General features: G+C 38.1%; 10 protein-coding genes across 10 annotated transcripts; 5 read left to right on the top strand and 5 right to left on the bottom strand.

The window, feature by feature from the left end:
- Positions 1–17,380: 17,380 nt before the first annotated feature.
- Positions 17,381–18,397, bottom strand: LOC135738909 (trace amine-associated receptor 13c-like). The gene has a single exon (XM_073815932.1). It carries the CDS (start codon positions 18,395–18,397, stop codon positions 17,381–17,383), a length of 1,017 nt encoding a protein of 338 aa, XP_073672033.1.
- A 6,209-nt stretch (positions 18,398–24,606) lies between these two features.
- On the bottom strand, positions 24,607–25,608 carry LOC135746448 (trace amine-associated receptor 13c-like). The gene has a single exon (XM_065265104.1). The coding sequence runs from the start codon at positions 25,606–25,608 to the stop codon at positions 24,607–24,609; it is 1,002 nt and encodes a 333-aa protein (XP_065121176.1).
- Positions 25,609–32,045: 6,437 nt separating this feature from the next.
- LOC135746459 (trace amine-associated receptor 8a-like) lies at positions 32,046–33,035 on the top strand. Its single transcript, XM_065265116.1, has one exon. It carries the CDS (start codon positions 32,046–32,048, stop codon positions 33,033–33,035), a length of 990 nt encoding a protein of 329 aa, XP_065121188.1.
- A 5,218-nt stretch (positions 33,036–38,253) lies between these two features.
- Positions 38,254–39,249, top strand: LOC135746467 (trace amine-associated receptor 13c-like). The gene has a single exon (XM_065265126.1). It carries the CDS (start codon positions 38,254–38,256, stop codon positions 39,247–39,249), a length of 996 nt encoding a protein of 331 aa, XP_065121198.1.
- A 3,438-nt stretch (positions 39,250–42,687) lies between these two features.
- LOC135746476 (trace amine-associated receptor 6-like) lies at positions 42,688–43,653 on the bottom strand. Its single transcript, XM_065265137.2, has one exon. It carries the CDS (start codon positions 43,651–43,653, stop codon positions 42,688–42,690), a length of 966 nt encoding a protein of 321 aa, XP_065121209.2.
- Positions 43,654–45,454: 1,801 nt separating this feature from the next.
- Positions 45,455–46,420, top strand: LOC135738917 (trace amine-associated receptor 13c-like). Its single transcript, XM_065257095.1, has one exon. It carries the CDS (start codon positions 45,455–45,457, stop codon positions 46,418–46,420), a length of 966 nt encoding a protein of 321 aa, XP_065113167.1.
- Positions 46,421–51,436: 5,016 nt separating this feature from the next.
- On the bottom strand, positions 51,437–52,402 carry LOC135746484 (trace amine-associated receptor 6-like). The gene has a single exon (XM_065265148.2). The coding sequence runs from the start codon at positions 52,400–52,402 to the stop codon at positions 51,437–51,439; it is 966 nt and encodes a 321-aa protein (XP_065121220.2).
- Positions 52,403–55,188: 2,786 nt separating this feature from the next.
- Positions 55,189–56,184, bottom strand: LOC135746494 (trace amine-associated receptor 13c-like). The gene has a single exon (XM_065265149.1). The coding sequence runs from the start codon at positions 56,182–56,184 to the stop codon at positions 55,189–55,191; it is 996 nt and encodes a 331-aa protein (XP_065121221.1).
- A 4,750-nt stretch (positions 56,185–60,934) lies between these two features.
- LOC135738923 (trace amine-associated receptor 13c-like) lies at positions 60,935–62,532 on the top strand. Its single transcript, XM_065257110.1, has 2 exons — positions 60,935–61,882; positions 62,521–62,532. Exons 1-2 carry the CDS (start codon positions 60,935–60,937, stop codon positions 62,530–62,532), a joined length of 960 nt encoding a protein of 319 aa, XP_065113182.1.
- Positions 62,533–65,961: 3,429 nt separating this feature from the next.
- On the top strand, positions 65,962–66,930 carry LOC135738928 (trace amine-associated receptor 13c-like). Its single transcript, XM_073815931.1, has one exon. It carries the CDS (start codon positions 65,962–65,964, stop codon positions 66,928–66,930), a length of 969 nt encoding a protein of 322 aa, XP_073672032.1.
- Positions 66,931–72,089: the final 5,159 nt, after the last annotated feature.

Here is a 72,089-nt window from a genome sequence, read left to right as displayed (position 1 = left end):
GTGGTTGGTGTTAAAGTTAAGATAAATAAGGGAATCCAGCAAAACACATAAACCGTCACAATGATTCCTAATGTCAGAGCGGCTTTGCTCTCAGATTTCCTCCTCACTGAACCTTCTGTTAGATGTTTTCCACTCCTCATCAGAGAGTTTATAACTTTCACTTGATGATGTGCGACATAGAAGATTCTCAAATATAAAGTTATAATGATGGTACAAGGAAACAGGAAAGACGGGAACAGGTCAATGATTTTCCCGACAAAAGTGACCATTAATGTACATTCTCCATAACATGTGTATTTTCTTGGTGATGTAGTAATAACAATTAAAATGTTATACGTTGAAGAGGAGAACCAGGAAACACAGATAATAATTATTGTTCTAGTCATTGTTATTTTCTGTGGGTACAGCAGAGGTTGACACACAGCCACATAACGGTCAACAGCTATTAAAACTAAATTACTCAGAGAAGTAGAGAGAAGCAATCCCATGGTAATCGAAAATAAGTAACAGATAGTGTCTTTGAAGTACCAACATGTTTCAATCAACCGAATCGCCTCCAAGGGCATGACAATAAGTCCTATGAGCAGGTCAGAAACAGCCAGAGAGAGAATGAGCATGTTGGTTGGAGTGTGAAGCTTCTTGAAGTGAGAGATGGAGATGATCACCAGCAGATTCATAAACACAGTCCATACTGACAGCAATGAAAAAAACACATACATGATATTGTATTCATGTGTGGAGCGTTTTGTCTTGATGCATGATGAGTTAATGGCAGGAAAGCAGTATTGTGTCTCATGAGCTTCTCTCTTATAGGCCATGAGTAAAGTCTCATCCTGATAGGAGTTTGATCTGATCTCCTTACTGTTCTCTCATTTATACTGTATCTGAATCAGACTGACTCAACCCATTTACCACCCACTCTGGATGCTGCATAATGATTTTTTTTTTAATAGCTCTATACTTACCAAAACATGTATGTTAATAACAAAGCCTCAGGCCTTGATCGATTTCTGTTATTTACTGTATTTACCCGTTTGTGTGTTGTTTTGTCAAGTAGCTTTTAAAATGTCGCTTCTAATAAAAAACAATTAGATATTTAAGTCCCCACATAGGTATAATGAATACTAGGGCTGGGCAAAAAAATTGATTTTTCGATTAATCGTTTTTTTTTACACGGTCGATTCAAAATCGATTCTCAAGGCCACAAATCGATTTTTTCCATATTTATTTCCGCAAACATTCAGGTAAGATTAACGTTAATGTAATTACTAGTCTTCTCCACTAGATGTCACCCTCTTTTTTGCCTTGCGCGATGTCACCAAGGAGCGAGAGGTGCGAGCCTGTCATTCATTCAGTGCTTAAAATGGCGGTTTCAGGTGCCTCGTCAATGTTGATGCCACCTTCACAGAAAAAGTCAGAGGTATGGAAGCATTTTAAATTTCGCAAGCAAGATGACGACGATAGTGTTGTGAACAAGAGCAAAGCTATATGCGTGATTTGTAATGCAGAGGTAAAATACTGCAGCAATACTACAAATCTGCGGAATCATTTGACAAACATCACCCAGACGTTACCACGCCCCCTCAGCCGAGCACACAACCGAAAATTTCAAATGCATTCACAAGCAAACTTCCTCACAATTCACCTCGTGCACAAAAGATCACTGAATCAATTGCATATTTTATTTGCAAAGACATAAGGCCATACAGCATAGTCAAAAATGACGGATTCCGTTACATGTTGAATGTGCTGGAGCCTCGTTATTGTATTCCTAGTCGCAAACAGATGAGCGAAGAGATTATCCCAAGACTGTACAATGAAGTGAAGCAAAACATTACTCGGTCGCTACAGTCAGCGGACAGAGTGGCCCTCACATGTGACGGTTGGACGTCAAGACATCAAGACACATATGTCACAATTACCTGCCACTATTTAGATGACTGGGTTCTCATTTCAAATGTGTTGCAGACCAGAGCTATGCAGGATAGCCACACAGGGGCAAATATATGCGCATTGCTTTCAGATGCATTGGAAGAGTGGGGGCTTAATGATAAAGACCCTATCATTGTGACCGACATCGCAACCAATATGATCCGTGCCGTGGAGATGATGGAGCTGCTCCATATTGGCTGCTTTGCTCATACAATAAATCTAGCATCGCAAGCAGCACTGAAACTTCCGGCCATCTCTCGGTTGCTAGGTCGAGTTAGGCGCATAGTGACATTCTTTCACAGGAGCGCTAACGCTAACAAAGTTTTCAAAGAAAAACAGACGCTACTAAACTTACCCTGTCGCAAACTTAAAATTGACGTCGTGACCAGGTGGAACAGCGCGTTGGACATGCTCGACAGATTTTTGGAGCAGCAGCCGGCAATCTCAGCCGCACTTCTTTCTCCTGAAGTCCGTCGGAGTGAAAAGGATCTTTGCACTCTAACAGAGGTGGATATAACTGTGGACATCGTGAAAGCTCTTCGGCCGATGAAGAGTGCAACTCTGGTAATGTCTGGGGAGAACTCCGCTACTCTATCTATTATTGCACCATTGCACGCACAGCTCCTTGATGAGATGCGCTCGACTGCCAGTGATTCGACTGTCATAAAGGAACTCAAATCTGCCGTGCATGACAACTTGAGGTTTAGGTATGTTTACAAAACAGCTAGTACTACATATAAAATGTAAACATTTGTGTGAATTTTACAACAGATTGCATTATTGTTAATTTTAAGTTTGTGTATGTTGATGCCATAAGGTAATTTAAATGTGATTGTCTAATCTTTAAAGATATGCAAATCTAAAAGAGAAGCTGTATGTTGCATCTGCCCTGGACCCCTTATAAAATGGACAACATTAAATTTAAATGCAATTTTAATTGACATTTTCCTTGTTTCTAACTATCAGCAGCAAGGATCTGATAGTGCTGGCAATGGAGGCAGGGCACCTGTAGAGGAGCAAAAATGCCTTGATGAAGGTGACCCTCCCCAGCCCCACCAAAGAGGTCAAAAGAATCCTGTGCGCTGTTGGATCTGCTTGGGGCGTACACACGTTTCCAGCCCCGTTTTATGTGTACGCCAGTTCCCATGCAAAGGTTGTGAGGATGATTTATGTATGTGATTTATAAAGAGAAAATTGCTTTGTTTTATAAGTCTTAATATTTTTTTGGTGTATGGCATTTTTGGCTTTTATGTGTAGACTTTTAGTAAGGATCCTACGCACAGTTTAATAAATGAGACCCCAGGTCCTTAGCAGGTCTTAAAATAAGGTACAGGAAATAAAACCTCAAGGGCACAACAACACGTGACATTACACAGTGTCATCGTTTATTTACCAAAAAACAGAAGTCATGTGTGGCGATCAATAAATTGCAGAGCCACCTTTAGTAACAGTAACTTGAAGTAAACAATTTCTCAATGAATTATTAACTATCTCACATACTGTGGAAGATTTTCGGCCCAGTCTTCTTTTTGCTTAAGTTCATTGAGGTTTGAGGTCATTCTTTAATGCATAACTCTCTTCCTGCCACAGCATTTAAGGGGTTTCGAGGTCTGAACTGGGCCACTACAATATCTTTATTCTGTTGTAACTTGGGAACATTTGGTCTTATTAACTAATAATTGAGTATGTTTTTCATATTTACATGCACATTTAAACTCACAAAATACCAAAGAAAAACACCTAATTCACAACACATGCGTCACACATGAATTGTTCTTAAGGGGATCGCACACCGGCCGCGCCGCTCAGCGCCGCGCCGTTCTAAAAAAAATCGAACACATTGTTTTCTACGAGTATACGCACACCGGCGCCGCCAGGTGGCACCTGTCCGCGCCGCCCAGCTGTGACTCAGGAAGTTGCTCAAATCCCTGTCGCGCCACACAGCGCCACTCAAATAGTTTAACATTAAATAACATCATATTTGTCCCAAATCATTAACATTGGCTGCTAACGTTTATTTTGCATTTTGAAGTAGACGCTATCTGACGAAGCTCATGCTATTTAATGTGCACTTCCGGTTTACAATACCTCCGAGTTGTCCTAGACGCGACTCAACGCGGAGTGGCGCGACGCTGAGCTGCGCGGCTGGTGTGCGATCCCCTTTATACTTATTCTTAAGTGTAATTTATAGTCGGTTCTACGCCATAGGTTATGCGTAGGCTGTGCGTAGCCTGAAGCTAAATTTGAACAATGCGTCCATTCTACTCGACCACAAGCACTATTATTGGTCCACTAGAACCTCTACCATCAGGTAAAAAAAATCAGTGGCACATTTCTTCATACAGTAGGCATTTACATTTGCAGTGGGTCAGGTAAACACCTATATGCTGCATCTACTTCAACAAAGATGGGCCATGCTCTGTTTTGCTTAGCATTTTCGATTTGGGAGGTTTTCCTGTCGGTGGAGGAAGCCAGCTGTGCTGTGAGTCCACCGAAGTAAAATTAGTAAAAAAGCAATGGAATGTGATGATAAAGACATTTCATATGGCTTAACCAGAGACATGCATTTGTATCTAAAATAGAGATCAAGTGATTGAAGTGTGGACATCTCATTACATTTACATAACATTTAGATTAGACGTTAAGCAGACAAAAGTGAGGAAGCAAAGCATGAAGCTTTATCATTATGCACATTTTCTTTTCTTTAGGCTATATAATAATTTATATCACGGGGCTGTTGAATGCTTTATTCTGACTGGTTGAGAAATGTCCCATGGGTGTTGATTATTTTTCTGTTAAGCGCACACCTAACTTGTCAAATGTCTTAAAAATAGGCACCAGACCAATGTTTCCGGTAACTGACAGCTTTGCCCAACAGTTCTCCGTAGCCCCAGAAGCAGACTGAGGAGATCGCTAAGATCATGCTGCGGAGGAAGAGGACTGCCCCTGGTCCATCAACGTCGGCTCCTCAGTCTGCCCCTTGCCGTGGGCATCCTGCGGCGAACGCCTCCGTTCTCCCTCCTCGGACCACATCTCGGCCGCACAGGGGAACTGGTGTTTAGCAGCCCACCCCGCCCACTCAGCCTGCCGCTCGTGGAGGTAAATGGAAGTCCAAGCGGCCCTGAGACGGACGACTTGGAGATGGGGGGGATCACTCTTCGGGAGGTGGTGACAGCACCACTCCCTTCCCTGGAGGAGGGCCGGGTGGAGAATCTTTTATTTCCTTTAGTTTCTGTTCTGCCTGATTTTCAGCCGGCAGCCACAAACACACATAAAGAGTGCACTCCCATTTTTACTTCAGGTCTCCAGAGGAACGTGAGAGCTGGAGCGTGCTGCCGAAAGTGTGGGCACTTCGTTTCAGAAGCCAGGCGACCATGCCATTAGGGCTGGGACAACGCGTCGACGTAATCGACGACGTCGACGCAAAAAATACGTCGACGCAAAATATGCGCGTCGATTCGTCAGACCCAAAAAGGCGGCGCAGTAGTAGCAACGCGAGTTGCTTCAGTCCACGCCGGTTTCACACAGGGTGAGCAGTGGCTGCGGCCGCGCGGCGCGTGGTTTTCTCAGTGCCCATGTTAACAAGCATGCACCCCGCCGCATAAGCAGCGCGAGCTCGCGGCTCGAAACGGATATAAACGGAGGTCGGAGCCAGCCGCAAATACTTGGGCGGCTCTGTAGCAACAGTGCTGCAATCGTTTCTGCGTGGTTCTGCTGCGCTGCTCACGCTCAATTAAAGTGAAAGTGCTTTGTTTATGGTTTAAATGCTCGTGGATTTACGCGAAAAAGTGTCATTTTACCATAAAATCATGAATGTGATGCCAAGTGTGTTTTAAACAGTCATTTGAGCAATTTAACAGAAAGCAATGAAATATGTCACTGTTGCCAGAAGACTGTGCTTTCATTCACTCTCTGTCCAGCAGTAAATGAGTCCTAATCTATTTTAACAAACTTAAGAGAAAGAGATTTAATAATATATGTGCTTCTTAAGTCTATAATAAGTCTATCTTAAGTTTATATCTGTCATTAAATGGACTAGAACAGCACGAAAACAATGTGGATTAAACAAATCTAGTTATAAAAATTACACAGACCATCAAAAGGCACACTGAAGAGGTTTTGCTCATAAATGCATGTAAAATAAAGTAATTTGAACTTGAGATTTTTATACAGTTACTTAACTGCACAGTATGCACTGCAAATGCTTTATTGAATGCTACCTCTGTCTAAGAATGCATTATTTTGCACTTGTATAGTCTTTTTTTATTTTGAAATTTTAAGACCAATAAAGATATATTGAAATGTTTACATTCAGATATGTAAATCAACATGTATAACTTGCTATTAGTTAATTAATGGGGTGATAATCGAGAATCGAATCGAATCGAAGTCGAATCGGACTGACAAAATGAATCGTTAGATTAATCGATGCATCGAAAAAATAATCGCTAGATTAATCGTTAAAAAAATAATCGTTTATCCCAGCCCTACATGCCATCCTTCAGCGGACTCAGGACAGTGTTACACCACACACTGACGATGTTTGTGCTGCTATGGCGCAAAAACCTACAGCCACCTGGTACATCGGTAGTGCCGTTAATTCCCTTAGTTCGGTCATTGGGTGCCTGGCAACAGCTTGCCAGCCTGCATTGCGGTTGTATGTCAACAGAACTCAAAGTCTCAGGACCTCAGATCAGCTTTTTTCTGTTATGGTGGTCAGCAAAGACAGAAAGCTGTCACCAAGCAGAGGATGTCTCACAGGGCACCCCATGCCCTTTCAATTTGTAGAGCGCATTCTACCAGAAGTGTTGCCTCATCTTCGGCACTTGATTGTGGTTCCTCGCTGACAGACATCTGCAGAACCCACGTTTTCCCTCAGCAGAGCCTGCCTTGCATCTCCCCAGTATGTCTTATTACTGCTATTTATGTCAACCATCAGTTGTTTATATCATGTACCACCCGATTTCCCCACCAGGGGGTGACTTCCGCAGCGTTCCTACTCCGCTCAGTCAGGTCGCTTCCCAGTTGCTGGTTCACTTTTGTGGGTTAAGAAACAAGTAGTGACCGGCCTTCTGTGTTAAGAACCTATTTCTCCGTCTCCTTAGTGGATTCAGAGGGTTTACACAGGCACTGGAAGGGGCAGCTTCAATGGCGCTTTGGTAGGGATTCCCAATTCATTGTTCACGACGTGACGTCGTATTGACCGACTGAAAGGGAACGTCTTGGTTACGTATGTTGCCACAGTTTGCTGTTCCGCTGCAGATTACTGGCCAGGCTCTGATGCTCGGCTTTCTTAGCGAAAATAGCTAATTTGGTATCGTGCACCAGCTGCTTATATACTCACCTGGCGGGGCGGCGCCTCAGATGCAAATATCCCCATGCCAAGTTCATTGGCATTTTAGTAGTTCTCGAAGTAGATGTAGTGACATCTCCATTCCCTTCCTTTGAGGGAACGAGGGTTACATACGTAACCAAGACGTTTTTATATCACGTGAGGTGGCGGATCCGCACACACAGGTACCAGAACACAGACAGTCAAAACCTGAGAGATAGAGTTGGGGTACTCAAACTTGGACTCGAGTACAATTTTGAATGAACTCGGACTTGTCACGCACTCGGGTGAATTTGCACTCGGACTTGACACGGACTTGGACATTTTGGACTCGGAAAATATCCCGAGTACAGTCGAGTCCGCGTCATGTGTAACAATAAAACTAGCATAAACTTGAGATGAGAAATTAATCAATGTCTCAGACTTTCGGGAGTGACAACCGCATTTAAATGCGGGAGTGAATCCCCTAAATGTTGGTTTCATGTCTGTACGGAACAAGACTCACTCGTGAAAATGTGATGATTGACACAGAAATAACCATAGCAACGTTCTGCCCTCTCGCTTGCTCATCACTCACAGCTTTGACCAAAATAATCTAACAGCATTGTGTTTTGCAATAAACCTCCGTCTTGGCATTGTGTATTGTACGCTCCTTTTGCGAGGCTGCTTCACAGCGCGCGGCCTTGCAGTGTTGCCAGGTCCTCTGCTTTTTTGTACGTAAATACCGTTTTGGCGCTTAACCGTTTATGGCTTTTGGCTCATGAAGTGATCAAGTTTTTGGTGTTAATAAAGTGTGAAGGTGCCGGTCCCAATATTTTGATCTTTGAAGTAAAGCATTTAGATTTATTTCGGTTTATTATTGGATTTTTCTTGTTCGCTGTTTTTTTTGTGCAAGATCAGGCAACACTAGTTAGCAAACCTCGTGCCTCTGTCATTTTCTGAACCGCACATACAGAAGACTTTTTTCCCCTTCTAGGAAATAATTTTTTCAGAAGAGAGATCTGTTTATGATGCACGTTTAAACACTTGATTAAATAGATAGTGCTGTTATTTTACTGCAACACACTGGCAGGCAGCAGCCAGTCGCATCATACGTGCAGACAAACACACACATCACACACATCACTGCGTGGCTAGCACAATGTCCTCAAAGTCAGCAATAATTTGTTTTGTTTAAGAAACTCATAGAGAACCTTTTTGCAAGACATCTAGTAAAAAGAAGATACTTCTATATCACTTTCTTTTCTTTGAAATAATTTTTGATAGGAAACTAGTTGACATAAAATAAAAATGTTCAATGGCAACGACAAGATGCAATAGAGGTATTTTTATTAAATGTTTATATTGCCATTGGTTTAATGGGTTGAAAGGTTAAAGTATTAATAAAAAGTAACAATTTACAATATACATTTTGTATCTTTTTTCAATTTAATTACTTTCTGGACTCGAACGGACTCGACTTGGACTCGGCCTTTAAGAACTCGGACTTGAGTCCAACTCGGACCCTTTTGGACTCGGACTTGATGTTTAAGGACTTGGTCTTGACTCATACTCGACAAAGGTGGACTCGGACCCAACTCTACTGAGAAATCCCGGATCCTGTTCCGGCAGGATCCGGTACAAATTGAGCCCTGGTTATTACCATACATCATTAATCGATATATACAGGTATTGTGAATTTGTCTACTTTAGGCCAGTGGAAATACAAGTTTGGTGTATTTTCTGCACATGAATGCATGTGTAGCTATGTTCATATTTAAAATTTATGCAGTCTTAAGGGTCATGTTAACACCTATATGCTGCACCTAATCCACCAAAGCATGATTATTTAGTATCTGTTAAGTATAGACAGACTGATGCAATAGTTGCTCTTCATCCATCATGTGATAAATATTCAGTTAGCAACAGTCAATTCTGCAAATCAAAATAATTTATTAACTTATTTACTAATCAAGCTAAATAGGGCATTTTTATAGAATGACATCATTGTGCCTGAGAAGTAAGTGTACATGTTTGCTTGTTTCATGTATTACTGCAATGTTGTTTTATTAGTATACACAATAGCACATGTAGCTTATACTGTATATATTCAGCCTGCAGTTTCCATAAAACATTTACACAGTTGGCAGGTGCTATTATCCAAAGCGATTACAGTGTAGTATAATGTACATTATACATTATTATCAGTATGTGTTGCCTTAGTTCAATCCCATGATCTGCCACTGAGCTATGCAGGAATCAAATAAGCACCCTGATGGGTTTATTAGTAATATGCCAAACCACTCTATTAGGCCGTGCCAAATGTAAGCGCAATGTCTTGTGTTGAACCCCATTGACTGATTCAAACAGTGCAGCAAATCCAGAACCTTAATTATTAATATAATGAACAAGACAAATAGAAGTTATGCTGCCTTAAATATTTTGGATAGATTTAAGATGTGTTTAACTGACGTTCTAAACCAGGGGTAAAATATAGCATAGATGAGAGGATTTACACCTGAATTAATATACATCATCCATAATATAAAATAATCTGTAGCAGAAGTATTTTTTGTGTTTGGTATTAGAGATAAAATAAAAAAGGGAATCCAGCAAAACAGATAAACCGTCACAATGATTCCTAATGTCAGAGCGGCTTTGCTCTCAGATTTCCTCCTCACTGAACCTTCTGTTAGATGTTTTCCACTCCTCAGCAGAGAGTTTATAACTTTCACTTGCTGATAAGCGACATAGAAGATTCTCAAATATAAAGTTATAATGATGGTACAAGGAAACAGGAAAGACGGGAACAGGTCAATGATTTTCCCCACAAAATTAAACATTAATGTACATTCTCCATAACAAGTGTATTTTTTTGGTGATGTTTTAATAACAATTAAAATGTTATAAGTTGAAGAGCAGAACCAGGAAACACAGATAATAATTATTGTTCTAGTTGTTGTTATTTTCTGTGGGTACAGCAGAGGGTGACACACAGCCACATAACGGTCAACAGCTATAAAAACTAAATTATTCAGAGATGTATTGAGGAGCAATCCTATGATAATCGTAAATAAGTAACAGATAGTGTCTTTGAAGTACCAACATGTTTCAATCAACCGAATCGCCTCCAAGGGCATGACAAGAAGTCCTACGAGCAGGTCGGCCACAGCCAGAGAGAGAATGAGCATGTTGGTTGGAGTGTGAAGCTTCTTGAAGTGAGAGATGGAGATGATCACCAGCAGATTCAGAAACACAGTCCATACTGACAGCAATGAAAAAAACACATACATGATATTGTATTCATGTATGGAGCGTTTTGTCTTGATGCATGATGAGTTAATGGCAGGAAAGCAGTATTGAGTCTCATGATCTTCTGTCTCATTGGCCATGTGTAAAGTCTCCTCCTGATAGGAATTTGATCTGATCTACGTATTGTTCGCAAATTTATACTGTATCTGAATCAAACTGACCAACCCATTTACCACCCACTCTGATACTGCATAATTAATTTTTTTTCATTTAATAGCTCTATACTTACCAAAACATGTATGTTAATAACAAAGCCTGAGGCCTTGATCGATTTCTGTTGTTTACTATATTTTCTTGTTTGTTTGTTGTTTTGTCAAGTAGCTTTTGAAATGTCGATTTTCATAAAAACGATTAGATATTTAAGCACCCAAATAGGTATAATGAATACCTCTATATATATTTTTTTATAATCTTTTCAGAAAAGAAACACACAGATAAGAGTTGTGGCTATATGATTTTTCTTCTTGTGTATCAGGACATAAAAACATCTGGGCCCGTTTTTAATAAAGATTCTAAGAGTCCTCTCAGAAAAGAGGAGCGATTCGGGACTGACCTAAGAGCAACTCTTTTTTCTTAGTGAGAAGGAGGAGTTGACCCCATTGCTATGTGTGACACAATCTTTTGAAGACTGTAGGTGTGTTCGAGATCATCCCGCGCTGCACAGACCGATCAGCAAGGCTTGGCGCTTGCAGTCAGAGGAGGAACTGAAGACGAAGCCGTCAAGCCGGACACCTGCTGCTTGCCGTAGTGACGTGTGTGCCGTGTTTCCTTGTTTTTAATCGCAAATGTAGTGAATTAGTAGCTGAATTTGATAAAAACAAACCTTTTAATAAAAAGTTGCAACCAGAAAATTTTATATCAAATATTTTAATTGCTGCTTATACTGTATACACGAAAATAACAAGCCTATATTATTAAAATACCAATAGAGTTTGTTATTTTCATTTTTATTTTTTTACACGACACAATATAACATATTTAAGCATATTAAAGTGTTTTTTCCTGTTTTAAAACATGAATTTATAATGTTTATTAGTGGAACTAAAGGTTGGATTAAACTTGAAACGCATGTGATCGTTGTCATCAGTGAGGCGACCAATTACGTAAAGCTGTGTCGTCATCACAACTCTGTGCACAACTTTAGACGCTGCATCGGCTGAGCTAGATGGCTACTCTCGAAACGCTCTCACGATACTTAAAAACCATATGACACAGTCACATGCCTGCAGCGCCAGCTGAAGTCGGACAAAATTACTTACCGAAATGCAGTGCTTCAAGTCACCCGTCGATCAGACTGACCAACCCATTTACCACCCACTCTGATGCTGCATAATGACTTATTTTCTTAAAATAGCTCTAACTTCTTATACTTAATCTTATACTTATTTATATAAAATATAAAAGATCAACAAAATGGAATCTCATGCCTAGATCTATTTCTGTTTTTAAAGTATTTATGGTTTAATGCATACCTCTATATTTTTAAGAATTCTGTTAGAGCCAATGGCAGTTCTAGCTTGTGTGTGCTCAGAGTTGTATTTGTGTTTTTTTTAAAGATGTCATACCAACATTGTGTTTCTGAGGGTGGCCGATTTCTCGCTCCTTTGGATGGTCATGATCGCTCTCTTTCGTGCTTGGGCTTTTTGCACACAGAGGCAGTGTTTGTAGATGGTTCATGTTCCCATTGCGAGAAGATAACGATCTCAGATCTGAGGACGAGACTTTCCTACCTCAAGAAAGCAAGAATCCCAATCCGCTGCCTTGCACTACACTGCATGTAGCACAGTTGGGTTCAGGCTATGGGCTCTCGGGGTTATAAATCCCAATGGGAGCCCCCCCCCCAGGAAAACAACCCTATAGGACCTCCCACACCTCGGATTTGCAGCCAGCTGAGAGTTTGGAGGGAGGTAGCAGACGTGGCTCTCCCGTCAGTGAAGCGTTTGGTCGAAATGCAGCCGTGTCCGACCGCTGCTGTCTCCTGGAGGGATATCCAATTCCTGCCCTTGCGGGCTTGTAAGCACTCTTCCACATTGCAGGAAGTGCGTACAGGGCCTGCGGGGAGGCAGCCTCAGCCCTGCACACCATGGCATTGCTCCAGGTCCACCCGCCCAAGGCAATGAGGGACCTGCACGAAAGTGGGCTGACCTAGTGGTTCTTCAAAAACTGCATGCAGCCACCAACCTGGTGTTCCAAGTGACCAAGAGCACGTCACAAATCCTGGGCAATGTCCACATCTGTGGTCCAGGAATGCTATCTCTGGCTCTGCATGGCTGACATGTGTGAGATAGACAAGATCCCATTTCTCAACCCATGTCCCAGGTGGGGCTCACCTAGTGTCACCCACATTTTCAAAAAGAAAGCAGTTTCCCCTTCCTTCTCCAGGTCCACAGAGTGCAGAGCTGACCTGTCCTTCCTTTCCTCTGTCGCCACCGGACATGTCTGCACATGTGGAGAACCCAACCAGGTATCTTCATGATCCAGCAGTCCAACTGCAGTCAGGTGAGTGCCATACCGCTTACCTCCACCCCCTTAACATAGTCTCAGAGCACACCTCGGCGGGCACCACTGCTCCGCTGTTTCCCCCAATGTAAGTACCTCTGTGGGGCCTTTAGTTCGTCTTGTGCGGTCTCTGAGAGTCTAGTTAGAGCTCCCCAAGTCTGTCACGCTGGCTCCTTCGCACCACCAGACTCTGCTATGCGATTCAAATTGCTCGGCGCCCCCCCTCTAAATTTTCTGTCATCCAGTTCACCTCGGTGAAAGCTGCAGATGCCCACGTTTTACAGCCCTTGCTTCATAGTACCCAAGAAAGGCAGTGGGTTACAACAGATCTTGGATTTGCACATTTTTTAATGCATCAGAGATTGGTTTGCAGCGATCATCCTAAAGGATGTTTACTTCATGTCTTGATTATTCCCTGACACAGTCCTTTTCTCTGCTTTGCATTAGAGGGATGGGGATATCAGTACAAAGTTTTACCCTTCTGGCTTTTCCTGTCTCTCTCTTTCCTGTGTCTTTATGAAGGTCATGGAGGCAGCTCTTGTTCCCATCAGAGAACAGGGTATTCACACTCTCAACTATCTCGATGACTGGCTCATCATAGCACATGCAGAGGATCTCAATATGGTTTTGAAAGAGGTCTACGAGATGGCACACATCACATAGAATCCTTTACATATGACGGCGATGGTGACAGTGTTCGGGCTGCTTCATATGAGACCACTTCAGCTTCACAGCCGAGTCCCGAGATGGGTGTTGCACAGCGGCACCCACTGGGTTGGAAATCACTCCAACCTGCCGCCAAACTCTGGTCCTGTGGTCAGACCCTTTATTTCTTTGGGTGAGTGTGCCCTTTAGAACAGGTCTCCAGGAATGTGTGGAATTCACAAATGCTTCCACCATGGGATTGGGTGCAATCAACAATGGGCATGCCGTTTCAGGAGTTTGGACGGAACCCCAGCTGCATTGGCATATCAATTGCCTCAAGTTATGGACAGTGTATCTTGCTCTCGACCACCTCAAAAGCAAGTTACGGGGCAAAGATGTTGTAGTCCATACAAACAAAACTGCCGCTGTTGTGTACATCAACCGACAGGTTGTCTACGCTCCAGCCGCATGTTGCAATTTGCCCCACCATCTCCTTTAATGGAGTCAGAAGCATCTGAGGGCGCTTCAAGCCATTCACCGTGAGGCCGACAAGCTCTCTCAGGCAGTGTGTCCGGGTGAGTGGCGAGCTGATCTAGAGATGGTTCAGGACAGCACAGATAGATCTGTTTTCTATCCCTAGAAACCTCTCACTGCCCCATTTTTTTTTCACTCTGATATTGATCTTGGGATGCCAATTTGCATGCTGTGATCATCTTAGATTTTCATCACCTTCTAGCTGTGATCATCATCAGGGGCCGGTTGCACCAGCTGTGCGTAAGTTACAACGTAGCTTAGTTACGACGTAAATAGGCACTTAGTTACAACTTACGCACTACTAAATGTTTTTGAGTTGCACCATTAAACTTAGTTTAAACGTAACAATACGTTGTAACTAAATATTTACGGAAGCCCCTGTCCATGAATAACGTTTGGAATAAGATGTCATCCAGATTATATAACATCGATGAGCTCGTATTAATTATGAAGAGCCGCAAATTCGTCAACGACTTTTCAAGAACTGTTTAATTTTCTGTGTATCCATCAATTAAAATAAGATTTAAAATTTCTTCCTGTTTATTTTCTCTTCCATGTGTGGGATATATATTTTCAATTAAAAGTGTAATGTTTTGAGTTCGATAACATATGCTTTAACGTCTTTTTTTAACTTTCAGTTTAGGTGAGACAAGAATGAGTTTGAAATTACGTACTGTTCAGACTATTTCCTGCTTGCCCATTATAAGGCTTGTGATTGGGTTAAGGAAAATAAACATCATTCTATGCGACAACGCATTACTTTATGGAGAGCTTACGACCTACTAGCTACGTTCTGCCTTAAGAACAAGTGGTGCAACCGAATTAAGTAAAGAGTTAGTTATAAACTAGCTAGTAGTTACTAAGCCTCTAGTTTGGACTTTACGTCCCAGTTTAAGTAAGAACTTACGAACGACTGGTGCAACCCTACCCAGGTGTACAGTAAGGCTAAGCATCAGGCTGAACCAGAGGTATTATAAGTTGACCACCTGGTGGATAATAATGGTATTACGGATTGCCGGAAATACTCGTCATTGGCAGGGAAACATTTTCTCTTAATTGACGAGTTAACTCGTCCATGACGGGGAGAGTTCAATTAATTACTTGAGAATTTCTTAATAATAATAATTTAGTAAACAGTGAAATAATAAAAACAAATATACGAAAAATATGACAAATAAATACTTCAAGATACAGATACAATGTGTGTTTTTTGATTAACATAGACAGCTGTCACACAGTAGTTTTAAAAACTGGGTCGCCAAGATGATTTAAGGAAAATGTTATTTAAATAATGAACCAATTCAGCTGCATAAATGTTTAAAAAATGTTCACCAACAATGAGAGAGGTGCGTTGTGTAATATTGTTTTTTATAGGGTCACTCTTTAAAAAGTTTGAAAATGCTGACAGGTGGCATGCGCACATGTTTGGTAACGCTGAGATGAGATGATAGTGGACAGATGCTTTTGTGTCCCAAATTCTAAAATAAAACTTATCATAAGGACAACAAAACAGTAAATTAAAATGCATTATAACATTGCTTCACCCGGTTTTTGGCATTTATGTGAGATACATGTCACACACATGTCTCACACAGACCTTTCACGTATTCCTCATAAAAGTAATGCATTATATTAGCTTACAATTAAAAGCTTTAGAATGAAAGAAGAGATAATGTAGTGATATGTGCTGAGGAGATTGTGATTGACTTGATTGTTAATTGTGGGGCGTGGGGTTGCTGGTAGAGGGGTGCAGTGTGTTGGAAAAAGAGATTGTTAATGTGCATAAGTAAAATAAAGCCAGAAATGTTCATCAAGTTGTCTTGTCTGTATGATGACAGAATAATATATCATTTTATAAAAAATTATGAGACCTTTTTATTTTTTGCTATTATTTTGCAGTGAAATAACAAATTATGGAGAATCATGAAAAACTGGACTGATTGTGAAGTGATGAGTAAAATGAGTTAAATGAGTACATGTGTACATTTCCTAAATGTTTTTAACAGTGAATAACTACTATTTAATTGTGGGGAGGGTATCAACTTTGAAAGAAACACACATATACATATATATATACATATATATATATATATATATATATATACATATATATATATATATATATACATATATATATACACATATATATACACATATATATATATATATATATATATATATATATATATATATATATATATATATATATATATATATATATATATATATATATATATATATACATATATATATACATACATACATACATACATACATACATACATACATACATACATACATACATACATACATACATATATAAGGATATATATGTATATATATATATATATATATATATATATATATATATATATATATATATATATATATATATATATATATATATATATATATATATATATAAGGATATATATGTAAGGATGCCATTGATTAGTTATTGTCAAACTTTAAGTGCATGTTTCTGCTGTCTCTCATATCACACTCACATGCACACAATGTGAGAGATACCTTAGCTCCCAACACAACCAGGATTACAACACATAAGAAAACTAAACTGATATGAAATAAACCTAAGCACATGTTGTATCACATCAGTAAGAAAATTAGCATGAAAATATTTTATAGAAATGGTTTCATAAAGTCTTTATAATAATTAAGCAGTTTCTGAACCAGTGTACCAACCCATAATGTACGATGTACATGCGTTTTTATTAAAAACAATCATTACTAAGTCATTAAGTCATTGCTGAAGCATATTTGCATAAATTATATTGCATAACCATAATATTTCATTTAGGACAACTAACCTGTTCAATGGAAGATAACAGCTTACTGTACCTGCTAAAAAAGAAAATAAGGTATTTCAATACAATTTTCCAAAATGCTTTTAGTTATTGACTTCAGGCTGTTAAGCAGGAAAAACAACGAATCAGGAGACAGCTTCCAAATAACTGAATTAAGATCCTTTTTTCCAGGAAATAGAACCTTCATCACTATTTGAGAACCTTTCAAGAACTACATTTAAGTGTAGTGAATCATGACAAAACAAGTAAATGCTGAATGCTAGATCAGCAGAAAACAGAAAAAAAAAAACGGTTTGTGCTTTAATAGTCCTAAAAATATAAACTATAAATGATTATCCACAAGAATATTAACTAGAGAGGATGCTGGCCTGAAAATTTTAAGAGTTAAGATGTGTTTAACTGACTTTCTAAACCAGGAGTAAAATAAGGCATACACAAGAGGATTTACACCTGAGTTACAATATGCTGTCCAAATCATGGTGCTTATGACAGGTATTGGGACTTCTGTACTTGTTGGCAAAGTAAATATATACACTGGCAACCAGCAAAGCAGATGAATGACCACAATGAGTCCTAATGTGAGAGCAGCCTTGCTCTCAGACTTTCTCTTCACTGAACCTTCTGTTAGATGTTTTCCTCTCTTCACAAGAGAGTTTATAACTTTCACTTGCTGTTTTACAACATAAAATATCCTTAAATACAGAGTGATTAGCACAATACAAGGTAAACAGATGGACACTATTTGGTCAGCAATCCTCCATGCAAAACTATAAACAAAGGTACAGTCTCCATAACACCCATGTGTTTTGTGTGAACTGTTAAAGAAATTGTTGCTAGTTACAAGAGCAATATTATATGTTGTGGAAAAAAACCAGCATAGGCAGATAATCATTAAAGTTTTAGTCGTGGTTACTGTGTGTTCATACTGTAAAGGGTAATACACAGCAATAAAACGGTCAATAGCAATGACTACAAGATTATAAATAATTGTTGAGAGAAGCAGTCCCATAATGATTATAAACAGTCCACAGAAAATTGTTCCAAAGTACCAGCACGCCTCAATCAGTTTGATGGCTTCTACAGGTATCACAATAAGTCCTACAAGCAGGTCGGCAACAGCCAGAGAGAGAATGAGCATGTTGGTTGGAGTGTGAAGCTTCTTGTAGTGACAGATGGAGATGATCACCAGCAGATTCAGAAACACAGTCCATACTGACAGCAATGAAAAAAACACATACATGATATTGTATTCATGTGTGGAGCGTTTTGTCTTGATGCATGATGAGTTAATGGAAGGAAAGCAGTATTGAGTCTCATGATCTTCTGTCTCATAGGCCATGAGTAAAGTCTCCTCCTGTTAACAGTTTGATCTGATCTCCTTACTGTTCTTTCATTTATATTATGTCTAGATCAGACTGACTCAACCCATTCACCACCCACTCTGATGCTGCATAATGACTTATGTTTTTTTTTATCAATTCAGTTCTTCCAGCATTCCCCCAAATCTGGCATTTTCTTCACTGCACGATGATTCACGATGCGCACATACTGTGTTTGGACATTGCGGTCCAACTGGCAAAAGATGCGATAGAGCCAGTCACTCCAGCACTGATTAGGTCAGGGTTTTACAGCCCTTACTTCATAGTACCCAAGAAAAGCGGCAGGTTGCAACCGATCTTGGACTTGGCTGAACCAAGCAGTATACAAGATGCCGTTCAAAATGCTGATGCCCAAAAGCATAATTCAATGCATTCCTCCACCGCATTGGTTTATGGCCATAGACATGAAGGACGCGTACGTTCATGTCTCGATTCTCCCCCCGATACAGGCCGTTGTGAAGGGGGATTTAAAACCCCTGAGAGAGAGCGGTGTTTGCATACTGGCTTTACTCGACGACTGGCTCATAATAGCACAGTCTTGACAGACGGTTTGCGAACACAAAGATTTAGTGCTCAAGCACCTCGGTCGTCTGGGTCTTCTGGTCAACTATAAAAAGAGGAAACTCTGTCCTGTGCAGAGGGTCTCTTTACTCAGTATGGAACTAGACTCGGTCGAAGTAACAGCACATCTAACAGAAGCATGTGTACAGTTGATACTGACAGTTGGTACTGGCCAGGTACGATGGACTTGCCGCTGCACTGGCACATAAATTGCCTCGAGTTGTGGGCTGTATATCTTGCTCTCATCGGTTTCAGCAACGAGCTTCAAAGCAAAGACTAGCACACAGCTGGCCTTGGGGTCTGCGCAATTATGTGTTTCCCCCAGTAAGCCTTTTCGCACAGACACTGTGCAAAGTCAGGGAGGATGAAAAGAGAATTTTATTGGTGGTGCCTTACTGGACCACCAGGAATTGGTTCCCAGAACTCACGCTCCTCGCAACAGATCCCCTCTCGAGGATTATGCATGTTATGGCACCTGTGTCCTGACTAGGGATGGGAATCGAGAACCGGTTCTACTTAAGAACCGGTTCCCAGTGAATCGATTCCTTTGAACCGTAAGCATGCCTGCTTAACGATTCCGCTTATCGGTTCCGCTCGTTGCAAATGACGTCACACACACGCTGTGTTGTTTTGGTTTAGAACGCAGCAAACATTGCATCGAGCAGAACGATCCAAAGTTTGGTTATATTTTGTGGTGGGCAGAGCGAGGCTTCGCGAAACACTGAAACAGTTGAATCAGTAACTTATATTTCACGCGAACATAAGACAATACGGTCGCGTTGCAGGACTGTCGCGTGTTTGATACACTATACACAACAACACCAGTGAGACAAGCACCAGCGGAGCTAACGGGACGCCATCTGTTATTAATGCAGAAGGTAATGTGTTAATGTTAATGTGAGCGCCATTTCATTATGTAAACTTTTACTATACGGATAATATCCGGTGTCATTGTCCATCAAATTGCTGACGGCCAGAGTCTGGCTGGCTCTCACACTGGCTCAGAGAGATTGCAGAAAGTATCTCTCGTGGACCTCTAGCTACTCCGTTTACAGAGGCAGGGAGAAATAAAATGACTGAGGCGAGGATAAACACATTTCACCGAGCAGTAGAGGCGGACACTACTTAAGTATTTCTACTTAAAAGTACATTTTCAAGTATTTGTATTTTATCAGTGTTTTTGTATTTTTTTGAAAACATACATTCCAAATATTATCATAATTGTAAGTTTTTGGTTTATATTTAATATTTAAGTACATTAAAAATCTAGTAATGTTTTTTACTTTTACTTAAGTAAAAAGTACTTTTACTCAAGAAAAGTAAAAGTACACAATTTTTATGTAATTATGTATTAAATTAATTTTAATATGCAATATAAATACACAGTATGATTCTATGCTTTAGAATGTAGTGAACATTTGTTAGTAAAGTAAAGTAATTTTTTTCCAAGACAACACTCTGATAAAGCACAGATGCTTGGAAAATGAAACTAAAATACTCAAGTAGTGTCCACCTCTGCCGAGCAGTGACTAAGTTTGTGGTAAAGGGTTTGCATCCATTTGCAACAGTAGATGCCTCTGCATTTCGGTAGGTTTATTTGCTGTATTTTGTCCAGCATCATGTCTTTAAAAGAAAATAACAAATGCATGCATGACCAAAAGTTGCAGGTTTTATGTCAGTCTAGTTCTGTTTTATTAAAGGAGTAGTCCACTTTATAGATGGGGTCCATTGACTTTTCATAGTAGGTCAAAAAAATACTATGGTAAGTCAATGGGCCCCATCTTTAAAGTGGACTACTCCTTTAATTCCTAGTCCTATCACATTTACTGGTTGAGAAACACTGCCCTAGACTATAGGTCCCTGGACTTTACTTTAAGAAGTAGCTCACCTACTTTTAAGTTTGTTCATGAGGTTGCTAGACATAATGTATGTATACTCTGTTCTGTGTCTTCTGAACAGATATTAAAGCGAGTTAATACAAACATACAAATTTGTACTTATTCCCTCACCCAATGAGAATCGATAAGAGAATCGATAAGGAATCGGATTGATAAGCAACATCGATAATGGAATCGGAATCGTTAAATTCTTATCAATTCCCATCCCTAGTCCTGACCTGTGGAAACTCCATGTGTGGTCTCTGGATGGGACGTGGAAAAGTGATTTACCACAAGAGTTATCAAACACTATTGGTGCAGCGCGAGCGCTGTCCACATAGCAGGATTGTACGCTGAAATTGAACCTGTTTGACAATTGGTGTTCTTCTCAACGAGAAGTTAAAGTAGACATCGCTGGGATATCTGCTCAACACACCCTGATAAACGGTAGGTCAGTGGGCCAGCATGACCTGGTTATTAGTTTGTTTTTAAGGGGTGTGCGATGGTTAATTCACTTGCACCTCCTGTCTATTCCTCCTTGGGACCTGTCTGTGGTGCTAAAAGCCTTACAGGATTCTCCTTTCAAGCCTCTGCAGTCCGTGAGTGTCAAGTTTCTATGAAAACTTTGACTCTTCTTGCATTGGCCTCCGTTAAGAGGATAGGGAACCTCCATGCATTATTGATCAACGATTCGTGCCTTCAGTTTGGGCCTGCTGAATTCAGCATGACACTGAGACCCCCGGCCCGTCTACATGCCTCAGATATTAGGTGGGGAATCTGCAAGCGCTGCCCTTGAAGAAGGCAGACCCAGTCATGGCTTTGTTATATCCTGTACGCGCACTGCGGTTGTACATGGACCGAACTCAAAGCTTTAGGACCTCGGATCAGCTCTTTGTCTGTTACGGTGGCCAGCAGAAAGGGAAAGCTGTAAGCAGAGGATGTCTCACTCTATATGATCTTACTGGATAGGCAAGGGAAATTGTGTCCACTATCAAACGCATGACATCATATGCACTTTTAATTTAAGAGCTCACTCTATGAGAAGTGTGGCATCTACTTGGGCATTAGCCCGTGGTTCCTCGCTGAAAGACATATGTAGAGCTGCTGGCTGGGCGACACCTAAAACGTCCAACAGATTTTATAGTGTTCCTGTCTAGCTGGTCTCCTTCTCAAATCGGTGAAACACAGAGGGTCCACTTGTGTGTCGGCTTGCAGCTCCGTTTTGGTGCAACACAGTAGTGCCATTATGGAAAGGCATTAGTGACAAAATGCTTACTAAAAAGTTTGGTACTCCTCCACCAACTCGGTGGCCAATGTTGTGGAGCACCGGCTGTCAGCCTGTCACTAGATGTTTTCACTTTAAACCTGTGTTAGGCTTGTTTTATACTCGAGTGGTGGCGCGGTGCCAGCAGATGCAAATATCTGCATGTGTAGAGGAATGGAATTTAGTTGCCTAGTACTTCAGTTTTTTCATGTTCAGCAGATTTAAATATACAGAATGTTTACCTTTTTCATGCTTGCTATTTGTGCATTTAAATAAATCATTGAGATCTGTGTGGGTTGGCGAGTGACGCTAGGGGGCAATAGAGAACAGCCTTGCGCTTCACAGAACAAGTCACACTGCCAGCAGTAGAGAAACATATACAATAACTCACAAGCCGTTTCTCAATACCAAGTACGCCAAGTTCGGACTTGCGTCCTTCGTAGTTCGGACTTGCAAGTTCAGACTCGGAAGAACAAACTCCCGAGGACGGGAGGACACGAGTCCGGTTATATTGCAAATGGAACAGAGAGTACTTGAGGTCATCATTCAGTCTACGTGCAGTCCTGGCTATTCTTATTTTAATGTATTTTTAACAAAATAACAACATTAAGGTTTCTTATGAAAATAAGAATATTTTAATCGTTATTTGAATGATTATTTTTAACGCAGCCACACAATAAATAAAAACTATCACCACAATGCTCACCACTATGATTCCCCTTATCTCATGTGTTAATATTTTTTATTGTAACAATTTATGATTTGCAAAAATAACTGTTGCATCTGCGTAGATTAGATAAGCAAAGTGTGTGCGCGTTGTGCACGCTATACATTATGGTCAAGCATGTGCCCTTAAAATAGCATAATGAACCACGCGCAACGCGCCACTGACTTTAGACTAGTTTTTTTTGGTCAGTGGCTATGCAGCAATATGATAATATTATGTGGCCTATGTATTTCATTTGAAAATACTAATGTTTTCGTCTGAACTTTATCTTTAATTCAGTTTTTAATTAGTGAAGCATACGTGACATGTCTTTTGTGTAATATCTGTTAAGAACATCTTCACAGAACATATGAAGAAGTCACACTGCCAGCAGTAGAGAAACACATACAATAACTCACAGTTTTCCCTATTTGTTTATTGTTTCTACAGCTGTGACAACAAAAATAAAACTTCTTTATGTGACACCAGAAATCTCTCTTTTCTGTGTGTGTACAGTAACACATGCCAAGTTCATTGGCCTTTTAGTAGCTTCTCCAAGTAGATTGGCCCCATGGAACATGTTGTGACAATGTAACATCTCCGTTCCCTTCCATCAAGGAATGAGGGGTACATACGTAACCGAGACGTTTTATAAAATTCTGTTTTGCAAAATAAACTATACAATATGTTGATAATGTAGGTCAATTTTTTTCCCATAAAAGCAGGATTTTAATTTTTTTAGATGCGAGAAGCAAGTTAATTATTGGTAAGAGAGCTGCTACAGATTTATTATATTTACAGTGCAGTATAAAAAGTTTCGTTTTTACATACTGCTGAGATAGACAAACTAGCATGTAATTTGAAGAGAAAGTGTTTGTATTAATAATAATTAAAGAATTGGCTCAGTTGCATCAAATCATGACCCTATGAATCATAACCATATTGAATTGAAGAGCTTTTAAGGTCATCGTTTTATTTTCCTTGATGTCCACTTAGTGTTTTTTTTATCAAACTATAACAGTTAAAAATACGTAGAAATTACAATGGTATTGCAGCTGGGTTGCCTGTAAATTACCATAGATTTAAATTTATGTTATTTACTGGGAAGAGTTTGTTCAAAGTAAAAAAATAAATCAATATTAACAAGTCTTTATCTTTACAGAATAAAACTATACAATAACAGCCTCCTGCAAAGCATTCTGGGAAACAGAAATCATCATCAACCTTTTTCTGTTTTTTGCTTCAGATTTTGTTTCCCAGAATGTTTGGCTTGATGCTGTTTTTCTAGTTTTATTCTGTAAAAACAAAGACTTGTAAATGTTTAATGTTCATTTAACTTTGAACAAAATGTTGCCAGTAAATAACATACATTTAAATCTACGGTAAGTTACCGGCAACCCAGCTGCAAATTTCTACTGAATTTTTTCACAGTGTATCAACATAAATACAAAGATGACAAACAGAATTGCTGTGAGAAGTATATGGGCTTATAACAGTAATGCAGATGAGACACTGTGAAAACAGAGAAACGTAAAAAAAAAAGGCACAGAGATATGTGGCTGTTCTGATCTGCCTGTTTGTTTGTGCTACCACAAAATTCACATTCAGGCCGTTAAGACAATTGATTGAATCAATAAAACCAAGTAAGTGGAAAAAGGGAGTAATTAAGAAGCAAACAATTTGCTAACTGATCTAAAATCAGCTTTGTTTGCTTTGACGGATTGACAAATGAAAAACAAACAGCACAGGACTGATGTCTCATTAATGATTATTAATCAGAGAGGATGATGGTCTGAAAATGTTAAGAGTCAGGATGTGTTTAACTGACTTTCGAAACCAAGGGTAAAATAAAGCATATACAACTGGATTCAGACCTGAGTTACAATATACAGTCCAAAGCATGGTGTTTATGACAGGTACTGGCACTTCTATACTTGCTGGCAGAAAACATATATACACTGGCAACCAGCAAAGCAGATGAATGACCACAATGATTCCTAATGTCAGAGCAGCTTTGCTCTCAGATTTCCTCTTCACTGAATTTGTTGTTAAATGTTTTTCTCTCTTTATCAGAGAGTTTATAACTTTCACTTGCTGTTTCGCGATATAAAATATCCTTAAATACAGAGTGATTAGCACAATACAAGGCAAAAAGATGGACACCATCTCGTCAGCAATCCTCCATGCAAAACTATAAACAAACGTACACTCTCCATAACACCCATGTGTTCTGTGTGAACTGTTCAAATAATAGTTGTTAGTTACAAGAGCAGTATTAAATGCTGTGGAGTAAAACCAGCAGAGACAGATGATTATAAAAGTTTTAGTCGTTGTTACTGTGCGTTCATATTGTAAAGGGTAACATACAGCAAGAAAACGGTCAACAGCAATGATTCCAAGATTATTAAGAGTTGTTGAAAGAAGCACTGCCATAATAATTAAAAACAATCCACAGAAAATGTCTCCAAAGTACCAGCATGCCTCAATTAGTTGGATTGCCTCTACAGGTATCACAATAAGTCCTATGAGCAGGTCGGACAGAGCCAGAGAGAGAATGAGCATGTTGGATGGAGTGTGAAGCTTCTTGTAGTGAGAGACGGAGATGATCACCAGCAGATTCAGAAACACAGTCCATACTGACAGCAATGAAAAAAACACATACATGATATTGTATTCATGTGAGGAGCGTTTTGTCTTGATGCATGATGAGTTAATGGCAGGAAAGCAGTATTGAGTCTCATGATCTTCTGTCTCGTAGGCCATGAGTAAAGTCTCCTCCTGATAGGAGTTTGATCTGATCTTCTTACTGTTCTCTCATTTATATTATGTCTAGATCAGACTGACTCAACCCATTTACCACCCACTCTGATGCTGTATAATGACTCTTTTCTTTTAATAGCTCCAACCTCAATTTAATGGAAAAACATATACAGCATGGTAATAACAAATCTTTAGGCCTTGATCGGTTTCTGTTCTTTACGCTATTTGAACACAAAAGAATATATTTTGATAAATGATGAAACGCACACAATTGATGGTAGCCTTTACACAGACTTGCACAGTATTTGCTTTTCCTACTACGGAAGTCAGTGGGTACCATGTACAAACTGGCATTTAAAGGATTCAAATTCTGGAAATAAATGAATGTTAGGTAGTTAATTTAGTGAAAGTAGGAAAAATATTAATGTATGATATGCTTATGACGTTTATGTTTTTGGGCATGTTTTTTCTATTCAAATTGATGCACAAGATCTAGATTTAAAATGTAACTGAAAGCCAATGTAAAGACTTAAAGGAATAGTCTACTCATTTCAATATTAAAATATGTTATTACCTTAACTAAGAAGAGTTGATACATCCCTCTATCATCTGTGTGCGTGCACGTAAGCGCTGGAGCGCGCTGCGACACTTCGATAGCATTTAGCTTAGCCCCATTCATTCAATGGTACCACTCAGAGATAAAGTTAGAAGTGACAAACACATAAACGTTTTTCCTATTTAAGACGAGTAGTTATATGAGCAAGTTTGGTGGTACAAAATAAAACGTAGCGCTTTTCTAAGCGGATTTAATAGAGGAACTATATTGTATGGTGGAACAGCATTTTTGGGAGTACTTCAACTCGCCTGAAAAATCCACTCCCCTTCTCCCTCTCATAATGGGAGAGGGAGGGTGTTACTGCGCCGAGTTGAAGTACTCCCAAAAGTAGTGCACACAAGCCCCTTAATCACTATTCGGACGGGATTAGTTTTCCAAACAACGTTTGAGTTTCAACGTGCCCCCCAGGACGTCTGTGATTTTATGTACCGATGATGACAGAACATGTAATTTATTAATTTAATTTTAACAAATCAAAATAAAATATACAAATCCTACTAAAGTAACGTTAGCCTACGTGTTTTATATAACTGTATGCTTATAATAAACCCAAATAAATGAAGAAATAATGATTAATAACAATTTATTATCTTTATTAATTAACATTAACATTCCGGAGTTGAACAACTTTGAACGGAGTTCCTTATAACGTTAATTATATTACAGTGGCCAGTCTTAACAGTGTTTGATATTCAGCTCGTCTTGATTTAATTATTTTATTTTGCCGAATGTGAAAAAACATCCATATCTAAATGAATGGGACTCAGGAAATACAATATACGCGCATTAGTAAGACCTTACAGCAGATCACGGTGGCCAAAACACGAAATGAACCGCGTTTTCAAAAGATATTGCGGGCAAACACCGACATTTGCATCCGGACGGGATTACATTTGTCAGAGCACTTCTGAGTTCGGCGAAAAACAGTAGGTAAATTGCTCTGGAATTCTTACGGAGGTCGTCAGAGAAAAACACAGACATGGCCAATTCGGATGGGATTAAAAACACAGAGGACCTCTGAGAAGCACGATTTTCTCAGAGGTCCCCTGTAAAACTAATCCCGTCCGAATAGGACTTTAGGTACAAAAGAAAACACTATTTTTCACCTAAGCATTGGTGGTGGTCGAGGAGATTCCCCCATTCATATGTAAAGCGCTTTGAGTACTGAGAAAAGCGCTATACCGGTATAAATGTATCAAATAATTATTATTATTAATTATAACACAAGCAGCATTTAGCATTTTAACCCCATTCATTACAAAAACACAATTATCACATGAATAGCAAGTATAAACACATTCAACACGCATCCATTACATTTTAAGAAATCAAAGACACGTCAGTAAAGAAAATAATAAACAAAACTTACTTTGAAACAAGTTGTCATATCCTTTAGCTCACGTGACATACAGCTCTGCGTGTGAACTCACATTTAACCTCTCCCCTCTAATACAACAAAGAGAGAGCGTTTCCAAACCCTTATTACAACACTTTATTAAACATTAGCTGCATTACAGTCATGATTTATCACTCACAATTAGTGTCATAATACAGCACTTACGCTCAATACGAGAAATCTCCAACCAGCACACACAACGTGACGAAAACCGCTCGCTCGAGATCATCAAAACACAGCGCAAACCAACAACACAAAGCCATCAACTGACCAATCGCACCGCATGGAGCTCTGTTTACTCGTGTTCTTGTGGACTTGTGAAACGTCATCAGCCGCGGCCCAAGTACTGTTCCAATTAAAAGTTCGCATCAAGCCCAAGTTCACATAAAATCCCCGGATGTGTTCTTGATCCGCCCATTTTATCGAGGATGCATCAGAGGAGACTTGTGTGGACTTATGACAGCAAAGTTTCTCAGAATGCATTTCGCGTCAGGAGTTCGTTCTTCCGAGTCTGAACTTGCAAATTCGAACTACGAAGGACACAAGTCCGAGTTCGGCGTACTTGGTTTTGAGAAACGGCTAGTCTTGCGCTCAAGCTCACGTGCTCATCGTATACTCGTGCACTCTTAAAGGGGCCACAACACTTTTTTTATTAAAGCAAATTACTGCTCATTATTTATTTACACAAGCAAGAATGCTGTTTTAAGTGCATTAAATTAATGGTTTATCACATGCTTTGTTTTTTTTTACCCGATTATACATAATTCATTTACCCAATTAATTTATCAGTTGACGCTATTTAACACTATTTAAATCACATAACTATAAATATACACTTACAATAATAACGGAGGCACTGTAATAATAAAGACACTTTGAAAAATGTGTTTACTGTGGGGAGATTCAGCATATTTATTTGCCTTCAACTCGCATCTGTTATTCATTTTCAGTTGAGTGGGGGACCGGAGCGTTTAAAGCGAATGCCACCACCTAGCGTACTGGATGAATTCATTTGACAGATCTGAAAAGATTCGGGGCTTTTGACAAAACATTCGGGGCTTGAGCCCCATAAGCCACCCCCTCGCTCCGCCCCTGAAAATGACCAAGTATAAGTAAATTAACTACATTTTAGAACAAAACAAACAAACAACAAACAAATGGTTTGAAATGTAACATTGCCTTTCAAATATGTTTGTGATAAGTTTGATAAACTGTGATTAAAAAGAGGTTTATATGATAAGCTGTATTGTGCAGCTGCACTCTGATTGATTGATTAAGTGTTATGGACTTATTAAATCCTAATTAAAGGGGGTGGAGTTTATAAAATTGCATTATTCAAATCTTTTGTCATCACGAATTACATTTTTCCTGTTCAATTGACTCGATTGTTGTTTGTTGACTCTACTATGGTTTGTTAAGTTTACTTAAACTCCTTTTGTAAAATGAACAAAATTATTGTTTGTTGAGATTACTTAAACAAATTGTGTGGAACCTGTTGACATTATATTTTTAATTAAACCCAACAGCTCATTTTATTTAAGTGTACTAGATACCAACCCTGTATCACAAAATTATGTACCTATAGTCACGTAATTTTGTGAGTCTTTTCCGTGACACTGACACGTTTTTCCGCCTTTTTGCGTGTCACACAGTTCATATTACGTGTCACTGTTACATATTTGTTACTCAACTGTTTTGTTCTATTTTCAAACCATTGAAGCTTCGGTTTAGGGGTTTAATTTCATGATACTGGGTTGTAGGTACTGTGTACAGTGGAAACATTTTCAAAAGTGAGCAATACTGAGCCATGGGCAGTAATATTTCAAAAGCAATGACTTAAGTTTTGTCTTGAAAGACATTTTGACAGTTTCAACTGTTAATTTCATGAATGCACTGGCATAGGGGGAGTCAATAGGGCTGTAGTCGTTGGGTGACAGGTCTTAGTAGATCTGAGTTTCATTTGCATAGCTGTTGTAAGCAGTTCATCTGTTTTAAGTATAACTTACAGTCAGTAAAAATAAAACACAAAAGAGGATAATGAAAAACAATACAGGAAAGTGGACAAAAAGTGTATAAAATCGAAAGAATAGCCGTCATTTAATACTATAATACAGGCTTTGCCACTGACAGGTTTGGCCTCTCTCAAGAAAGTCACGTGTGTAGAACACAGTGACATCATCACTTTGTTATACTATTACGAAAGTTAGAAACTTGAATGGTGTTAAAACTCTGAGGACCAATTATAATTGTTATGTTTTGCTGAAGATGTATTTGCACACTGAACAATATTCATATCACTCATTATAGGTGTGAAAATAAACACACACTGATGCAACAGCTTCTCTTCTCTGGGGTCGCTTACATCAGTAACTGTCAGTTTTATTTATCTCACAACAAAGCAAACGATGACACCTCCTACTTGTACATGAAAGTTATTATTGTTTTCTTATCATTTACATGCTTGAATGGCAAGCATCCAATTTATCTAATGTGCAAAAAGGCCATAACATACCTGTCAGCCATGAACTGTTAATAAAATTAATTTAAAGTAACGTGTGCACATTCAAAAACATCTTCAGCTGCTCCACCAAAAAACGCCTGAAGTGCAGTAGGATTTGCACACTTCTATTTGAGCTTCCAAAACTTTAGGAATAATTCAATTTACATTTCTAAAATACATCTGATATTAACACATCTGAAAAGTTTAATCTAACCATACCAGACATATCTTCATATCAATGCCATGGTTTTGTGTCAAGAAGATGCACACCTGTAAGGTTTTTTTAAGGTATGTTTGTAAAAACTACTTAAATGTCCTAATATAAGTAAGGCCGGATTAATCCGGTAAACTGACCTATAATTTTGGGAAATAAAGCTAAATCAACCACAACAAAAATCATGTGTCCATCAGTGAGGATGGCTCTAATGTTTCAAGGGTACTTTACAATAAGGTTCATTATAACATTAGTTAACTACATTAGAAAACATGAACTAATAATGAACTGCACTTATTCAGCATTTATTAATCTTTGTTAATGTTAATTTCAACAATTACTAATACTTTATTAAAATCTTGTTAACGTTAGTTAATGCACTGTGAACTAACATGAACAAACAATAAAAGCTTTATTTCTATTAACTAACATTAACAAAGATTGATAAATACTGTAACAAATGTATTGCTCATGGTGTGTTCATGTTAGTTAATGTAACTAATGAACTTTATTGTACAGTGTTACTGTTTCAAGAATAAAATTTAAAGAAAATATTTTACTGGCATTTAAACTAGTGTAAATTGTAGTAAACTTGCCTGAGTGGCATTTTCCGGCATAGTTAAAGGAAGTTTGTGCGGTGGAAAACAATATAGGACTATAGACCGTTTCAGCAGTAACAACATAAACAAGCGGCTGTCGCGGTCCGCACGTAACTTCCGGTAAACTCCGCTAAGAATAAATAATAACAAAGTTCTTTAAACGTAGTTTATTTATATAACAAGCAAAAAAACAACACATAGATTACCTAGGAAACCAAAACATTTGTTATTTTCGACGAGGCATTCGTTCAAGAGATCAGTTTAGTAACTAGTCAGACCATTAAAAAAACGAAACCGGAAGTAAGGTTCGGATCCAGACGTGTATCACGTGTGTCCGATGTAACCGTCTATACTATAATTTACCGAATAAAGTAACGCAATACTCTAAAAATGGCTGGGTTATTTTTTTTACCCATAATTGGTAAATATTGGACAGAACACATGCTGGGTTGTTGTAATGCAACCATGGGGTACACTCTAAAAAAACAAACGGTGCTATATAGCACCAAAACTGTTGCTTTGGATCGTAACCATAGAAGAACCATTTTTAGTGCCATATAGCACCGGTGAAGCACCTGTGTAGCACCTGTGTAGCACCTGTGTAGAACCATATAGGGGCCATATAGCACCACTATAGCACCACATTTGGTTCTACAAAGCACTATATGGTTCTACACAGGTGCTTCACTGGTGCTATATGGCACTAAAAACGGTTCTTCTATGGTTACGATCCAAAGCAACAGTTTTGGTGCTATATAGCACCGTTTGTTTTTTTAGAGTGTATAATAACCCATCAGTGGGGATAAAACAATCCAGCATTGTATCAATTTTTACCCAGTGGTGTGTTCTTTCCAATATTTACCCATTATGGGTCAAAAATAACCCAGACATTTTTTGAGTGAATTTACACAAAGTACACAATTCACTACTGTTTACATTAAGCATTTCTTACTTATGAATATTTAAAATATGGGTGGGACTAATGTGTTTTGTTAGTATAAGTAAAGGCCAAAACATCAAGTAACCAGACTAACCTTGAACATCAACAACTCAAAATGTTTCTCTGATTTACACTTTTGAACTGACAATCAATATTTGAAATGTTTAATAGGGGAATGAAAGATGCAGGCAACCAAACAATCCAATACTGCTTTTCAAACAACAATCTGTCATGCATCAAAGAAGTCAAACCTGAAGCGGAGTACATCGTTATGTACATTTTTATTTCTTTAGCATCATTTTTCACCGTGTTTCTGAATCTGCTGGTGATCATCTCTATTTCTCACTTCAAGAAGCTTCACACTCCAACTAACCTGCTGATTCTCTCTCTGTCTGTGGCCGATCTGATCGTGGGACTGATTGTTATACCCTTGATGGGTGTCAGATACATTGAGACTTGTTGGTACTTCGGAGAGACGTTTTGTTCTTTATTTCCATTTATTCTTTATACGGTTGTTTCAGCATCTCTTGGTAACTTAGTTTTTATATCTGTAGATCGTTACATTGCTATTAAAGATCCTCTGCAATATTCCACGAGGGTCACCACCAACAAAGCGATTTTTTGTATCATTATCAACTGGTTATGTTCAAGCATTTATTCTGTTATTATGTTATACGATGCAATCTTCTATACAAAAAATCAAAGTGTTTGTTACGGGGACTGTATTGTTACTGTCAAGTTTGAATATTTTGTCACAGACCTCATTGTCTCTTTAGCGGCCCCTTGTTCTATAATCATATCTTTGTATGGGAAGATCTTCTGTGAAGCACAACATCAAGCTCGGCTGTTAAACTCTTTAACAAATGCCAGCAAATCAGAAAAGAAGGCAGCAAAGACATTAGGAATTGTGATAACGGTTTATCTTCTGTGCTGGATACCGTATTACATAGCCTCTCTTATTCCAGGTTATGATTCAAACGAATCGACTGTAATCAATATTATGTGTTGGATTATGTACATGAATTCCTGCATGAATCCCATCATCTATGCGCTGTTTTATCGATGGTTTAGAATATCAGCCAAACACATTCTGTCTCTGAAAATATTGGAACCATCGTCAGAATATTTGAGCGTGTTCACAGAGGCAACAAGTGACCATTTGTAGGCCTACCCTCTTGAAAGGGACCAGATGTGTGTTATATTAAAAGTTAAATAAAATCACATTATTGTTTTGGTAATGTATTTTGCGGTGCAGACCTTGGTACTGTGCCATCAACATAGTACCATTAACAGCTGTTTGAAAAATGTCAAGACAGTGTCTGTTTATATTAAAAGTAAACAAATGTCAAAATCAATGTCAGTGAATGTGAAATAACTGGAATAAAATTATTCAGCCCTTAATGTTTTCTTTTTCAACTGATGTTTGTAATCACCTTTGGATAGTTCAAGAACAAAATATAGGCATAAAGCTAACCATATACACGTGTAAATGTTAAACATTAATCTTATAAAAAATGCCCTAATCTAACTGAACATAGCTATACTGCCTGAACATCTAATGTTACTAGTTAAAAATATATCATGGTCACATCAATTTTTCAGGGTCACATCACTGCTCTATGTGTTTGCTCTTTTATTATTTTATATTATTTAGTCTACTTTATGTAATGTCTATATGACTATAACATATATAAATATAACATAGCCTGTCTCTTTTGCTCAGTGGCATTTAAGCTAGGGTCAGACTAGCAAACTATCATACTTGCATATCATGATATGGCTCTTTTCAGCCCTCTTTCAAAGATATTTAAAGGGATAGTTCACCCAAAAATGAAAATAATGTCATCATTTACTCACTCTCATGTTGTTACAAACCCACATAAATTTTGTTGTTCTGATGAACACAAAGGAAGATATTTTGAGAAATGTTCATAAGCAAACTGTTCGTGGACCCCATTCACTTCCATAGTTGGAAAAACGAATACTATGGATGTAAATGGGTCCACGAACGGTTTGATTACGAACATTTCTTAAAATATCTTCCTTTGTGTTTATCACAAAGAAATTTATACAGGTTTGTAACAACATGAGGGTAAGTAAATGATGACAGAATTTTCATTTTTTGGGTGAACTATCCCTTTAACTTTAACTCCACCACCTTTGCATTAACCTTTTATCATTTAGCAAATGCTTGAGCATTTAAAGGGACACTCCACTTTTTTGAAATATGCTCATTTTCCAGCTCCCCGGGAGTTAAACATTAGATTTTTACAGTTTTGGAATCCATTCGTCCGATCTCCGGGTCTGGCCCTACCACTTTTAGCATAGCTTAGCATAATCCATTGAATCTGATTAGACCATTAGCATCGCACAAAAAAATAACCAAAGACTTTTGATATTCTTCCCATTTAAAACTTGACTCTTCTGTAGTTACATCATGTACTAAGACTGACGGATAATTAAAAGCTGCGATTTTCTAGGCAGATATGGTTAGGAACTATACTCTCATTCTGGCGTAATAATCATGGACTTTGCTGCCGTAACATGGCTGCAAGAGGTGCAATGTTATTACGCAGTGCGCAACAATAGTCCCCTTGGTAACTTTCAATAGCAGAGGACTATTTTCGGGCACTGCGTAAAATCATTTCGCCTCCTGCAGCCAACTTTTAATTATCCATCGGTCTTAGTACATGATGTAACTACAGAAGAGTCAAGTTTTAAATAGGAAGAAAATCAAAAATCTTTGGTTATTTTTAAGCGCGAAGCTAATGGTCTTATCAGATTTATAAAGTTTTATAAATAAGTAAGATAAAGAACATTAAACATTGATTTAAAATATTTTCTTTGCTCATTTTTAACGAATGCAGACCTTCCGGGAGGAAAACATGATTACTTTCAGTTTTAAGATAATACAAGACGTTCAAACGTCACAAACACATTGTTTGGTTTAATCATTTATAAATATACTGTCATACACACCCGTCGCTATGGGCGGGCCATAGGGGGCCGGGCCCGCCCTCAAAGACGCTTGTGCCCCCCCCAGTATTTAAAAAATACTGTAATTTTAAATTATCATAGTTGCTAATTTTTTGTTGCATTAATGTTGTATTTTTTATAATTAAAACATTAAAAATATAAAAAACAATGGTGTGATTTTGTTTGATTGATGGGAATCTAGCTACACTGCAACAGCCTATCACGAGGCTACGTACGACACGTAGCCTACGTCAGTGTAGCCGCTCAACAGTTAGCGCACTTTTTTTAAACTAGATGAGTTTTCGCTTAGCTATACTGCTTTAAGATGGCTATTTTCCGCAAATGGTTAAAAAGCCCACCAACAGTCTCCAAAATTGAAACGACATCGACGCCTGATGTTGGAGAAGGAGACCCTGGACGACAGCCTGAGCCTGATGCAAGCTCCGTGGAGCCCGACCCCGGGACTAACAGACTACTACATTCAGAAGATATGGACTTGTTCACTGCGGTGATTCAGCTTGCTTTTGAAAAGGACCTCACTCACAAGTTTAATTCCGAGTGGACACTTTATTAATGAGGAGGTTCTGCTCGGAGAAACGCTGCCTGCCGCTGTACTGACAGGAGGGAAGGGAGAGACGACAGCGCTGCCTCCACTCAATTACCGTAGGTTCAAAGTCTGTGTGTGTGTGTGTGTGTGTGTGTGTGTGTGTGTGTGTGCGTGTGTGTGTGTGTGTGTGTGTGTGTGTGCGCACGTTTCTCATGGCAATGCATATCCCTCTGTTGACTACTTTAAAATGCAATGTTTGAGAGATGCCTCTGGTGTTACATGTAATATGTTGTATAGATTTATGGATATTCATAAAATTGCTTCTATATGTACTGTGGTGTAGGCTAAAGGCTATCTGATCATATTGCTGATGGTTATGTTTAATGTGATGATTACGTGCTGCGCGAATAGAGTATATATTATTATAAGTATACGTACTGTAGGCTAATAATAAGTGTGCCCTCCCATGCATTTCATATGCCCCCCTTAAGACTCAGGTCTGGCGACGGGTCTGCTGTCATATATGTTATTAAAGTAACTTTTAGAATATAGTATACCCAACTATATTATCAGTGGTGTATTAAGACCTTAGATAATGAACTGTATTGTTATTATTACCTTAGAATGAGCCATTTTTATCTACATTCACCACAGATCCTCTTACATGGAAGTTGGCATCATGTTTCTACAGCAGCCCTAAATGGACAAACTGTTCTAAAGAGCGTGTTTCGTCCTTACGTTTTCTTAAATGATGACATGTTTGTCCTGTGGCGGCTATCATATGCGTTTTAAAATTGAGGTGTGAGCCGTTGGTTGCAATTCGCAATCTCACCACTAGATGTCGCTAAAATGTACACACCACCTTTAAAGACATATTTATACACTGTAAAAAATTTGCTGAAATTATGCAGCTGGTTGCCAGTAACTTACTGTAGAAGATAAAGACTATAAATGTTTCATGTTCATTTCACTTTGAACAAACTGTTGTCACTACATAACATAAATGTAAAATCTACAGTAAGTTACTGCCAGCTAGTTGCCAGTAATACCCAGTAATACTGTAATTTCTACATATGTTTTACAGTGTATTTAATTGTGTGTAATATCAAACTGTACTTGTCAAAATGATTTGCAGCATCCGGGTTACCGTGTGTTAATCATTTTGAGTGATCTGGGAATACAAACCAGCAAATGTCGCGACTGGTCAATCAAAATCAAGCACTCCAAAGATCTGTGTAATAAAATGAATCAACCCACACTTACACACCAAAAGAAATGTAAAATCATGGAACGGAAAAAATAGGGGCCCTTTAAAAATATGACACACAAAGACTTGCCAGGTTTGACAACATTTGCAACCAGTATAGATTAAAGACACAATCTGTAGGATTTCACCACTAAAGTTGGTGTTTTCAAAACAATAACAAAGGCGAAGCTTAATAACGTTATGAAGAAGAGTGAAATGATGGGAGATGTTGTTTAAACATCCATATTAAGTCATTGATGGACGAAAATGACAGGGGACAAGCCATTATTTAAAATAGGAATTTATGTGGATTTATAAATCCTTGTGAATTTTTGGTATAATCTAACCAGAGATGTATAGTAACGAAGTAGAACTACTTCACTACTGTACTTAAGTACTAAAAGACAGTATCTGTACTCTACTGAAGTATATATTTTTTCTCCTACTTCCACTTTTACTTCAGTACATATTTTCGATGAGTTTAATACTTTTACTCCGATACATTTTTTATGTGCTGCATAGTTACTCGTTACACTCAAATGTTACGAATCATTCCAAACCCACATTATCACTGCCAGAGCGGTGATACACATTAGAAACACACACAGATCGTGTTCTAAACCAATCGGAGATAGTGAAGGGCGGACCCCTCCCTCCCTCTCACTCCCAAATATGAGCCGGGGTTGTGGACAAAGTGAAGCAAATAGAGAACCAAAGTGCGCGAGAAAGACAGAGAGAGAGAGAATGCGTGAGAAAGGGCGAGTGTGCGTGAAAGAAGGAAACTTAAGTTCATTGAAACACCTTGTACCTTTACTGTACCTATTACCATTATATCGACTAATATTTAATTATTTGGTTAAATTAATCTAAATTATCTGAACAGTCCTGTCTTTGTACTCCTGCTACAGCCAAAGGAATTGTGAGTGTCCTTTAGCTAAAACATTTGAAATAATATAAACAATATTATATTCAAACTTTTGACTGTTTTCTTTAATAACTACATTACACAATACTTGTACTTTTACTTTCAGTACTTGAGTAGTATATTTTAAAATAAACTACTTGCAATACTTAAGTACAAAGCATGTTTAATACTTTAGTACTTCCACTTAAGTGCTGTGCTTAAAGAGCACTTCAACTTCTACTCAAGTCACTTTTTTGATAGAGCACTTGTACTTTTACTCAAGTCTGGGTCCCTAGTACTTTATACATCTCTGAATCTAACTACACAACTGCATAAATTATATCACACTGTGCAAGTGGTTCTTGGATATTTTATTACAAAAATCTTACATATTGTGGCTTTAAAACAGAAATAAACTAAATGCCACAAAATCCAATTAGGTATGAAGTTAACATTACAAATACCTAAAGGTTTACTTTGTATATATTAAAAAGTAATCAACTACAATACGTTATCGACCAGCATTCTCAGGCCTGGTAATATTAAAAAGGTGGGAGGGTTAAATGCTGAATAATACATTTTTCTTCAGATATAAGTCATAGTGCAGTCAAAAGAACACCTTTCATACAGGAGGAATTATGCTCAGCTTCAGAATAGCTATGTAATCAAATCTTTTTAACCATCTTTTTAATTTCAAAGTAATCACTGAAATGTTCAATGAAAGTGAATCGGATTTGGATACTCATTCTATCAACTACTGCTTTACACACATCAATTTATCATGCATCAAAGATTTCAAAGCAGAAGCTACGGACATTATTTTATACATTTTCGTTTCTGCAATATCCATGTTAACTGTGTTTCTGAATCTGCTGGTGATCATCTCCATCTCTCACTTCAAGAAGCTTCACACCCCAACCAACCTGCTCATTCTCTCTCTGGCTGTGTCGGATCTGATCGTGGGACTGATTGTTATGCCAGTGCAGGGCATTAAATTGATCGATTCATGCTGGTACTTTGGAGAGACATTTTGTTCGTTATTTCCATATTTTCTTTATGTGGTTATCTCAGCATCTCTTGGTAATTTGATTATCATTTCTGTGGACCGTTACATTGCTGTCACTGACCCTCTGAGATATCCGACAAGAGTTACAAATATTAGAACAATTTTTTGTATTGTTATGATTTGGTTTTGGTCACTCATATTTGGTATCATCATCTTAAGCCATGCTACATTTCCCACAGACAAGAGTCAGAATTGTTTAGGAGAATGTAGACTTGTCGTCAAATTTGAATATTTTATCACAGACCTTATGGTTACTTTCATTGGACCTTGTTGTACCATCCTTTCTTTGTATCTTAGAATCTTATGCATAGCAAAACAACAGGCTCAGAATTTAATTTCGTTCAAAGGTAAAAGGGTCTGTTTACAAGACAAGGCTATGAGAACCATAGGGATTTTGGTGGCCGTCTACCTCTTGTGTTTTATACCGTACTATATAGCTGTTCTTACTCAGCTACATAAACCTGATGACAATGTAATAAATGTAACATGCTGGATAATAAGCATGAATTCCTGTATGAATCCCATCATCTATGCCTTGTTTTATAAATGGTTTAGAGTATCAGTTAAACACATTCTGACGCTAAAAATATTTGAACCATTATCAGAATATTTCAATCTTTTGCCACGGAATGAAGTTTAACTGAACTACAATTGCAGACATACATAATAGCAAAAGTCATCATATTCTTATTGTCTGATGAGGAGCTACTGTACTTGTCTCTAAACATCACCTGCAATGAGAACTTTAAATAAAATAGTTTCCTATATTTGGATCTGTGATGGGCCAACTTTCCTTTTTGTTATTGACTTTTCATATTGAAAATCTTACCTGTAATTTGATTTCTTATCCAAGTAAAAGGAAGTTCTATGAGCAAGGGATAACATAAACATTATAACAAGTTATAATGTTAATATTATCAAACAAATATACAGAATGTTTAATTTAAAAATGGTCCATAGACATGTCATGAACTGCATTTGTGCTCAATTTTAAAGCCAAGGTTCTTTTCACACAATTAAACAGAACATTGAAATATTAAAATACACGTAAAGTGAGACATCTATTAAAATTGTTTTGATGTATTATGATCATGAATTATCATGCTATCATACAACAGTAACAGCATGAGGTTACTTGAAGTTAAATATAGTTTCTTACATTATATGTCGTACATTGACTGCAGCAAGCATATTGTGAATAAAGTTTAAAAAAATCAACGCACCTTTGTGAAGAATAAAAATTAGTGCCTTACTGTTTTGACAAGTGTGAATCTCTTGAAAATTAAAATGGTGTTTGATGCATGTAGATTTAGAAAGGTCAAAGATTAACAATAAAAAAAAAATTTTTCTCTTATATATTGTTTTCTCGTTTCTATGTAAAGCACTTTGAACGACCTCTGTGTATGAAATGTGCTATACAAATAAACTTGCCTTGCCTAAATGAATCAATGAAAAACTGGATTCATTTTGCATAGTTTAGTTACATTAAAACTGCTTGACATGTTTTGGTAAAACACAATTTAAAGCAACCGTGTCAAGAAACAAATGGGGTTAATGTTGATGTAGGAAAACAAAACACAATGTGCAGGCTTACGGATTCAGCATATAAATTATAATAATATATAAACTATATTAATTTGTACTTTACAAGGATTGGACAAGAAAATATTGACACCAGTTGTTATAGTGGTTAGTATTATCCATGGGCTTTGGAACCATTATGTGGGTTGGGCAATTACAAACAATGAGATAGGGCCCACTCACTTTTCCTCTAATTTAGCGGAAATGTCTGTTTAATTGTCAGAGCACAGCCAGTCAAATCCATTCAGAGGAATGCCCTAATAAATTAAACTCAGTTTATTGTGAAAAACACACATTGTGGTGATCTTTGTTATTTTATATTGTCTAGTAGACTGGTGGTTACACCTGGTGTTAAAGGAAAAAAACACTGTTTTTCAATATTTTACTATGTTCTTACCTCAACTAAGATGAATTAATGCATACCTATTTTTTTTATCAATGCATGCACCTTTAATCTTGTGTAAATGTTAGCATTTAGCCTAGCCCCATTCATTCCTATGGCTCCAAACAAAAGTTTTATTTTGTACCACCATACTTACTCGTGTAACTACTCATGTAACAGTCTTTAAATAGGAAAAACATGGAAGTGTTTGGTGACTTCTTAATTCATCCCTGTTTGGATCCATAGGAATGAATGGGGCTACGCTAAATGCTAACACATTCACGAGGGCGGCGCTGTACAAAGATTAAAAGTGCAAACATTGATAAAAGATAGGTATAATTTGTCTAAGTCAGGTAAGAACATAGTAAAATATTGCAAAACGGTGGTGTTTTTCTTTAAGATGCATTTTGATCGATTGTATCACCAATGGACGACGCTAAACACAGGTGTGAAACGTTTTGAGCTTGAGCTTTTGTGGTTCAAATGTGACTGTTCATGTGATCAAATGTGTTTGTCCAGCCACAAAAGACCACCTACAGTACTCTCCTCCTATTGATTTAATGCGTGATGTGCCAAGCACAATGTTTTTCTATTGGTCCTGCCTTCTAACACGAACCCGTAGTGTTAGGCACGGTCTTTATACTATCATTGATAAAACTAAAGGAGCTGCCCTCCACCTTTTTCATTTTTGTTTTTGTTGAAAATTGTGCGAGCTTATTTCAACAATTGCTCTGAAATATCAACGAAAGCTGTTACATGTACATATACAAAACTTTGTGCAACATGTACTAACAGCACAAGCAGCGGACTCTGACATAATATTAGTGCATGTAAATTTAAGCCTGTCATTTTTACGCCGGCATATTTTTTCAATTGTTTCCAATGGAAGTGCAATCAGTAGCTGGCAGGTTTTCTCCACGCTGAGTGCCTAAAAAACTTTGGGTGAAATGTACATTAATGTATATTAAAGGAATAGTTTTCAGAATAATGAAAATTCTGTCATCATTTACTCACCCTAAAGTTGTTCCAACACAAATGAAGATATTTAAAAAAATGTTAACAACAAAAAAGATCTGGGGCACCATTCACTTCCATATTATTATTTTTTCTTACTACAGAAGTCAATGGTGCCCCAGATCAGCCTGGTTACAAACACAAAATATCTTACTTTGTATGAAAGGAACAAAATAATTTATAGAAGTTTGGAAAAAGATTAAAGGCATGTTTAGCAGAGGCTCTGCATTAACGCTAATGTTTTTATTTCTTGCAAAATCCAATCGATTGGCTTCACAAGACGTCAGTATGTCACCAGGAGTCAAGGGGATAACTTTTGGATATATCCGCTTTTGAAATCTTAAAGTAGCGGAAACCGTTTACTTGAATTATATGAATCACAGAGCACTGCGGTTTCTGCTAAATGTCTGCTTTATTGTTGTACTGAAAAAAAACCCATCACAAACATATTGAATGGCTGAGTAAATAAACAGTACATTTAGATTTTGAGTGAACTATCCCTTTAAAGAGATATCGGCAATTTCCCTACTGTTGGCATTATCTTGTTAACTCCCTGTATGTGTACAATATTTTACCATTCCCTACATCCACATGTAATTTACTGAGGTTATTAACAATAAAGAAAAGTATAAAATATCAAGCAAATTTACAGAATGTTTATACAATACATACAAATGTGATCAGACATAAAAAAAATATATCAAAGCCACAATAAAATATTTTACACAAAATATTAAGTTATTTTATATTATTTTCAGTTTGGAAATTACTTACATTTATTTTAGTCTAATAGAGCAACATGTGCACTAGATTTATTCCTGCTTTCGAGGTGACGGTATCATACTTTTTTTATAAACTAATAACAAGGAGACAGTAAGCAACACTGTACCTTTCAACATGGTACAGCCATTTACAGGAAAAGAAAGACATCTATTAGGTATGATTTGAATTATGAATTGATGATCATGAAATATTTATCACAATGACAACACTTACAGCATGCAGATTTCTTGTATTATGTTATAAGTGCTTGATCAAAATAGAGTTTTTGACTGTTTGTAGCTCACAAATACTATGATCATATAAGAAATATTTGTTTCATCAACCCTCTGGGAAAAGATTCAAGTATTCTGATGATGGTTTAAATATTTGTAAAGTCAAAATGTGTTTGGCTGATAATCTAAACCATTTATAAAACAGAGCATAAATAAGTGGATTCATACATGAATTCATGTAAACAACCCAACATGTTAAATGAAATTCAATAGATTCTCTTGACTCATTTCCTTCAGTAAGTATTACCATGTAGTAAGGGATCCAACACAGAAAGTAAACCACTACCACAATCCCCAAAGTTTTGGCTGCCTTTCTTTCTGACCTGCTGATGCCCGTGTTACAACTTACAACCTTGGCTTGGTGTTTTGCAACACAAAAGATTTTCACGTATAAAGACATGATAACAGAACAAGGGAAAATAAAAGTGATAAAGAGGTCCGTGACAACATGTTTCAACATAAAAGATACTGCACAGGTTCCAAAACACCCAACTTTTTTTTCTGGGTAAAACAAAGAATCATATAAGATAATAACTGAATATATGACTGAACATATCCAATTAATAATAATGCAAAATACAGTTTTATAAGTCGTGACCCTTACTGTGTATCTCAAAGGGTCAGTCACAGCAATGTAACGATCCACAGAAATAAAAACCAAATTACCAAGAGATGCTGAAACAACCGTAAAAACAATGAATAAAAACAACGAGCAAAATGTCTCTCCAAAGTACCAACATGTTTCAATATATCTGACACCCATCAGCGGTATAACAATCAGTCCCACGATCAGATCGGCCACAGCCAGAGAGAGAATGAGCAGATTAGTTGGAGTGTGAAGCTTCTTGAAGTGAGAAATAGAGATGATCACCAGCAGATTCAGAAACACAGTTAAGATCGATGCTAAAAATATAAACATGTACAAAACGATGGACTCCATTTCAGGTCTGATTTCTCTGATACATGACAAATTGTTGTTTGGGAAGCAATACTGAATTTCTTCACTGTCCATCATGTTCATCAAACCTTCATACAATCGGTTATGTCCTCGCATGTTGCCTGTCTCTGTTTGTCGGTGCTCACAGAAGGACCACTCCTACAACATCCCACCCTTATTTTATATCTACAGAAAATGCAGATTACGCTGTTCATGTGAGGATTAATTATACAGAAGAATACCCACTGAATATTCAATACATTTAAATATGCAAAATTTCAGTGATGAAAGACAATTATTAAACATCCAAATAGTATTCTTATTTAAAATTGTACAAGTGCGTCTAAATCAGGGTTGCTAATCCACCTGTCGCCCACTTAAATGCAAGGATAAGTTAATATCACATGATTCGGAGTGTGCTATTTTCATATCATAGCCATGCTGAACTAAATAGGAATATTTTATCCTTTTGGAATAAAATCAATTGCCTATGAAAATGATAATCTGTAAAATATCCAGTGTGAACAAATAAAATACATATCAGTCAATTCAGTCCTGGATTAATTTGAAAACCTTTGCGGGAAACTGAGCCTAAATGTGTTAGGCTCAAAAAAGCCAGACATATACACCTAGGATGGCATTAAAGGATAGCTCCCCTTTCATAAGAAAATTTCATAATAATTTACTCACCACCATGTCATCAAAGATGTTTATGTTTTTCTTTAGTCGAAAATATTTTATTTTTTGAAAAACATTCCAAGATTTTCCCATATAATGAACTTCAATTGACCCGAATGGTTAGGTCCAAATTGTAGTCACAATGCACCTTCAAGAGGCTCGTAACAATCACAACTGATGCATAAGGCTTTTATCTAGCTAAATGAAAATAATTTTTGCAAAAAAAAAGAATATGTACTTTTTAATCACAACTTCTCGTCTGCCACTAGCCATTATGTAATCACGTCGAAATGTCACGCTTGATGTATGTGAAACTAACACTTTAGTGTTTACAACTGTGGAGAAGGAGGACCATTTAAAAGTTATTGTATATCGAATAACACTAAAATAATGTTTGTGTGTTAGTTTATTGTTTAAAATGTCTGTATTGTCACAAATGTTATGTCTGACCTTTCGACATAATTACTTAGGTAACGCATAAAGTCGCGAATGCATATCCCAGGCCTAGCGCAAGACTACTTTTTAACCACTGAGGACAGACTTGAGCGTCACGCCGGAAATAGGTATAGATGTTGCCCGTCAGTGTGAACTCCTCCCTTCCGTCTTTTGCAAGGACGTCTGGGTTGGTAAAGTGCGCAAAGACTGCTGCAGTGTGGGCTTCACTGAAGACCGCATCTGGGGGCAAAGGAGGCGCTGATGAGCACACTTCAACGCGTAAAAATGACAGATGGGACACCCTATGGACAAAAACAAATGAGCACCTGCAATTTAAGGCCACGAGACTGAAAGTCCACATAAAGTACGCCATTTGGGACAGGGCCATGGCTGCGTGTGTATTGTTCTTTGTCTACAACGCATTTTGAGTTTCTGCACGAGAGCGCCCCCTGGCTTTTTGATGTAGCGGCATTTCACCGTAATTTATTGAGAAGCATAGCAAGCATTTTCGGCTGATCGATCGGAGCATCCCTATTTTTTTACCATGCTTTCAGGAAAGCAACACTGTGTAACACAACTAAGGTTCTTACATTTTTTGAAAAGGAATTTAAATTATTACATTACAAAAACATCACAAGATGATAATCATTATGCAGCATCAGAGTGGGTGGTGAATGGGTTGGTCAGTCTGATCTAGACATAATATAAATGAAAGAACAGTAAGGAGATCAGATCAAAATCTTAACAGGATGAGACTTTACTCATGGACTATGAGACAGAAGATCATGAGACTCAATACTGCTTTCCTGCCATTAACTCATCATGCATCAAGACAAAACGCTCCACACATGAATACAATATCATGTATGTGTTTTTTTCATTGCTGTCAGTATGGACTGTGTTTCTGAATCTGCTGGTGATCATCTCCATCTGTCACTTCAAGAAGCTTCACACTCCAACCAACATGCTAATTCTCTCTTTGGCTGTGTCTGACCTGCTCGTAGGATTTATTGCCATGCCCTTGGAGGCGATTAGGTTGATTGAGACATGTTGGTACTTTGGATACACTATCTGTAGACTGTTTTTAATAATCATGGGATTGCTTTTCTCAGCATCTCTGTGTAATTTAGTTTTAATAGCTGTTGACCGTTATGTGGCTGTGTGTCACCCTCTGCTGTACCCACAGAAAATAACAACGACTAGAACAATAATTACTATCTGTGTTTCCTGTTTTTTCTCTTCAGCGTATAACATTGCAATAATGAGTATTTCAGATAGAAAATACACATGTTATGGAGAATGTACATTTATGTTTACTTTTGCCTGGACAATCGCTGACCTGTTTGTGTCTTTTCTGCTTCCTTGTACCTTCATTATAACTTTATATTTGAGAATCTTCTATGTTGCACATCAGCAAGTGAAAGTTATAAACTCTCTGATGAGGAGTGGAAAACATCTAACAGAAGGTTCAGTGAGGAGGAAATCTGAGAGCAAAGCCGCTCTGACATTAGGAATCATTGTGATGGTTTATCTATTTTGCTGGATTCCTTATTTTATTTTATCTCTAACACAAAACACAAGCATGACTTCTGCTATAGCCTATTTTATGTTATGGATGGTGTATATTAATTCAGGTCTGAATCCTCTCATCTATGCTATATTTTACCCCTGGTTTAGAACGTCAGTTAAACACATCCTAAATCTATCCAAAATATTTAAACCAGCATAACTTCCACTGGTCTTGTTCATTATAATAATAATTATGGTTCTGAATTTACTGACATTGTTCTTTCATTAACTGGCTAATGGGTTTTAACAAAAGACTTTACGTCAAAACTAAGAATATGTTTTTTAAAAAAGGCTAAATTTTGTAGAGATTAATGGTTTGCCATAAAACTAATAAACCCACCAGGGTGCCCAGTGGGTTTATAGAAACTGCAGGTCAAACATATAAATTATAGGTGACATATGTAAAGGAGTATACTGTTTAATTCACCAATTTCTTTGTTTTACAATCAATTAAACTAATAAAAAAGTAATTTGCCAGTGCTTCTATCAACCTATAGAAAATGTGAAAAAGATCAACCCAGTAACTCAGTTTTGGTAAACCATTCTCTGCAAGCATGTGAAAAAATAGGTCATTGACATTTGGCTTCCCCTGTGATGTCAAAAGAGGATCTTTTCATAATAATACTGTGCATTAATCTGCACTATCTAACAACGGCACTGCCATTTAGTCAAGAGAGAGAGAAAAAGAATTTAAAGCACAATCGAGTTTCAATTTCAACAAACCACTATTATGGCGATTCGTGTTTGCATTTCATCCGCTCAATTGTATTTAAAATAATACACACAAAAACTGCACATTATTGCTCACACCTACAAAGTGGAAATTTTAACATGCTATAATAAATGATCTTTATGGTATTTTGATCTAAAACCTCACATATGCACTCTGGGGACACCTAAGGGCGCACTCAAATTATCTGAACCAACCTGCATTTGGGCGCGTTTGATCCCCGAAGCCTGGTTTGTTTGACTAGTGTAATCACCTTATACTGCGCCCGGTTTGGTTAATCGCGCCCCGGACAGCTTGCAGAGGTGGGCTGGAGTGTGGTTCACTTGGGCTCATGCGCAAGGCTATGTTGTGAGCGCAAACACGCCTGAGCGAGATTCAAAAGGAGAGACGTCAATTGTGCGACTGCTCAACTTCATCTGCCTTCGTAAAAACCTTCTGATGCACACAGCAGGGTTACGTGAAGGTTCATTCTAAAGTAAATACATAAATGCACAAAAGAGTAAATTCACAATATCTGCATATATTAATCAATGCTGTAGTGGCCAAAGCTGACACTACAGGCTAATTTCTATTATTTGCTCTTCTACAGCAATGACCTCAACCATTTGAAAAGCACTTGGGACATTTTAGAATATATGAACTTACAGTATTTAGATTGTAAAAATGAATGACATTTTCCTTAGACGGATACGCGTTGACAACCTGTAGTCATAGTTAAAGTCGCAATAAAATTGAAATGAAAAACTATCATTTGTTTTGTGATATTGTTGTATTTTTTTTATTACTTATCTGTGAGCTTCATTATTTTAAAAAAATTCATGTGCCCTCATAATCTTTAACCAAAATCATGAATCTCCTCCCCTCCTCAAAACTAGACCTGTTTGAGTCGTGGCTCACTCGGATCTTTCACCCAGATCTTTAAATTAACTCATGAGTCTCTAGTATCATTAACCCGGATCAGTTGAGTCCCACTACAATTCAATGTAAAACCATAAACAGCGCCACCACACACACAAACCTCTTGCAACATTATCGATGAGACTTTGCTCGCTCTACAGATCCACTCGTAACCGGCTGATCTGCGCGAGAACTGACCCGAGATTCTCACTCAGAGCCGGAAAACATTGCAAACTCGAAAGACCTGGTGATCCGCGTGAGCCGCAAACTGACCTGAGATTCTCACTCAGACCCGGAAACATTGCGGACTCGAGAGACATGCGAATTTGCAATGTTTCCGGCTCTGACTCGAGAATCTCTCAACTCATAACTGGCTGATCTGCGCGAACTGTCTCTCGAGTCAGAGCCGGAAACACTGCAGATTCACAGATCTGCCGGAAACATTGCAGACTAGAGACTGCAATGTTTCCGGCTATGAGTGAGAATCTCGACTCAGTTTGCATGAATCAGCCGGTTAGTGGATCTGTAGAGCAAGTGAAGTCTCATGAGTCCCATGGTCTGCAAGTCTGTAATGTTTCCAGCTCTGATAATCTGGATTCACGCAGATCAGCCGGTTACAAGTGGGTCTGTACTGAGTTTCCTTGGCGATTTAGCAACACTGACTCAAGTGACTCACACAACCCGGATCACTTTAGTGAGTGACTCACAATAACCCGGATTCTTAAAAGGAATTGAGTTTGCCAAGCCTACTCAAAACAATCTCGCCTTACTTTCAGTCAAATGGTATGGCAGGTGGGCGTGTTCCGGGAGAAGATTGCAGCCATTAGCAATTAGCAACATGACTCGACCATAACCGATCCAATCAGATCTTGATGGACAAATTCAAATCCAGCCCTATCTTATTTCATTTCACAAGCCGTTTCACTCGGATATATGTCACCACAGAGAAAATAAGGCCACTATACTTACTTGTGTAACTACTCATGTAACAGTCTTTATTCATCCCTGTTTGGAGCCATAGGAATGAATGGGGCAAGGCTAAAGGCTAACACATTCAGGAAGCATTGTTCAAAGATCAAAAGTGCATGCATCGATTAAAGATAGGTATATATTCATTTGTCTAAGTTTAAGGTAGAACATTGTAAAATATCGAAAAATGGTGGTGTTTTCCTTTAAGATGCGTTTTGGTCAATTGAATCACAAATGGAAGACGCTAAAAACAGATGTGAAATGCTTTGAGCTGGAGCTTTTGTGGTTCATGTGATCAAATGTGATTGCTCATGTGATCAAATGTGATTGCTCATGTGATCAAATATGATTGCTCATGTGGTCAAATGTGATTGCTCATGTGATCAAATGTGATTGTTCATGTGATCAAATGCGATTGCCCATGTGATCGCTCATGTAATTGCCCATGTGATTGCTCATGTGATTGCTCATGTGACCAAATGTGATTGCCATGTGATTGTTCATGTGATTGCCCATGTGATGGATCATGTGATCAAATGTGATTACTCATGTGATCAAATGTGATTGCTTATGTGATCAAATGTGCTTGCTCGTGATCAAATGCGATTGCCCATGTGATTGCTCATGTAATTGCCCATGTTATTGCTTATGTGATCAAATGTGATTGCTAATGTGATCGAATGTGCTTGCCCATGTGATCAAATGTGATTACTCGTGTGGTCAAATGTGATTGCGCATGTGATCGAATGTGCTTGCCCATGTGGTTGCCCATGTGATTGCCCATGTGATCAAATGTGATTGCTCATGTAATCAAATGTGATTGCTCATGTGGTCAAATGGGATTGCTCATGTGATTGATCATGTAATTGCCCTTGTGATTGCTCATGTGATCAAATGCGATTGCTCATGTGATTGATCATGTAATTGTCCATGTGATTTCTCATGTGGTCAAATGTAATTGCTCATGTGGTCAAATGTAATTGCTCATGTGTTCAAATATTGCTCATGTGGTCAAATGTGATTGCTCATGTGGTCAAATGTGATTGCCCATGTGATTGTTCATGTGATTGCCAAGCATGTTTACTAACAACACAAGCAGCGGACTTGGACATAATATTAGTGCATTTTTACGTTGTTTATGCCAGCATGTTTTTCAATTGTTTCCAATGGAATCACCGCACTTTTAAAAAAAGCCAGCAGCTGGCGGGTTTTATCCGCACTGAGCACGTTTAGTGCTGTGCTGAGCACCCAGTTAAAAGGTGTTCACCTTTGGGTGACAAATATCACAACAACCACCCAGCACATTGTTTAATGACTTATAAACAAAGCAGAAGTATTATAGAAACCAAAGCGCTTCGCTGTTAAATCGCTGGAAAGGGCCCACAATTGGTGTCCGACTGATGTTTTCAGACATTTTTAAACACTTTGGTGTACACACCCCTTAACTCTGTCCTCGCCATTGACGAGGTATCTTGTCAATTAAGAGAACACTTGCATGAAAAAACTTGTTACTGATTTGTTTTTATGTATCTGTAATATCACGATTATCCACTAGATTTATAAAAAACTGAAGCAATTTTTTTAGTAATTTTACACATTTTATGTTTTGATAATCATTCTGAATCTGATCTCTTACAAAATTCCTTCACAAAAATGCAATTATTTTTAGCTTTTTCCTAAAAGTTTACCTAAATTATATGAATCACAGAGCAATGCGATTTCCGCTAAATGTCTGCCTTTTTGTTTTACTGGATAAAAACATCACCAACATATCAAATGACCAAATGGCTGAGTAAATAAACAGTACATTATATTTTTGAGTGAACTATCCCTTTAAAGAGATTTCATATCCCTATTGTTGGCATTATCAACCTATATGTGTATACAATCTTTTACTATTCTTTACAAATAATTTTCCAAATGTAATTTACTGAGGTTACTGACAATAAAGAAAAGTATAAAACATCAAGCAAATGTAAAGAATGTGACCAAAAAACTATATCAAAGCCACAATAAAATGGTGCTTCAGTAAGGCCCCTATTGAAAGTGCATAAGGATGAAAATTGGAGCATAAATACAGATCACATTTAGAAACTAAGTTTAACATTTTTAAAAAGATATGGGGGTGTTTCCTGGATAGGGTTTAACTTAAGCCAGGACTAGATCTTAGTTTAATTAGGAAATATAACTAGTTTTAACAAACTAACTAAAAATATTATGTGTGCATTTTGAGGCTATGTCTGTGTAAGTTGTTTTTAGTTTGGACAGCTCTTACAGTCTAGGACAAGTCTAACCCCTGGCCGGTATACAGTCTCATAGAGCAATTTGTGCACTAGATTTAATCCTGCTTTCGAGGGGACACACCTTCATACTTTTTTTATGAGTTTATAACAAGGAAACAGTAAGCAACACTGTACTTTACAATTTTAACATGGTACATAAACTGGGACATTATTTTATAGGAAAAGAAAGACATCTATGATGAATTATGATCATGAAATATTTAGCACAATGTCATACAACACTATGCAGCAGCACAAACATAAATTAAGTCTCTTGTATTATGTTATAAGTGCTTGATCAACCCTCTGGAAAAAGATTCAAGTATTCTGATGATGGTTTAAATATTTGTAAAGTCAAAATGTGTTTGGCTGATACTCTAAACCATCTATAAAACAGAGCATAAATAAGTGGATTCATACATGAATTCATGTAAACAACCCAACATGTTAAATGAAATTCAATGGATTCTGTTGACTGATTTCCTTCAGTAAGTATTACCATGTAGTAAGGGATCCAACACAGAAAGTAAACCACTACCACAATCCCCAAAGTTTTGGCCGCCTTTCTTTCTGACCTGCTGATGCCCGTGTTACAACTTACAACTTTGGCTTGGTGTTTTGCAACACAAAATATTTTCACGTATAACGACATGATTACAGAACTAGGGAAAATAAAAGTGATAATGAGGTCCATGACAACATGTTTCAACATAAAAGATACGGCACAGGTTCCAAAACACCCAGCTTTTTTCTCTGGGTAAAACAAAGAATCGTATAAGATAATGACTGAATATATGACTGAACATATCCAATTGATAATAATGCAAAATACAGTTCTATAAGTCGTGACCCTTACTGTGTATCTCAAAGGGTCAGTCACAGCAATGTAACGATCCACAGAAATAAAAACCAAATTACCAAGAGATGCTGAAACAACCGTAAAAACAACAAATGAAAATAATGAACAAAATGTCTCTCCAAAATACCAACATGTCTCAATGTATCTGACACCCATCAGCGGTATAACAATGAGTCCCACGATCAGATCGGCCACAGCCAGAGAGAGAATGAGCAGATTAGTTGGAGTGTGAAGCTTCTTAAAGTGTGAAATAGAGATGATCACCAGCAGATTCAGAAACACAGTGAAAAATGATGCTAAAAATATAAACATGTACATAACAATTGACTCCATTTCAGATCTGATTTCTCTGATACATGACAAATTGTTGTTTGGGAAGCAATACTGGATTTCTTCACTGTCCATCATCTTCATCAAACCTTCATTTAATCGATTATTTCCTTGCATGTTGCCTGTCTATGTTGCTCTGTTCCTCAACAAAACATCACTGAAAATGTGGTACAATATTTAACTTTTATTCTCCATCTAGGGAAGATCATCCAATCGTGTGAGATTTGATTATGCAATATTAAACCCACCCACTATTGAATATTCATATTCATACATTCAGTGATAAATGAAACTTTAGTCAAACTGAAAGGTTCTTCGGATGTTTAGGGTTCTTCTATGGCATCATAAAGCTAATAAAGGTGCATGTACATTTATTGTTTATGGTTCATTTAGCAAGCATGGAAAACATTGTTTCAATATTTATCATTAAAGATCTGTAAAGCTTATTTGGATTTTACACAATTATCTTTAAAATACAGTCCTCTAAATAAAGAAGTTTCTTTTTAGCATAGTATTAATTATACAATAGAATTAAAGCCCGTCCCAATACTTCTCCTTCCCATACATTTTTGCACATGTTGGGGTAGAGCGTCCCATTACTTTAGGGAACAAGACGGAGTGCTATTTCCCCTTATAATCAACCCTCAAAATGTAGTCAGGACCTATGTAGGCTTAAAACGAAGTGGGAGATGAAATTACAGAGGATACCTTGCAAGCCCAGCGAGACCTGTAGATGCGCAGGTGAGTATATTCGGAACAATACTTTCCATATAATGGTGTCCCATTTCATAGGGATAGATTTAAACCCCCACTTCCCTCGTTGGGGGCACTTTACTGTCGAGGGCACTTAAAACCAAGTGGAAGTTTCAAAAGGGTAGAAATGGGACGGGCCCTTAATGGAACAGTATGTAAGCAATTTATATCAATTAATCATAAAATGGCCCTGATATGTCACTAGACATTAAGAAATCATTTTCATTTCAAATACTTATATCATTCACAACAGTGGTCTGGCCAGGATATTGTCATTTAAAAAGTGGAATTGCAGCCCTCAACTGATGTTTATGTTGTCATGTTGTGTATTGGCCACCAGTTGTGTGATTGGAGTACCAGTTTTGGCCACAATCCTACATACTGTTCCTTTAAGGTCACTATTATTTAAGCGCTATGATACAAATCAGTTAATCTGTTCAAACAAACATACTGTACGATGACATGACAAGTCTGCACTCATAGTGTGTCAAAACATAGGTTGACAAAATTCTGCATTTCATCAATACAATTGCTTAAAAGATTTAAGATGCTTAGATTTATATAACAACTCAAATGATAGAATTTAAAGATAGTTCACCAAAAAAATTAAATTATGTCTTAATTTACTCACTCTCATGTTTTTACAAACCTGTATAATTTCCGTTGCTCTGATGAACATGAAGGAAGATATTTTGAGAAATGTATCTAACTGAACTGATGATCAGAAGCACCATTGACTTCCATAGTAGAAAAAATAATACTATAGAAGTCAATGGGGCTTCTGATTGGTTTGGTCATTCTAAAATGACAATGTGTATGGTTTGAATACATTTAGATTTGGAAAAGTCAAATCTTGAGGGCAAAAAATGTTATCAGTGCTAAACTCTCTATGAAAAATGTACAAAAAACTTGGATCTAAACTCCTCCATGTTTTGATAAACTGTAAAACTAAAAAGCAGCAGTGTTAAGAAGGTCTACAGATTAAAAAGATAAAAATACTATAAAAATCATGCATTTTATAAATTATGTTTGTATATCTGTACAGCAATTCACAATTCCTTTAATTCCAAATGTAATGTAATGTACTGTATAGGGTTAAAAAGCCAAAAATAGAAAGTAAATATACAGATTTAAACAGGAATGTACAGTACTGTGCAAAAGTCTTAGGCCACCACAACCAGACTTGTTGTTTTTAGAAGTTTTAATGTCCATCCATATTTATTTTTCAATCTATTTTATTAAGATACAAACAGAAAATAAATCGTCTGTGTTTAGTGTGACCTCTCTTGGCACTAAACATATCTTCAACGTTTTTGAGCAGAATGAAGTAAAAAGACTAATTTCTTTAAAATTAAAAATTAGGATTTAATTTTATTTAGGTTTAAGAGATCCTGCAGTTTCCTACTATTGCTCAAGTGGAAGAGGAGTTTACCCTAAAAACTTTACACAGAGACTAAGACTACTGAGTCCCACATATTAAATACATTAAAGTTAATAAAATGTACACCAAAACTGCTGTGTATTGTAAGAACCTCATTTTAAAGCGCTTTCTAATGATTGATGCACTAATAAAGTTTACATTTAAAGTAGGGCTGTCAAAAGATTAATCGCGATTAATCGCATCCAAAATAAAAGTTTGTGTTTACATAACATATGTGTGTGTACTGTGTATAATTATTATTTATATATAAAAACACACCCAATCATGTATATATTTAAGAAAAAATTGTTATATTTATATATAAAATATTTATATTTATATATAATATAAATTATAGAAATGTATATACAGTATTTAAATGCAAATATTTCTTAAATATATACATGAATGTGTGTGTATTTATATATATATAATATTTATACACAGTACACACACATATGCTATGTAAACACAAACTTTTATGTTGGATGCGATTAATCGCGATTAATCTTTTGACAGCCCTAATTTAAAGTAAAAAATTTTTTAAAGATTCGATATGTATCACATATACGTAGATCCAGTCTTGCTCTCTCTAAACAACAGTAAACACAAGCTGTTTGAAAGGAAAAAACAGCCTTACTATCTATTACTATAGAAAACTATTTTGGACAGATGCATTATAAACTTATCATTCATACTCTGTGAAAAGATCCAAGTATTCTGATGACGGTTTAAATATTTGTAAAGTCAAAATGTGTTTGGCTGATACTCTAAACCATCTATAAAACAGAGCATAAATAAGTGGATTCATACATGAATTCATGTAAACAACCCAACAGGTTAAATTAAATTCAATGGATACTGTTGACTCATTCCCTTCAATAAGGATTACCATGTAGTAAGGGATCCAACAAAGAAAGTAAACCACTACCACAATCCCCAAAGTTTTGGCTGCCTTTCTCTCCGACCTGCTGATGCCCGTGTTACAACTTACAACCTTGGCCTGGTGTTTTGCAACACAAAAGATTTTCATGTATAAAGACATGATTACAAAACATGGGGCAATTAAAGTGACAATTAGGTCCATGACAATATGATGAAACTTAAAATAAATTGCACAGTCTCCAAAACACCCATCCTGTGTTAAAGCATCATATAAGAAGAGAGAATATATGACTGAACATATCCAATTGATAATAATGCAAAATACAGTTTTATAAGTCGTGACTCTTACTGTGTATCTCAAAGGGTCAGTCACAGCAATGAAACGATCCACAGAAATAAAAACCAAATTACCAAGAGATGCTGAAACAACTATTAAAGAAATTAATAAGAAAATCGAACAAAATGTTTCTCCAAAGTACCAACATGTTTCAATGTATCTGACACCCATCAGCGGTATAACAATGAGTCCCACGATCAGATCGGCCACAGCCAGAGACAGAATGAGCAGATTAGTTGGAGTGTGAAGCTTCTTGAAGTGAGAAATAGAAATGATCACCAGCAGATTCAGAAACACAGTTAAGATCGATGCTGAAAATATAATCATGTACAAAACGATGGACTCCACTTCAGGTCTGATTTCTCTGATACATGACAAATTGTTGTTTGGGAAGCAATACTCAATTTCTTCACTATCCACCATGTTAATCAAACCTTCATACAATCGATTATGCCCCTGCATGTTGCCTGTTTGTGTGGTTCTGTGCTTCAACAAAACTGTGAAACTGTGGTACAACATTCAACTTTTATTCATTCTATCATGTGGGATTTTTTTATGTAATGTTAAACCCACCCGCTGATGAATATTCATATTTATGCATTCAGTGATAAATGTAACTTTTGTCAAACTGAAAGGTTCTTCAGATGTTTATGGCAATGTAAAGCACCTTTATTTTAAGAGAGGATACAAATCAGTAAAACTTTGTTTAAATAAACAGACTAATTCATTTTAAGATGATAGGACAAGTCTGCACCTATAGGGTGTCAAAACATAGATCGACAAAAATTACTTTGATTGCTTTAAAGATTTTAAATGCTTATGTTTATATAATAACTCTAAAGGTAGCATTTAAAGGGATAGTTCACAAAAAAAATAAAATTATGTCATCTTTTACTCACTGTCATGTTCTTATAAACATGCATAGGTTTCTCTGTTCTGATGTTTGTAACCAAACCATTAGAAGCGCTAATGACTTCCATAGTAGGAAAAATACTATGGAGGTCAATGGGGCATCCGATCGGTTTGGCTACAAATATTACTCAAAATATTTCCTTTGTTTTTATTAGAACAAAGAAATGTATAAAGGTTTGTAATAACATGAGAGTGGGTAAATAATGACAGAAATTTCAGTTTTGGGTAAACGATCCCTTTAAGGCAAAACGCATAATACACTAAACTAGCCCATCACTTAGAGCACCCTATACCATACAATATTAAAGTTGCTGCAAATCGCAAGGACAAAGCATGCAGTGTTTGCTGCACTTACTGACACTAATTTCAAAATTAAGAAAAAGACACAAACATAAATGAGACCAGTTTTTAAAAGTCTATTGATAATTCTGTAATGACAATAAGTATGCTTTGAATGCATTTACATTTGGAAAGGTCAAATCTTGAGAGCAAAACATTTTATCAGTGCTCTTCCTCTACAAGAATTTTACAAAAAATTCACTTTTGCATATTTGACTCGTTTTAAACTTCATGTTTGGATAAAATGTAAAGCTAAACACTTAATAAAAGCAACAGTGTTAATGCGGCCTACAGATTTAATAGCCAACATAGATTCAGAATAAAGGTTTTAAAAAACAATAAAAATCATACATTTTGTTAATTATGTGTATATTCTACACTCACCACAAGGATTATTAGAAACACCTGTTCAATTTCTCATGAATGCAATTTTCTAATCAACCAATCACATGGCAGTTGCTTCAATGCATTTAGGGGTGTGGTCCTGGACAAGACAATCTCCTGAACTTCAAACTAAATGTCAGAATGGAAAAGAAAGGTGATTTAAGCAATTTTGAGCGTGGCATGGTTGTTGGTGCCAGACGGGCCGGTCTGAGTATTTCACAATCTGCTCAATTACTGGGATTTTCACGCACAACCATTTCTAGGGTTTACAAAGAATGGTGTGAAAAGGGAAAAACATCCAGTATGCGGCAGTCATGTGGGCAAAAATGCCTTGTTGATGCTAGAGGTCAGAGGAGAATGAGTCGACTGATTCAAGCTGAAAGATGAGCAACTTTGACTGAAATAACCACTCGTTACAACCGAGGTATGCAGCAAAGCATTTGTGAAGACACAACACGCACAACCTTGAGGCGGATGGGCTACAACAGCAGAAGACCCCACCGGGTACCACTCATCTCCACTACAAATAGGAAAAAGAGGCTACAATTTGCATGAGCTCACCAAATTTGGAAAGTTGAAAAATGTTGCCTGGTCTGATGAGTCTGGATTTCTGTTGAGACATTCAGATGGTAGAGTCAGAATTTGACTAAAACAGAATGAGAACATGGATCAATCATGCCTTGTTACCACTGTGCAGGCTAATGGTGGTGGTGTAATGGTGTGGGGGATGTTTTCTTGGCACACTTTAGGCCCCTTAATGTCACTTGGGCATCTTTTAAATGCCACGGCCTACCTGAGCATTGTTTCTGACGTTGTCCATTTCTTTATGACCACCATGTACCCATCCTCTGATGGCTACTTCCAGCAGGATAATGCACCATGTCACAAAGCTCAAATCATTTCAAATTGGTTCCTTGAACATGACAATGAGTTCACTGTACTAAAATGGCCCCCACAGTCACCAGATCTCAACCCAATAGAGCAGGGCTATTCAAATCTTACCCTGGAGGGCCAGAGCACTAGTTTAGCTCCAACCCTAATTAAACTTAACCACCTGTGATTGTCTAGTGATCATGAAGACCTTGATTTGCTTGCTCAGGTTAATTTCTGATTAAATCTCTAGATTTTTTTTGTCTTTCCACATTCAAGTGGTTTTTGATCAGCCTGCCTTATGGGCATTACAGATGCATATACTGAAGAAGCATTTTCAACAACCACAAATTCCCAAACTTAAATACAATTTATCTGTGAAAAACTTAATTTTATTTATGATTCTTTATCAAAAATAATTTTTTAAAACATCTGCAAGCTGGAATGATAGCGCACACGTACAAACACATGAGGTAATGCTTACATAAGCAGGTAAATAGATGACTGCTTGTAACGCATTCGCTCTGCTTTGACTAAACTTTAATATAAATGATTTGTTTGTTGGTCACTTAACATTTGGTTTAGTTCAAAGGATGGATTAACTGTACTACATTATTAATACATCAACAGTATGAAATTGATTCGTATGCAGCGATTGCATCAGTGTGTGTATGTTTGCCTGTTTGTTTAACACCTTTAATGAACGGTTCATTAAGACCATGAGTGCATGCTGCACAGGTGTTAACAGGGCCCTCAGGTGCACATTTTCTAAATAGCAAATCATAACAACTATAATTGGTCCGAAGTGTATACTGTAATTGATTTATCAGATGATTCATTTTTGTGTGATTCTGAAAGTGAAAATACATAAACAAAAGGTCAACTTGACCTTTTTTTTTATCGGCTGCAAACGTCATTTAAGTATCTTATTACAGAAAAGGTCTCTTTGTGAAAATAACATAAACCCAACATATATTCCTCATGACATGTGATCAAATTACTTTTATTGCAATACAATGGTCGCCTTTATTTAAAAACATCTTACACTGACATATTTTAACATATATCAGTGCTATTATTTTGTCTCAAGACGCACATCAGTATTGTTTTTTGTAAGGTATGTTTGTTACAACGAATATAATTACAGCCTAGTCCTGGATTAATCAAAACCCTGTCCGGGAAACTGAGCCTAAGAAAGCCAGACATATACACCTATGGCATTAAAGGATAACTCCACTTTCATAAGGACATTTCCTGATAGTTTACTCACCACCATGTCATCAAAGATGTGTATTCTTTTTTTAGTTGAAAATAATTATTTAAAAAAAAAAAACATTTCATTATATGGGGAAATCTTGGACTTTAATTGACCCAATAGTTTGGTCCAAACTGCAGTTTCAATGCACCTTCAAGAGGCTCGTAACAATCACAACTGAGGCTCTTATCTAGCTAAGAGCTATGTTAGTTCATGAAGAGTATAACGTTTTTTACCCTTGAGTCACAAGTGTTTTGTTTAAGACCGATATAAAAGGTAATGTTTCAATTGAAGGACTGTGTTAACCTGCTGTAAATTAAAAAACTATTAATAACCCTGTCGCCAATGCATAAGAGTTATAAATTAATATTTAATTAGGAGATAAGCTATCATTTTGACAAATGGCTTAAATGGCTGCAGCCGGCCATCATTTGTCCCGTATTTCAAAGTGAGAAATTTGGTAACCCTAAGTGTGAGTGCGTCCTTAGGGGTTGTGCACACCAAAACTTTTTAAACGGCTTAAAACGCCTGGACAATCCAGAATGCCAGCTTTCTTCAGCTGAGTTTTGGTAGCTCTGATAAGTCAGCTGTAAGACGGTTGGTTGCTGTGATACTTGTCCCGCCCCTCCTCCACTATGATTGGAAGGCCGCGTGAGAACGGACATTGACGAGCGGAGCTTTTTACCCAAAGTTGAATATTTTTCAACTCTCGGTGCTCAGCACAGAACGCGGAAAAACCGCCGGGTGCCGGTTTTCAGCGCGGAAGAAAACCGCTAGCTGCTGGCTTATTTGAAAAACACAGAGCTTCCATTGGAAACAATTGAAAACATGCGCCGGCCACGGGCGTAAAAGCTTTGGTGTGCACAACCCCTTAGAGCCTTTTGAAACTCAACTGCAGTTTGGACCTTCAAACCATTGGGGTCAATGATGAAGTCCACTACTTGGGGAAAAATAGTGGAACATTTTTCCTCAAAAACTTCAACAGAAGAAAAAAAGACATGAATGACATGGGGGTGAGTAAATAAAAGTATAAAAGTAAAAAAAGTATTGCTTTAGGTTGATCAAATTATGTGCTAATTTCTATTTTTGGGAGAACTATTCCTTTAAGTACATGTTTCATATTTAACCCTGGAGAACCCATGGGGTCAAATTTGTTCAATAGAAGAAACGGGTTTTTGGGTTTTCCTGGGTTTTCCAGGGTTAAGTCACTTATTTACGTTAAGCCTCCAAAATATTTTTGTTGTAATATGTTTTCAGAAAATGAAACACACTGTAACACAACTAAGGTTCTACATTTTTGATAAGGAATTTAAATTAGAAACATCACAAGATTATTTCATTATGCAGCATCAGAGTGGGTGGTGAATGGGTTGAGTCAGTCTGATCTAGACATAATATAAATGACAGAACAGTAAGGAAATTAGATCAAACTATCAGGATGAGACTTTACTCATGGCCTATGAGACAGAAGATCATGGGACTCTATACTGCTTTCCTGCCATTAACTCATCGTGCATCAAGACAAAACGTTCCACACATGAATACAATATCATGTATGTGTTTTTTTCATTGCTGTCAGTATGGACCGTGTTTCTGAATCTGCTGGTGATCATCTCCATCTCTCACTTCAAGAAGCTTCACACTCCAACCAACATGCTCATTCTCTCTCTGGCTGTGGCCGACCTGCTCATAGGACTTATTATCATGCCCTTGGAGGCGATTAAGTTGATTGAAACATGTTGGTACTTTGGAGACACTTTTTGTACAGTGTTTTTAACAATCATGGGGCTGCTTTTCTCTACATCTCTGAGTATTTTAGTTTTAATAGCTGTTGACCGTTATGTGGCTGTGTGTCACCCTCTGCTGTACCCACAGAAAATAACAATGACTAGAACAATAATTATTATCTGTCTTTTCTGGGTTTTCTCTTTAGCTTATAACTTTGCAATTGGTATAAATATTTCACATAGAAAATTCACATGTTATGGAGAATGTGTAATTATCATTACTTTTGCCTGGACAATCACTGACCTGTTCCTGTTTTTCGTGCTTCCTTGTACCATCATTATAACTTTATATTTGAGAATCTTCTATGTCGCACATCATCAAGTGAAAGTTATAAACTCTCTGATGAGGAGTGGAAAACATCTAACAGAAGGTTCAGTGAGGAGGAAATCTGAGAGCAAAGCCGCTCTGACATTAGGAATCATTGTGACGGTTTATCTGTTTTGCTGGATTCCCTATTATAGTTTATCTTTAACACCAAACACAAGAATGACTTCTGTTATAGCCTATTTTATGTTATGGATGATGTATATTAATTCAGGTCTAAATCCTCTCATTTATGCTATATTTTACCCCTGGTTTAGAACGTCAGTTAAACACATCCTAAATCTACAGGTATACAAAATATTTAAGGCAGCATAACTTCTACTGGCCTTGTTCATTATAATAATAATTATGGTTCTGGATTTACTGTCATTGTTCACAGGTCAATGGGTTTCGAAACAAGATATTACATAAACTGAGAATACTGAGTGGTTTGCCATTAAACTAATAAACCCGTCAGGGTGCAGAGTGGGTTTATGGAAACTGAAGGCCAAACATATAAATTTTAGGTGACATATGTAAAGGATTATACTGTTTATTACAAATTTCTTTGTTACAGTTAATTAAACTAATAAAAACAACACGTTTTTAGTCTTAAATACGTCAGAATCTGCAGCACAGAACAGACAAGGAAATAAAAACATGCCCACAGTAGCACACAACGTTACCATTCTATAAAAATATTTTTCAGGAAAGATGTCCCAATAAGAAAAAACTGATTTAAATATTGAATTTATTTAAAAATATGAATTATTTCATATGCATAAGTTACTGTTGGGTTACTGAACATGTGAGCAGACATGACACTGACCTGCAATGAAGAGCAACTATTGCATCAGTCTGTTAATCTACTTTCATATGAGAGTTTATTCCCCACTTTTAATAATGCTTTGATGGACCATCTTTGGATGCAGCATATAGGTGATAAGATGACTCATTAATGTAACACCATAGTGAATACATTTACTGTACACAAAAATAATTAAATATGAAAATTAGAAATACAAAATGAATCATTATGTTCTAGAATGGGACACAGAAAATGGAAACCAGAATGTCTAAATCAGAGGCAAATGGAAGTATTGTCATACTGCTGTCAGTATAATAAATTGTCTTAAAGTCAGCTCTTTTATTCCTGGTGTATGTTGTTAGGTCACTTAAGGACCATTAGTCAATTCCACTGCCGTGCCTGTACTAAGCCCAGTGCCAGCTGCCTTCTCTGTACTCAGCCCAGTGCCTGCTGTCATTTCCGTACGCAGTCCAGTGCCCACTGTAGTGCCTGAAGAAAGCCCAGTGCCCACTGAAATCCCTGAATGCAGTCTAGTGCTGCCCGAATGGCGGTGGCGGTAATAGTGCCTTCACTACCCACAGTTCTACCAAACATTTTTTTGGGGGGAGCTGTATCACAATCGCTGCAGTGGCTGTGAGCTCTGTCACTGTAGTCACTGTGGCCATTGGTGTCCTCACCAGGCTGGCATCTCCATGGCTTCCATCAAAGCCGACATCTTCATGGCCCCCAGCAAAGCCGGCATCTCCTGCCCTGCCGGTGCCTCAATGGCCTCCTTCCCTGCCGGTGCCTCCGTGGCCTACTGCCCTGCTGGCACCTCCATGGCCACTTGAACTGCTCATACATCAGCAGGCACTGGTCATTACTTCTGGTGGCCAAACATGGCTCAGGACATAAGAAGGTTTGTGAGTGGATTCCAGGAATGTGCCAGACTCCTGAACATCTTCCCACCAGTAAACTTCATCCACTTCCCATTTCACGCAGTCCCTGCTTCTCAAGGTAACACATGCATATTTATCATTGTCAAACGTTTCTTCAAGTCGATTCGACCAACACCCTTCAAGGGTTTACCCACTGCCATGAAATGTGCAGAGTTACTAATATTTCAGCATGTGTTTAGATTTTTCTGTATCCCCAAAGATATTTTCTGTAAAAGAGGTCCATAGAGTCTGGAAATATTTTATGAAGCTCCTAGATGTTATTTTAAGCCTTTCCTCTGGTTATTGTCCCCAGACCAATGGCCAAACAGAGAGGAAAATTTAGGAAGTCAGTCGCATCCTTCGAACCTTCTGCCATGACCACCAGAAATCCTAGAGTCAATTCCTTCCATGGTTTGAGTATGCACAGAACTCCCTTCAACAGCAAACCACAGGTCTCAACCCATTTCAGTGCAGACTCAGCTATCAACCACCAATGTTCCCCTGGTCTCAAGAACTGATCAAAGACCCTTCGGTCTAACATTGGTTCCAGGAGAGTGAGAGAGTCTGGTACGCAGCTCATCACCACCTGCAGGGGGCTGTAAGATGTCAACGATACGCAGTGGACGTAAACCTTTCAGGGCCACACACCTACCAAGTGGGACAGAAGGTTTGGTTTTCCACAAAGAACATCGGCCTGTCCCAGATACATCGGCCCATTGACCATAATCAAGGAGGTCAATCGAGTAACTTTCGAACTCCAGCTCCCTTTACACTATCGGATTCACCCTGTTTTTCACGTGTCACAATTAAAGCCATTTTAGACACCCATTTTTAGATTAGATTAAAATTTATTGTCATTACACAAGGCAACAAAATGCAGTCTAGGTCTAACCAGAAGTGCAAAAGCAGTATAAAAAGTGCGGGATATCAGTATTTGCATAGGTGCAGGATTATGTAATACTATAAAAATTATTTACTGTGGGTGGTACTATGTACATAATATACAGAAAATTACAAATGCATTTGAACATTAGGACTGCACAATTAATCGCATGCGATTGTCACGTGCATCTCTTCAGTAAAGCCGGTTCCTTGATTAGTAATAAATCGCCATCAGCTGCTTTCAGATGGAGCGGCATTTACTACTCAGAGCCGAAGTTCGCTGACAATATGGGAAATATCGCATTCATAATCACGAATGAATCGCCTGCGATTATGAATGCAATATTTCCCCTCTTGTTAGTGTATGAATATTTAAGTAGTGCATGAATTAATTTGGATTGTAGCTAGTCAGTTAACAGTGCAGTGGAATAAGTTATTATGCAGTGAATAGTTATTGTAATATTCAGTACATAGTACTGGAGTGCAAATGATGCAATTTAAGTAATCCGGTAGTGCAAATGAACAGGAAGTATATATAGACAGTCCAGTTGTGTATTGAACCGTCCAGTAGTGCAAATATAGATTGTAACTGTGCAAGTAATAAAAAAATGTTTTCCTTAGCCAGATGTCCAAATGAATATGTCAGTGCAAATAATCAAACTGTAACAGTTCTTAGTATTGGGGAGGATAAGGAGAGTGTAGGAGTGTATGATGTCCTCAATTGCTGGAAGTGGAGTTCCTGTGATGTTTTCACCACCCGCTGCAGTGACTTGCATCCGGCAGAAGAGCAGTTCCCATACCAGACTGTGATACAGCTGGAAAAGATGCTCTCTATTGTACATCGATAGAAGTTCACCAGGATGGCTGAGGATAGCTGGTACTTCTTCAGTGTCCTCAGGAAGAAGAGGCCCTGATGAGCCTTCTTGAAAAGGCTGGAGGTGTTGGTGGTCCAGGATAGGTTCTTCCTCCCCAGGAACTTGAAGCTGGACACACTTTCAACAGGAATCTCATTTATATAGATAGGGACATGTGTGCCTCTTTTCTCCTTCCTGAAGTCCACAATGAGCTCCTTTGTCTTGGCAGTGTTAAGGATCAGGTTATTGTCTGTGCACCACATGGCCAGGTGCTGGACCTCCTCCCAGTAGGCAGTCTCATTGTTGTTGATGAGACCGATCAACCTGGCATTGTCTGCACACTTGATGTTGGCATTAGATCCATTCACGGGCCTACTGTCGAGTGTGAAGAGGGAGTAGAGGAAGGGGCTTAGCATGTAGCCCTGTGGTACGCCAGTATTGAGTGTGAGGTTGGTGGCCTGTTAATACCCAGGTTTCCAAGTTTAGTGATTAGCTTGGAGGGGATGACAATATAGAATGCTGAACTGAAGTCAACAAACAGCATCTACTGTCAATTATCTCGCCTCAACAACCCATTCAGAACGTTCAGAATATGTAGTCGTGCATTTTTCTTCCGGTGATTTGATGAGGCGTCAAATCGCCGTTACTGTAGCAGTTAAAATCTTACATTTTTATATGGGGTTAGTACATTTGATGGCAGCAGAATCAATTACATATATGTGATGAAATAGAGTGTTGGAGCATAATGTTGTTTTAGGGTGGAGTTCTGCTTTAAATTAATACATTATAAAAAATATCAAAAGATGATATCATTATGCAGCATCAGAGTGGGTGGTGAATGGGTTGGTCAGTCTGACCTAGACATACTATAAATGAAAGAACAGTAAGGAGATCAGATCAAACTCCTATCAGGAGGAGACTTTACTCATGGCCTATGAGACAGAAGCTCATGAGACTCAATACTGCTTTCCTGCCATTAACTCATCATGCATCAAGACAAAACGCTCCACACATGAATATAATATCATGTATGTGTTTTTTTCATTGCTGTCAGTATGGACTGTGTTTTTGAATCTGCTGGTGATCATCTCCATCTCTCACTTCAAGAAGCTTCACACTCCAACCAACATGCTCATTCTCTCTCTGGCTGTGGCCGACCTGCTCGTTGGACTTATTGGCATCCCATTGAAAGCAATCAAGTTGATTGAAACATGTTGGTACTTTGGGTACATTATCTGTAGACTGTTTACAATAACCATGGGGGTGCTTTTCTCGGCATCTCTAAGTAATTTAGTTTTAATAGCTGTTGACCGTTATGTGGCTGTGTGTCACCCTCTGCTGTACCCACAGAAAATAACAACGACTAGAACAATAATTATTATCTGTGTTTGTTGGTTCTGCTCTTCAGCTTATAACATTTCAGTTGGTATAAATGTCTCAAATAGAAAATACACATGTTATGGAGCATGTACATTTATGATTACTTTTCCCTGGATAATCACTGACCTGTTCCTGTCTTTCCTGCTTCCTTGTACAGTCATTATAACTTTATATTTGAGAATCTTTTATGTCGCACATCAGCAGGTGAAAGTTATAAACTCTCTGCTGAGGAGTGAAAAACATCTAACAGAAGGTTCAGTGAGGAGGAAATCTGAGAGCAAAGCCGCTCTGACATTAGGAATCATTGTGACGGTTTATCTGTTTTGCTGGATTCCCTATTATATTTTAATTCTAACACCAAACACAAGAATGACTTCTGTTACAGCCTCTGTTATGTTATGGATGTTGTATATTAATTCAGGTCTGAATCCTCTCATCTATGCTATATTTTACCCCTGGTTTAGAACGTCAGTTAAACACATCCTAAATCTATCCAAAATATTTAAGCCAGCATAACTTCTACTGGTCTTGTTCATTATAATATTTATTAAGGTTCTGGATTTACTAGCATTGTTCTCTCAAGAACTGGTCGACACAAGATATTACATTAAAAACTGAGAATATGTTTAAATAAACTCTTAGTTTGGCAGAGCTTAATAGAGTGGTTTGGTATAAATCCCATCAGGGTATACAGCGGGTTTATGGAAACTGCAGGCCAAAAATGTCTAAAGGCTTTTCTGCTTTTAGTCTTAAATACATCAGAATCTGCATAGAACAAACAAGTAAATAAAAACACGCATACAATAGTACTTAGGCACAACAATGCTATTTGTATAAAAATATTTAGCTTGATTAGTGTTTCGGAGAAAACTGATTTTAATGTTGAATTTAATGAACATAATGAATTATCTTATGTGCATAAATTACTGTTGGATTACTGAACATGTTACACATGAGCACACAATACACTGACCTGCATCATCAAGAGCAACTATTGCATCAGTCTGTCAATCGACTTGCATGTGAGTTTGTTTTCCACTTTTAACAATGCTTTGATGGATCATCTTTGGATGCAGCAAGCAGGTGTTAACATGACCCACCCTGAAGACCCTGCACACATTTTAAATATTAAACATGAAGATTAAAAGTATTAAAAGTATAAAATGAATCATAAAATGAATGAATTCTAGAATGGGTCACAAAAAAAGTTTGCAAGCCAAAAGCATGGCCAAATAAAAGCAATCACATTCTGCTGTCAGTAAAATAAATTGTCTTAAAGTCAGCTTTTTACCCCTGCTGTATCATACATGTTATTTGAACAAATAATGTACATGTCATTTATTTCCCTTATAAACTATGATAAATGTTGTTATTGATTCTATGTGGAAGTTGCATATGGTCAATAAAAGACGTTTGTTTATTGTGTTGCTGCTAAAACTGTCTATAGTTAGCTAGTTTTATCCACTTTCTCGTACATCTGCTATACGCGCTTATAGCCTGTTCACAAAAAACTTGAAATTTAATGCACAAACAAATATGCTTGACAGTTAAGAACTTTTTCCACTTTCATTATGTAGAAAAGATCAGACTGCAATCCCCTTTGTGTAAAAAAAACCTTTCAATACGGTTTACTTTTTATGCATTGTGTCACTAGCTAAGGGTATGGAGGAAACTCCTGTTTATCCCACAATAGAAGCCTACTGGTTAACAACTGTAAAAATGCTAAATAAATTATGGCATTAATTCATCCAGATGGCTGGTTTATATCAGTGGATCTGAAGGATGCTTACTTCCACAGTTTGATAACCTCTTCTGACAGACTGCTCTTGAGATTCGCACTCGTCATGACAGCACAGCAATACACGGTCCTGCCATTCGAATATTCTCTAGCCCAGGCCTGGTGCCATGGGGGGGGCAAAGGGGGGCTTGGACCCCCAGAATGAATTTGTGCCAGTCCAGTTTTCTTATCAGACAAATGAAATTGGAGTGCTAAATTCAGTCATATACTTTGAAATAACAACTGCTTTAATAACGTGTATAACAGAATTCATCCAATGACTGCAATTACCTAATCTCAGGGCGAATGGCTTCGACGTCCAAAAAAAAAAAAAGAGCTAGCCTACATGAAGCGCAGTACAATTCAGCGACCAAGGTGCCGTTTCCTTGGTGTTTCAGCCTGCAAAGTTTTAAACATTTATTTCTTAAATCAGACATTATTAATAAAGCTGAACAACAGGCTATCAACTTCAGGAGGACTAAAACAAACACACGGACTGTAGGCAACAGTTTAATTCCTGGGATTGGTTATGTAGAGAAGACTGACATTATCATAATTCCTCCCGCTTCAACCTGTAAGTTAACTCCTATTAACACTGCATTGTGACCAAATCTTTCAAACATGGTAAGGAGCTTCACATTTCCAGCTGATATTCAATTCAATTCAATTTTATTTATATAGCGCTTTTCACAAAAGTCAATTGTTTCAAAGCAGCTTTACATAAATAGAAGCAGTGAAAAGCACAGAAAAACGACAGATAACACAACAAAATACATGATAGCATAAGCAGTTAAATTTGCTGCGGCTATGACTCAATATTATAAGCGAACGTATTACTAAAGTAACGTCTAGAAGAGGAAGCTAAGTAAAGCCCAAAAATGCTGCCTCCCCAGGGTGAAAAACCCCCTAGGAGAAAAAAAACCCGGGCTTTTATCCGAGGAAAAATAAGTCCTAGGAGGGAAAAACCCTTGGGAGAACGGATAAGGAGATTTAGCGGAGATTAAGCGGGTTCTGCCGGTGATCGTTGGTCAGACATCAGCTGGGCATCAGGTTGATATCAGAGGTATTCAAGCCAATCACAATGTACAGATTAGCTGGCCAATCAGGAACACAGAAATCTGTGCGTCGATGTCACAGGAGTGACGATCTTTTAGGCGGAACCAAAAATTGGGAAAGTTTGGTTCCGCCCGGATGTTTCCGCCCGGACCGGTAAGAGAAAACACCGGACATCCGGTAGCGTCGCGAACGCTGTAATCAGCCAAATTACATACAGCTGAGAGTCATTAAGAGGAGCGCCGGGTGATTGGACGATGGCAACACTTAGGAGAGTATTTTAGAGCAGTTTAAACCACAGTTGGTGTGCTTATTATTCCTGTTGGTGGTGTGTATCGTAGCGTTGAGTTGGGCTCACCGGGTACGCTATTTTGGATTGCTGTATTGCCCTCTCTCTCGTTTGGATTATAGACTTACATTGATGAAGATACCGAAGACCTTATAGGTAGAAGAATTAAACGAATACTGACCTTGGATGAAAGAAACGAAGGAAGGAAAGACGCACCATTGTGAGTATACGTTTGTGGAAAAGTGGTGTTGGTGGCTGAAAACCACCTTGTCTATGCATCTGGAGTCCTAGCAGTGTGAGATCAATCTTGGGGAACGTGGGACGAAGAAAGTACAGCAGTTGTGAGTAACGGAGTCTCCTTATGGAAGTGTTGTGCATGTATTTGCCCTGTATATCTCTTTGAGTGTTTCCGAAAGAGAGTGGGTGGCCCTACCCCTGAACCAGCGCGGTGGGTGAGCCAAAGGGTCTTTGTGCTGAAACAGCTCCAGTGACGAAAACAAACACTAGGCCGAGTTACCATCTCCATATTCTTCGTCCAGAGCGAGGTGAAGGAAGACGGGCGTCTATTGTGTGCACTGAGCGTGGTGGGTGAGTCTTGGATGTAGAAATTTTCACTTGAAGTGGTGCTGTGTAATGCTGTGTATTGCAGTGAGATTGCTGTTGTCTTGTCTGACGTACCCCCGCCTCCAGTCACTCGTTCTTGAGACGACGAAGAGGAAGAACGGTCCTAGAGTAAGACCTGTACATGAATATGCTGTGAGTGTGTTTCAGTCTTAAAATCACGGAGTGGCGTCTCGAAGTATTTTCCCAGCCAAACGCTCGGCGGACTTGAGTTTAGGAGTGGCGGTGAAGAACTGTGCTATTGACGGTGTGTGAGTATTACCTATAATATTGCTACCTTACCTGTGTCCTTTTATCATCACAGAGTTGGAGGCGAAGGAGATCCGCCGCCCCGAGGTCTCGACGAAAGGGCGCCCCGGTCCAGTTTTCGATTGACCAACGGGTCTCGAGGAAAGGGCAGCGCTCGACCCGGTGTGCCGGCGTGACGTTCTCGCCCCTCTGTAGACCAACGAGCTCGCCGAGAGGGTTTTGGCCCCCGGCGTCACATAGGAAACCACTGTCTAGCTGACGCATCGCGCAGCCAGTTATCGTAAGTCCGCCACCCTGTTAAAGTAATATATGACCTGTTAAAACTGCCAAATCAACAGGGAAGAGGAGTGTGTTGTGAGAGCTGTGCAGAGAGCCATACCTACCTCGAAGCGGTAGTCAGCAGACATCTGTAGAGAGAGAGAGAGAGAGCCAGCGTGAGCACTGAGATACTGAACTGTGAAGAGAGCCATACCTACCCAAAGCTGTAGTCAGCGCAGAGGTGAGAGAACCATTGGAAACCGATTCATTGTGCCTTTGTGGCCCAGCAGTCATCTGTGGAGAGAGAGAGAGAGAGCCAGCGTGAGCACTGAGATACTGAACTGTGAAGAGAGCCATACCTACCCAAAGCTGTAGTCAGCGCAGAGGTGAGAGAACCATTGGAAACCGATTCATTGTGCCTTTGTGTCCCAGCAGTCATCTGTGGAGAGAGAGAGAGAGAGCCAGCGTGAGCACTGAGATACTGAACTGTGAAGAGAGCCATACCTACCCAAAGCTGTAGTCAGCGCCGAGGTGAGAGAAACCATTGGAAACCGATTCACAGTGCCTTTGTGTCCCCAGTAGTTATCTGTGGAGGAGTAGAGAGAACCCGTGTGAGTGTTAAAGGAACGGTAAGGAAGGAAACCTATACTTACCAAGAGCCGCAGTCGGTGAAGAGGTGAGAGAACCCTCGGAGGTCGATCCACCGTGTCCTCGTGTCCCGGCGGTAGTCTGTGGAGAAAGAGAGAACAGGGAAGGAGAGTGAGTCGACAAGCAAGGAGCTGTGTGAGATAGGCGGTGAACCGCCTCGAGCTAGCTACAGGTACACGGATAAGAAAAAGTCTATACCAACACTGATTTGATTTATTCTGCCTCCAGGAAGGAAGAGGAGCGCGCCACGGGCAGAGGGAACCAGAGGCGGGAGCCCGTTCCCCGACGCAACCCCCACCCCCCTGTCACTCGCTTGCTCGTGGCCCCCTGGAGGACAGATTCGGGCATTAGTTTTTAATTCCCCTTTCCCCAATCCCCAGTATCTTTTAAATATTTAAACAAATAAAGAATTTTTTTTTTATACTTACCTGTTCCTCGTTGTTGTTTGGTCATTGGGTTGGTTTTGGGGACCTCCTCGAGGTGGGAATTGAGAAGGGGCGTGGCTTAACCACTAGCAGCCAGCCCCTGGCTTGTGACATCAGGAAGAGAGTGAAATCTGGAGCTACAAAAATGTACGGTATGTGGAAAATAATGTTTGTTAGCGAAAAACACGCAAAAACATTGTATAATACCAAATACACAAAATAAAGTTGTTTTAGTAATGAAAAAGGTGCTCTGTAATTGTCCTAATAAAACTAAGGCCTAGCTTAATCTTTAATCCAGGAAACTGCCCCAAATAGGCACAAGAAAGCCAGACATATACACCTTGTATGGCATTAG

The sequence above is a fragment of the Paramisgurnus dabryanus genome, chromosome 10, assembly GCF_030506205.2.
Source record: "Paramisgurnus dabryanus chromosome 10, PD_genome_1.1, whole genome shotgun sequence".
Classification (NCBI taxonomy): Eukaryota; Metazoa; Chordata; class Actinopteri; order Cypriniformes; family Cobitidae; genus Paramisgurnus; species Paramisgurnus dabryanus.
This window is presented reverse-complemented; position numbering and strand designations above follow the sequence as displayed.

Excerpts from the sequence above, each read along its gene's own strand:
- LOC135738909 (XM_073815932.1), bottom strand. The coding sequence starts at position 18,397 with ATGGCCTATGAGACAGAAGATCATGAGACTCAATACTGCTTTCCTTCC.
- LOC135746448 (XM_065265104.1), bottom strand. The coding sequence starts at position 25,608 with ATGGCCTACGAGACAGAAGATCATGAGACTCAATACTGCTTTCCTGCC.
- LOC135746459 (XM_065265116.1), top strand. The coding sequence starts at position 32,046 with ATGAAAGATGCAGGCAACCAAACAATCCAATACTGCTTTTCAAACAAC.
- LOC135746467 (XM_065265126.1), top strand. The coding sequence starts at position 38,254 with ATGTTCAATGAAAGTGAATCGGATTTGGATACTCATTCTATCAACTAC.
- LOC135746476 (XM_065265137.2), bottom strand. The coding sequence starts at position 43,653 with ATGGACAGTGAAGAAATTCAGTATTGCTTCCCAAACAACAATTTGTCA.
- LOC135738917 (XM_065257095.1), top strand. The coding sequence starts at position 45,455 with ATGGACTATGAGACAGAAGATCATGAGACTCAATACTGCTTTCCTGCC.
- LOC135746484 (XM_065265148.2), bottom strand. The coding sequence starts at position 52,402 with ATGGACAGTGAAGAAATCCAGTATTGCTTCCCAAACAACAATTTGTCA.
- LOC135746494 (XM_065265149.1), bottom strand. The coding sequence starts at position 56,184 with ATGCAGGGGCATAATCGATTGTATGAAGGTTTGATTAACATGGTGGAT.
- LOC135738923 (XM_065257110.1), top strand. The coding sequence starts at position 60,935 with ATGGCCTATGAGACAGAAGATCATGGGACTCTATACTGCTTTCCTGCC.
- LOC135738928 (XM_073815931.1), top strand. The coding sequence starts at position 65,962 with ATGGCCTATGAGACAGAAGCTCATGAGACTCAATACTGCTTTCCTGCC.